At 43.3% G+C, this 70,041-nt stretch overlaps 3 protein-coding genes across 4 annotated transcripts; 2 read left to right on the top strand and 1 right to left on the bottom strand.

Moving 5' to 3' along the window:
- The first annotated feature begins 9,806 nt into the window (after positions 1-9,806).
- On the top strand, positions 9,807-14,632 carry KCTD14 (potassium channel tetramerization domain containing 14). The gene is made up of 2 exons (XM_026859912.1): positions 9,807-10,075; positions 12,745-14,632. Exons 1-2 carry the CDS (start codon positions 10,007-10,009, stop codon positions 13,414-13,416), a joined length of 741 nt encoding a protein of 246 aa, XP_026715713.1. The 5' UTR covers positions 9,807-10,006; the 3' UTR covers positions 13,417-14,632.
- Positions 14,633-16,615: 1,983 nt separating this feature from the next.
- On the top strand, positions 16,616-55,197 carry INTS4 (integrator complex subunit 4). 2 transcript variants are annotated; one of them, XM_026863471.1, is made up of 23 exons: positions 16,616-16,705; positions 17,380-17,574; positions 20,827-20,944; positions 23,343-23,449; positions 23,660-23,845; positions 25,460-25,510; positions 26,124-26,212; positions 26,477-26,597; positions 27,120-27,191; positions 28,215-28,389; positions 31,124-31,329; positions 33,927-34,069; positions 35,090-35,205; positions 37,132-37,265; positions 38,051-38,208; positions 41,115-41,208; positions 43,314-43,394; positions 45,685-45,815; positions 46,764-46,823; positions 49,055-49,214; positions 49,549-49,692; positions 50,384-50,504; positions 53,620-55,197. In XM_026863471.1, exons 1-23 carry the CDS (start codon positions 16,652-16,654, stop codon positions 53,811-53,813), a joined length of 2,910 nt encoding a protein of 969 aa, XP_026719272.1. In that variant the 5' UTR covers positions 16,616-16,651; the 3' UTR covers positions 53,814-55,197. The 2 variants fall into 2 exon arrangements, with proteins under 2 accessions (XP_026719272.1, XP_026719355.1); XM_026863554.1 differs by having other exon boundaries at positions 16,631-16,705; positions 17,383-17,574.
- A 5,503-nt stretch (positions 55,198-60,700) lies between these two features.
- Positions 60,701-68,895, bottom strand: AAMDC (adipogenesis associated Mth938 domain containing). Its single transcript, XM_026863677.1, has 3 exons — positions 66,611-68,895; positions 61,993-62,088; positions 60,701-61,250 (listed from the first exon to the last, which is right to left on the bottom strand). The coding sequence occupies exons 1-3, from the start codon at positions 66,788-66,790 to the stop codon at positions 61,110-61,112; spliced, it is 417 nt and encodes a 138-aa protein (XP_026719478.1). The 5' UTR covers positions 66,791-68,895; the 3' UTR covers positions 60,701-61,109.
- Positions 68,896-70,041: the final 1,146 nt, after the last annotated feature.

Raw genomic sequence — 70,041 nt, 5'->3', positions numbered from 1 at the left:
AGAGGAGGGACGTGCCCCGGCCCCACATAAAAAGCCCTCGGCAGCGATGGGGAGCAGGTGGCACCCCGAGAAGAGCCCTGCCCAGCGCTGCCGGAGGCGTGCAACGCGGCCATGGAGCAGTACTTCTCAGCCACGCAGAAGATGGAGCAGGAGGTGATGTTCCCCAGCCTGCTCCGAGGGGTCTTCCCGCAGCAGGAGGGGGCGGCCCCGGCCGCGGGCGGCCACACGGACCTCTACGAGCGCTACCAGCTCCTCAAGGCCATCAAGCCCATGGTAGAGAAGGGCCTGGCCTCTGTCAACGACCAGAGCCCGACCAGCATTGACACTGATACAGTCTCAGATGAGGGTGCAGACAGCAATCTGGAAGAGCGCCTCTCCCATCATGTCAATGGCTTGCAGCAAGTTCTGACAGACCTCACCAAAAACACCAACGCCCTCACCCGGAGGTACAGCCAGATCCTGGAGCAGATCAGCCTCAGTGAAGATCAGTCCAGCTCGTGAACCTGCACCCTCAGCCTCTGAGGTAAGAGCCTGGGGAGATGCAGTGCCAAGGAGGAGCTGGCTGAGGCGTAACATAACTTTGTCCTCTTGCCCCATCAGCTGGGTGACTTTCCAATGTTTGCATCACACCCTCAGATCCCAGGAGTTATGAGTCTGCACTTCATTGCTCAACAGATGCATCCTCCTGGGTTTTTCTTTCTCAATTGCTCACTGGCGCAAGCTGCGCCACTGAACAAAGGTCACTTTGTGAGCTCCATGTTGTCCCCAAGACTCCCCAGCTTGCAGCCTAGGCAATGTCTGGCTGCTGTTGGGCAGACACAAAAGATGTCAGGGAGAAAAGGGCCACGTGGTTGGAAGACTCTGAGCTCTGGACTCCAGGAGCTGCCAGACAGTGATGCTCTGGCTGATTCTCTCTTCTCTGTGATGGAAACCACAACAAACTAATTTTTAGGGAGCAATTTGGCAGTTTCAGATCTCTAAATGTCTAAATTTGCAAACATCTCAGATTCTTCAATTCTCCTCTAGCCCGGAGGATGAAAACCCATCCTCCATCCTGGTGGCACTTACATCCCTGAGAACCCTTGGGGAGACATCCCTGTGCCTCGTTGGAGATGGGGCTTGTTGCCAAGCTCCCTGTAATGAAATGGAGAGAGTGTAGAAAAGTGACAGCAGCAATGCAGAGCATTGACTTCACAGTGTTAACCCTTGTTTTGAGTGAAACATGGCCAGGAGTGGCGATGTCCCAGCCAAACCGTGTTGGTTATCCCCACAGGGTGATCCATCATCCACAGCCCAGCGGCACTTTTTCTCCTGCGCCGAGTCCCCCTGAGGAATGTCCCTTGTGAGCAGCGCAGAGCTTTGCCATCTGCTCCTCGGGTGCTGCCTGCACCAGCCAACTCGCCCTGCAGCTGATCCTGCCAGCAACCTTGCTGCTTTGTCTCGTCTCTGTCCCAAGGGGATTTCTGGGACAGAAATGAGTGTTTCATGTTACTTGTAGAAGGCATCTTTGAAGCGATGTTTTTTTCTGTGTGTGCCTAAAGCCCCAAACCAGTCTCTTTGATAATATAAATGAAATGCAAAGCCTTATGCAAACATGCTCTGTGTTTCCCACCAGCTGCCACTTCTGTATAGCTACTGTCCCCCAACCCATGAGGATGAGGGGACCCTGGCCACCGAGGCCACGCTCCACTGCACAGAGGTGAGCTGGATTTCTTTCTCCAGCAGGGTGTGAGAGTTGGGTTTGTGTTGGGATGGATGCTCCCCCAGTCCTCTGGCTCTCACACCTTGGTGTAATCCTGCCATCATCCTGTGCTGGGTGTTGGGATCCAAACCTGCTCCCCAGCATCCTTCCTTCCCTTCTTCAACATCCCCTTCTCTCCTGAACCCCCAACTTCTCAGCTCCACAACCCAATCGGTACCTGAACAACCCTTCCTTCGGACCACACTCATCCCACCCTTCAGGCCCAGCACCATCTCCACCACACACAGCCTTGGGAACAACCTGTCTCAATCCCTGGTAGTCCCAGAAACAGTGGGGGGCAACTGTGCCTCCTCTCTGCTTGGCTGTGGCACCCTCCGGAGCTGGGGGAAATGGAGGAGGTGGGGATGCTCAGCTGAGGTGAGTAGGAAGGCTTTGCTCACCTTCAATCCCTGTAAGCTGTGGGGAAAGCAAGGGCAGAGCTCTCACTGGGTGGGTGGGCAGGGGCTGCAAGACCTTTGAAGGGTGGTTGGAACCCTCAGCACAGGCTGGGTCCCACCTCCAGGTGACTCCTTCCCTCCCAGACACACCACCTTGGGAAGTCCTACTGAGCTGGGCACTAGAGGGAGGTGTCCCCTTGCCTCTTCAGGCCATTTTAAAATTCAGCAGTTGAAACATCACTGCTTTGAACAAACACTGGTCCTCCATCAGATTTGCAGTTGCAGAAACTGGAGATCTGAGAGCATCTGTGGTGAGAGGAGGATTGTGACCATGCCCTGGGCTGTGGGCTCCAATTGTGTTGCACGTGTTGCTGCACATGCCCTCCAAATGTGCCATATCTCAAGACTGAAATAACATCCTTCAGACTGAAACCAGAGGCTCATCAGCTCTAAAAATCTTGGTCTAAAATGAGCAAATGTTCTGCATATGGTTCCCCTGTTTCTTCCCATTACCTGATGTGAGAGACTGAAATGTCAAATGATTGTCTCAAAGCTTGTTTGTGTGTGTGCTTTGAGTCACAGGGTGGTGTAGGTAATGCCTTGAACATTCATCAAAGACCAGCTGTGGCCTTTATAATTAGTCTAAGGAATGTCACCCAAGGAAGCAGGAGTGTATCAAAGGATGCACCCTCCCACTCCCTTGCAGTTGTATTGACAGACTTCTTAGATAAGCCTTAAATGGGGTAAACGTGGACTGAGTGAAACCAAATGTTTCCCCTCAAGCACAAATACCACTGATCACTAGCTCTATTATGGAAGCCTGATACTTCCTTGCTAATGACTTTGCCCCTTCGCCATTGAAGAGGTGGCAAGAACAGATAGAAGGTGAGCATTTCTGCCCCAGAAGCTGGATGATTGCTCAAAAAGCATGAAGTCAGCAAAACCATGTGGGAACAGAGGAAAAAACGAAGGTGGGCAGGATGAGTACAACCACTGACTCAACTGGACAAGGGGTGGTGCACCCCATCTCCCCCTCAATGCATGTGCAGAACCCATGCTCCACCTTTTTCCTCATCTCTCATGGAAATGAGTTTGTGGAATACCTGCCCCTCCTTGTCTACTATGCTAATCGGTTGATAAGATGAACTTAAAAGGTGACAGAAAACTTTGCTGTGTGTGCACCCACCACCGAAGAACTGAAGACTGAGGACCAACGGGACGCTGCTGGATCCATGGTGGTGACAGTTCTTGCGACTTTATTCCGCATGCTTGCTTGATTTCTGTCTTTTCCTTCCATTTTGTCCTATCACTACCACTCTTTTAATAATAAAAACTGTTTGGGGTGTATGGCATTTGACCTCGTTTGTGCCTTAATCTCAGTCTTGGGATCATATTGAAACCTTCCCTGACATTGGATTGGGACACCTGAAGGCAGGTCCATGCCTTGGTCATGGGTGCATGGGGGGACCCTGATGGCTCAGCAGCACTCTGAAGCTCCACAGCACTGTGAAGAAACAGAAAAGCAGGACCTCCAACTCCTGATTTTATTTTATTAGAGTTTCACAACTCTAATAGCACAGAAAATAAAAGAGAAAACTTATTTCACAATTTAACAACAAAATGCACTGCAGCTTCAAAGCTGCACCACCCAACCACCCATCTGCCCTGACATCCTGAGCAATGCTAGATGCTATCTCTAATTAAGTCACCCTTAAATCTCTGCACAGTCTCAAAAATACCCCAGAAGCATCGACTGATGGTGCTGGGCAAAAGGAAAGACCTACCATTTTTTTCCTAGTTTTCCCCTTTGTTTTTACCTTCCTTGAAACTTCAGGGACCAACCAAGGCTGAAAAGACAAGACACTGCCGTGTAGGGCAACAGGACTGGGCAAGTGTCTCAGCAAGGAGGATAACTTGAGCCTGGTAGTCTCACTATTGCTCTTCAAGCTTCTGCTGCTGTGCCCATGGGGAAGACCCAAGGGCTGGAAGACTCAGGTCTGTCTGTAGCCCCTCTACCAACCAGGCAGAGGTCTGGGAGAAACTCCTACATCTTCCCCAGCCACAGCTCTGAGGATGCTAGTGCAGGAGTTGAGAGGCATTACCAGTTTAAAGGGTATGGTTGGTATTAAAACTTTTTAACAGTCTCTGACGGGTGCAGCAAAACAGTGCAGCATTTCCAGCTCTCGTGGTCTTAATTCTTTCCTTGTGTGCATCCCTGTGATTAGATGAATATCTAGCCATTTGTTTAAGAAAAAGACCTGTTGTCCCTTGTGACTAAGGGAATTATCTTAAAATGTACTATGTAATAATTTTAAAGCTCAAAACCAGAATGCAAATAAAAAGAACTCCCACATATACATGGGGAGGGGATAAAAATATTTGTAAGATACACATGCACATCTTATACAGAGATACACACTCCATATGTATTATTTTTTATATATATGCATACATGTTAATCTTTGTTTCAGATAAAACTTCTCATGGGGAGGGAGAAGACTCAGATTTTGGAAGGGAAGAATTTATGACATAGAATTACGGACCTTTGAACGTTATATTTTTTGCCCAGCACTCCTTGTATGATTCTGCTTGGCCAGGAGGCATTTTGCTCCCTTGGCTTCTGATGATGTTCTGGGTTCTGCCCAAAGCCAGCTCAGATCTTGATACAAGCCACCAGCTATGCATTCCCCAGGTCCATGAAGGTGGGTGGAACTGATAAATGTCTGGAAGGCAGCGGGTAGAAATGCCGACGGTGTTTGCACAGCACGTGGCTGTTTGATTTAGGAGTGGCTCCTGGAAGGCAGAGCCACCAGCCCAGCTGCACCGCTGCAATTCCTGAGCAGATCTAAAGCAAACTGCTGATGGTTTTGCTTTTCAGCCGTATCACACTTTGCCCTGGCTGTGCTAGAAGTTTGCCAACATGTGGGTCTCTCCCTCGCTGGGCACTGCTGGCTCCACCAGGAACAAATCCCCAGGATGTGGCCGTGCAGGCTGCAGATGGAGCAGTGTCAGTGAAAGCTGATGGGAGGACAGTGAGCTCTTGGATCCCAAGTCTCATGACCGGTGACAAAGAGATGCTTCACAAATTGTGCAGGCTTGTCACAGGTCACCAGAGCAACCTGGCAATTTCCAGGAGTCAGCAAATCACAGAATCACAGAATCAACTAGGTTGGAAAGGACCTTGAAGATCATCTAGTCCAACCGCTAACCCAGCACTGACAGTTCCCAACATGTGCTTCAAAAGACAAAAAAAATCTGGTTTTCCTGTGACCCTCACAAGACACCTGTGTTGTCTTGATGCACACCCTGGCAAGTGCCAGGACAGAGATTCAGATGCCTTGTCGGGTTCCAGCTGGGGCAAATACTATCGCATAGGAGTTCAGAAGAGCTGCGCCAAGTTTCTCGCCTCTCTTCTTTGCTAACCCATACGCTGATGTTTAAAATAACCTGGCTTATCTCCTAGTTTCCACAGGAATCTCCTCCACTGAGATGCCCTGACGCAGATGGGTCCTGGGAATCAGCTTCTTTAGGTGCCCTTTCCATTGACTTATCATCACTCCCAGCAGTGATAATGCTAAGTGTCTGCGACACACCACGAAGGGTGGAGATCAGCTATCGATTGTCACCTCCCTGTTCCAGGCAAAAAACCGTTATGCCCTTGAGAAACTTAGATACTGGAGAAGAGGGAACAAGAGGGGAAAGACAAACAGGAGCTGCTCCCAGCTGCTTCTCCACATCCAAACTTTTAATTTCCCTTCTTGTTTTAAGCATGTAATTATTTTCTTTCTCCTTGGATTTAGTGTATTTACTCGTACTAGGGCATAAAACCCAAACCTGAATGTTGTCGATCTAATACTCTTAAAACAGAAGCTGCCATTTCAATACGTTAAGGAAATCTGTTAAAAATACTTTTATGGCTAACACTATTTTCCAAACTGATGTATGTACCAGCATAGAGATGTTCTACTTCATTGTTATGTACATATTTATACAAATTTCAAAAACCACATAATTATTCCCCACAAAGCCACTGTCAAGTTGCTCAGTCTTTGGCAAACACAAAGTTCTCAGCATTAGTATGATTATTCTTGTGATTCGTACTGTGGTTGCTCATACAAGGTCCAGGGACAGCCTAATCCTTTATGCAGGCTAATCCTTTATGCAAAGACAGTGAAAGGATTGTCCCTGCCTGAAAAGTTTACAGTCTTGGAAATATTCCTCTTCTGTTAAAAAAACATGTGAGCAGAGGGAAATCTACTTCTGAAATATCTACAGAATAAATGTCAGGGCCAGTGGCCACCCTGAGTAGAATAGGCAGGAGGCCTGAGGCATTGCTGTGCTGGAGGAGTCAGGAGAGGAATGAGGAGCATCAAACTGGTTTTTCTTCCTTGTTCTCCGCATGGTCCTGTGACCCATTTGGGCAGCTGACCTCTCCAATAGGTCTCAGCAGACTCCCCTTTGAGGACAGGACCTTGCTGATCCTCCCTGATCTCCTCTGCAAACATCCTCAGAGTTCGCTTTCTCTGCTCGACAGCAAGCAGGTGGACCTCCAACAGACCATCACTGCATCAGACGTAGCTTTAAAAGGCCCAAAGGATGAAGGATTTCAGGGATCCAGGCCAACTGGTAACAAACATAAAGCCCAACAGAGATCCTGGGTGGAAATTCCAGCTTAATAAAAATCAAATCCCATTCCCCAAAGGGAGAAACCCAGCTAACCTCCCTGAAACAGCACAGCAGCAGCCAAGACCTCTCCAGGGATTGTGGAGCAGCAGCTGCAATGGAGCTGGTGGTTCTGGGAATCCCAGGATCCTGGTTGCCCGAGGCTATGGAGACTTTTATGGTCTTTGCTTTCTACTTCTTTCTCAAGGGAAGAATGAAATTCAAAGTAGCCTGAGCTAAGTGTTACCAGCATCACGGACCGCTGAGAGCCTTGTCAGAGCTGCCTCCTCCAGTCTTCTCCAAAACCCTGATCCCACTTCTGCCTTTCATGGGCTGCCCCCCCACCCACTGGCTTCCTCAGCATGGCTGTGACCATGGGGTAAAAGGAGGACTGATAAACCGCGAGAGCAACTGTTTCTACTTGGTGCAGGCACAGAGGGGTTTGACTGAAGAGTTGGGAGCCTGAACAGCAAAGCTGTGACACCAAACAGCTCAGTTAGTGTGGTCCACTTCTGGTGTGACCACCTAAAAAAACAAGGCACCAAACCCCCACAGGCAGGCAGCAATACACCGATGGCTTGGGCTGTGAGAAATTCTTCCTAAGGCCTCTTTTGAGATCAGCTTAATTTGGCAGTTTAAATCAAATCCTTATTGAAAAGGGGAAAAAAGTCCAACTGGGAATAATTTGTATAGCAGGACTGAAAAATGGCATCTTAAAGCAAGTCGTGCAGTTGGTGGGATTAAAAAGTCCTGGCAGAAGCACAAATAATAACCATCAGACTTTTCACATACCTGGTGACTTCCAGCCAAAATACTTCACAGACTTTCAGGCTGATTATTTGTCCCATGATGTGCCAGCGAAAGTGGCCAAGATTAAAAAAAGAGGAGTAAAAGAGTGGGGGAACTAGACCAGTATGTTCATCAGACTGAAGGACCAGCTGTGGTTGGTCTAGCAGTAGAAAAGAATTATGGACATCAGCTAATTATTCCTTTTGCTGAAGTGGTAAGGATCTGTGTTGTGGCACTGAAGGTTTGGCCTCAAACACCATCAGCCACCCTTGATTCTGGTTTGGAGGAACCTTCCAGACGACCTTTTGAGCAAAATTACCTCTTCTACTGCTCTTCACCCCTTCCCTAGTGAAAAGCTTGTGGGAGCAAAGAGGTGATGGTCTGCCTGTATATCTAGTTCTGCAGCTGCGGAAGGAAAGGTTATCACCTCCAGCATCTAAGATGTGTGGTATAGAATGAGTCTGAACTCCACCTCTGACAGTTATATCCAGGGTATTTTCTGAAGCATCTATATGAGACAGCCCAAAGAATGGGACTGGCAGGAATCAAAGGCCCAGAACATGCCCATCTGCCAGCTCTTCCTGTTTTCCAGTAAGCATTGATTTTTAGAAACTTATTACCAGTCACAAAACCTGGGGTCCCACACAGACCTCACCAGCGCATCCAGCACTATTAATTCTTCTGGTCTGGCAAAGGGAAAATTCAAACAGCAGAGATAACTCAGACACAGGTTATGATTGAGGATCCCTCAGGATGCTTCAGAGCAGCAGAAGCAAAACGTAAGATGGGTTCAGTGAGAGGTACAACCAAATGCACAAAACAGTCAAAAGAATCTGGGTCCAGCTTTGATGGAGCCTTGGGTGAGGACTGGCTTTATTCTCAAGGTGAGTGAATCAGTACAAATTATAACACTTCTTGTTCATGCCTCAAGCTTCTGGTCAGATTGATGTTGTCTTCTGGGAGGATCTAGCAAAATCCCTGGAAGATGCAGAACCAGCAAAGGTCCATGAGCACAAGGCAGATATTGGGTAAGTGGTTTCCTCATATAGCATGCTGTCATTTTTCATCACTAAAATCATCCCCAGGAAGATTTTTAGGAAGCGCTTGTATTTGTCTGAGATTTTCCCTTTGGTTGCTGGTATCAAAAAGCAACGTGAAATGAAAGACAAGGCACGGTTGGTAGAGGAGATAACACCTTTTATTACACCAACAGAAGCTGAAAAAAAAAATTGAAAAAAACCCAATCAAAATTAAACAGAAGCTGACAGACCTGAGAAAGCCTCGTATTCCCTAAAGCGTGGATGTTTTTATCCATCTGTATCAGCTGATCTAATAAAATATATTGTTTCTCATTACAAACACTGACTTATACCTCTGGACAATCATGTCCATGGCAATTTTGCCTCTGTAATGGAACAAATACTCCATGGCAATTTTGCCACCATAATGGAACAAAGACACAGAAGAGATAAGTGGCCTGAAGGCAAATTTGAAAGCAACAGTGCACTCGGAAAGACCTAGATTAAAACCAGTGAGACTCTGCAGGCCTGTGGTCCAGATCTGGAGGAGTTACCTGATTTGATCCTCTGCATTTAAAAAGTGAACACAGACATCCTTGTGAGTATTTCAATGCTGCAACAAACAGTCCCACCACGTCTCAGTCTGTGGTGCTCTCCACGTTCAATATTTGGTGGATGCAGGTTATTAGGAAGTGATATCATGCAAAGATACTAACCAAATACTTATGACCAGCTGAAAAGAATAGTTGAGGCTCAAGCAGAGATTCAGGTTTGGTTTTATTTACCTCGCACAAATTACTCAGTGCCCAGAGATTGTATTGGCAAGGAAGAAAATGCCACCACCTTGAACAGATTGTCAACAATGGGTATGACAAATGGGATCGATGAGATGGTTGAAAACAGCAGCGCGCGGAGGCCGAAAAGCTGTGAAAATGGTTTTGATACACCGGGTTGGTGAGGCAGAGGCGGTCACATAGGCAGACATTGCGGGGCTCCTCAGAGGTGCTCTGGGCACTCGGCCGCCTTCGGAAAGGATTATTCAGCTCTTAGTCACCGCACAGGCAGTGTTACAGGAGGTGCGCGCTGGCAGCCAGCCCAGGTCCACCCTCCACCTTGATGGTTGCCAGAAAACTAATGAGCAAATAACTTCTGCTTTCAGGCTGTTCCCTCCCCTCTCCCTACACCTGCAACCTCTACCAGGACTGTGCCTGGAGCAAAGCCGGAGCTTCCACAGCGGCAGCTGGACTGGGAACTTTGAAAAAACCTGACCCAACCCAGACAAAAAACAAGTGAAAAAGGACCGGAGCGTGGTGGGGAGCCATCCTGCGTGTGGGGCAGGACCCGAGCACTGAGCAGCAGGTTTTGCCACACCACTGAGCCGTCGGCTCTCGGGGGAGATGAGCATTTCATCGGAGCACAAGCCCTTTGGGAAGCAGGTCACCGCCAGCCTGCATACAGTGAGTAAGGTATGAGCTCCGGGGCACAGTTTCCTCCTGTGGGATCAAACCATCCCCTTTGGGCTACATTAGAGGGTTATTTTTACCCCCACCTGCTATTTTTAAAACAACAAGGCTTGCCAGATACGTGACCAAGAAGAGGACTCTAGGTAAAAAGCCGTGTCTTACTCCGACCTGTTTGCACCAGTTTGCCTACAGAAAGGCCATGTCCCTCGCAGGCAGACAAGAACCGGCAACAGCAAACGACCCGAGTGGTTCTTTTTCTCCTTTGACAAGAGGTGGAATTAATTTAATATGAACTTTAACTGGTCAGATCCCTAAATAAAAGCTGGTGGTGATTTTTGGGGGGGTTTCAACTGTTCTTTAGAGTCTCTAATCATGCAAAAGCTGCCCTGTGTTGTAGATGTGCAGAATCATCAGGTGGGAGCAGTAATTTTTCCAGCTCTAAGGAAAATTAATGGCAATCTCAGACAAGCAGCACATTACTAGGCAGAAATCAGAAACGAGATCAGATGACGTTTTCCCTTTCCCCTCCACTGCCCTCAGTCTATTGCTAACCAGTTTGTCTTCTCTCCAGCCTCTCCCCCAGACTTCTCTGTCTTTAAAAAATCCAGCCTTCTCGTGTTGCACTTTTCAGGTTTAGGTTGCAAAATGCTTCCCCAAGGAGGTAACTGTTTTTCAGATTAATGAATGGGGGCACAGATAGATGGAATGACTTTCCTAAGTGTCACCTCGGTGGCTAATTACAGATCTGGGAATCAGCTGGTGCCAGTACTCCCAGGCCACTGGGAACCAGTTCGGTCCCAGGCCAAAACCGTTAATCAAGATCTGGAAACATAAGGTTAGTTGGGCTGCCGTGTTAATGAAGAACATGTTATCCATTTGTATTGGTGACAAACAGCATGAAACATCTGACCTGCCATCTGGAAAAGGAGCAAAGGCTCAGAAGCATGAGACCCTCCTATCAAATGATCCCTGCTGGGGAAAGCTGTTGTTACCACTTGCACTCATGGCAAATTTCCTAACTGAGAGGCTTTATTAAAGGAACAGCTTTGGGCTATGTCCCTCAGTGGGTGGGAACTACCAGATAGTCTCAGACAGAATAATTTTTATGTCTCTTTGGCCCTACTGTAAATGTTTGCCCTTGAGATGAAGCCACCCACATTAGGGCAAAGCAATATTCCAGCTGGGTCTTTGGCCTGAATCTTCCATTGTTTCCCTGAATTGCCTAGGCTGTGAGCAAATTTCTGCTAAGTCTGATAGCTTGCTGCTTGCTAAAGGAAAGGTCTCCCTCTGCTCCAGGTTGGATATTCCGAGTCCCTTCCTTTTGCTTGTTAAAACCTCTGTGAGCCAATTCAGCTCAGTTAGATGAAGGAGAAGCAGAGCTGGCATGAGGTGAGCAACAAAAGCACGTAGGTAGGTGCAAGGATGGAAAGGGGAGAGGGCAGCAGGAGCTCCCTTTTCTCTTGGTGTGAGCTGTGAGATCAGCTCACGTCATCCCGTGGGTCTGTACCTGTGGGATCCAGCTAAGCACTTAAGTACACGCTTCACTTGAGGCATGTGACTAGCAGCACTGAGGCAGATCCTTGCGTGATCGGATCCAAGAAAGAGCAGGTGAGCTCCTGGAAAAAAAGTTGTTTATTGACTCATGCCTTCCCTATGGTAGGTGTGGTCCTGGCCAGGCATGTGACTTGCATTACAGCATTGGTGGTGGAGGGAAAATAACCGCCTGCTTTCTGTTCTCTCCTTTTCCTTTACCGAGAATTATAAAAATGACTGAGTGCAAAGGGAGGTTGTGAAAACCCTTCACCACTGAACCATCAGGAAGGTCAGACTGGACACCAGGTCCAGCTTTCCAGGCATTCAGGCCTCCTCTGACGTGTTTCAGTTAGCAGTGGTGTTAATGTGTGATGAAATGAAATAAATCCAAACAAAAATCCAAACTTTACATTCTTCCTTCTTACATCCACCTCAGTTGCATGAATAATTTCCTTTATTTCCTAGCTAAAGCTATCATACATTTTTAAAGTGCTTTGCTAAACGGCTTCTGTGCTTCACCTCTGACATGCTGGATTTTTCTGTCTTACTTCAGTATTTTTAACTAAACCCCCAAATGAATGGAAGCCATTCCACCCATTTTTAAAGTTTCAAAGAGCTTTATTTTTCTCCTTTGAAGAGAAAACAGCAGATGGAGTGAGAAGAATGGAGTTGCACAGCTTTGAGCTCTATCCATGTCCCTCTGCACATGATCTGCTCACAGATCGCTCTCGCTGGAAGGACAGTGGCCAACAGGGACAATGCCAGTGTGGGACTGGGGAGATCGATGTCGAATCCTGTAGTGACTAATAGCTTCCCCTAGGTACTTCTTGTCCCTCTTCCTCACTAGCAAAACACTTTCTTACATCCCAGAGATGTGGTGAGGACTTTTAGCCATTTAGAAATGCCCAAGTCTCTGCTGCCCTGGTTATGAGGTCTGTATAAACATCCTGCATCTCCTTTTAGCAATAAATGGGGTTCATGTTCCCATCTGTTCCCCAGAGATGGGGGGAATTTCTCACACCATCATTCCAATATCCAGCTGCAATCCCCTCTTTTTTTTTTTTCCTTTTCCTTGACGCTTGTTGACAGCCTCAGACGAGTAATGCATGTGGCTTTTTGTCCCCTTGTGATACTTGCAGTTGTCACCAATCGTGGAGTTAAATGTCGGTGGGGAGATGTACACGACAATGCTGAGCACCTTAAAGAAACACCCTGGCTCCAAGCTAGCAGAGATGTTCAGTGGCCAGCCCAAACTCAGGACTGACTCTGAAGGGAGGTTCTTCATCGACAGGCCAGGCACGTATTTCAAATACATCTTGGAGTACCTGCGCAGTAACCAAGTGCCCACCCAGTGCATCCAGGATGTCTACAAGGAAGCGTTGTTCTACGACATCGAACCTCTAATCAAGCAGCTGGAGGACTCCCCGCAGATCTTTGGGGAGCTCGTGGCGAGGAAGCAGTTTCTGGCTCGTGTCCCCAACTACAGTGAGAACATCGAACTGATGATCCGCATCGCCAGGGCAGAAGCGGTCGCATCCCGCCGGTCCAGCGTCATCGTCTGTGTGGTCAGAACTGAGGAGGATGTGGCCAGATGTCAGGATGCCTTGAACAGCTTGGACATGGATAAAAAATCCGTCGTCAAGTTTGGCCCCTGGAAGGCAGCACCAAGTATTTCTGATCTGCTGGACTGCATTCAAATGGATGTTGAAGCCAAAGGGTACAAAATATCCTTTCAGCCCCATGTTGCTGAAAAAGGTTTTCGCTTCAAATCGCATGACTTCTTCTACAAGTTCCTGTTCACCTGGTGGTAGCAAAGTGCCACCATTGGTGGGGAATGGAAGAAAGCAATTATTAAAACAAATTAACTTGGGCCATGGAGACTAAGCCATGGACTACCAGAGCAACAGGAAGAAATGCATGGACCAACAGGATCTCCTTTGGTCATCTGCCAAATTAAAGAGCACTTAAGAGCCACTGTTTACTTTGGCTTTAGGGGATAACTACATTTAAAAGGTATCAGGAAAAAGAATAATTTTACTCTTTCAGTGTTGCTGACTATTACTTAAGTTCAGAGAGCCAGACCTGAGGGTCAAGCCAACCTCATTCAACCTAAGAGAAATGAATAATCCCAAATATGTCTCGTGGGCATGTGGAGTCGGTCTCTCAGTGAGAAGGGAACAGGTCACATATGCACAACTCCCGATGTAAACACTGACAGCTGCATTAACACAGGCTCAAATTAAATCTGGATCCCTAACAAGAAGGCAAAAGCTCTTTTTCTCACTGTTTTCCATACCAGAACCTAGGTTAAAAGGAAGGATTTCAGTGTCCCCCGCTCTCCTCTTGTTCCTCCAGTAGACAACCCACTCTCTAGCCAATGTATTTATTACCATTATTTATTATTTATTCTGAAGGAAAGACAGAGAACCTCAGCCATGGTCCAGGATCAACAAAAGGTAAAAATACCATTGGTGATCTGAGGAGTTTATAATCTAAGGACATGCACTCCTCTCTCAGGCCACACTATTTTAATCTTTTTCTTATGACATTTATTATTATTATGATACTATTGCTAAATATATAAGCTTCTGGAAGAATAGAGAAAATCCACCATGATTTGGTGGGAAGGAAGTGATAGTGAACTGACAGTCTGGGATCTCAGTCTCCTTTACAGACTATGAATTGGGTCCTACATTGTATTTTTAAAATCTTAGTATTCCAAAGTTTATTTTTATACTGGAGATGGCTGTTAGCTTGGTTTTAATCACTCTGAAAATCATAATGGCTAATTTGATTATGATGACCTTTATGTCTCAGAACATGGATTTTTTCCAGTTAAGGACAATAATCTCTGGGATATTAAATAAAAAAAAAAATAGACCTGAAGTTCTATCTTTATGCTAATGGCTTTGAATCATTCCTAATTAAGCTTGGTTTCAGATGTGTTCATCCTAGCGCAGATCTCCCCCCAGTGAAAGATGGGAGTCACACACCACTGACCTCAGGGCAGTTCTGCTGTAGGTGTGAGGGGACTCTTTGAGACCTCTGGCATTTATAACATTGGTAAGAACTGATACAATCAGTGTCTCAGAAGGCAAAAAGGTTTAGAAAATAGGGTCTATGATTACATCTGTGTTCATAACCAAGCAGTCAGTGGTGCTTAGCCTAGAAAAAGAGACCAAGGAAGCTTTCAAGTAGCCAGAAATCTGCTTTAAGGAGGAGATCAGTTACTGTTTGTATGTACTAAGAGTGGAGGAAGGGGTAACTAGCTTAAGTCACAACAAAGGAGATGACTGAAATTAGATATTAGGAAAAAAATTCTGATTATAGGGTAGTTAAAGCCTCAAACCAACCAATATCGTAAGACTACAGGACTGCTATCATGAGAAACTTTAATAATTTTATCAAGGATGGTCTTACAGAACAGCCCAGGCTGGAAGGGACCTCGAAGGATCATCTGGTCCAACCTCTGGTGGGAAAGGGGGGCTAGATGAGATTACTGAGCACCCTGTCCCATCACATCTTGAAAACCCCCAGCAATGCAGCCTCCACCACGGTCCTGGGGAGGTTGTTCCAGTGAACAATGGCTCTCACTGTAAAAATTCCTTTCTTATAATGGGAAGAAACCTCTCCCCGTACAACTTTCACCTATTAACCCTTGGCTTCTCTGTTATAAACTGACTTCTTAAAATTGGCTGAGTCAGAGTTTCCAATTTCTTTATTTAGCAAGCGGCAACAAGCAAAACAGCGCTGGGCAGCCAGGGAGTCTCCTGCTCCAACAACGGCCCACACCTCTCAAGGAATTTTGTCTTAATTTTATACTACAAAACATTGCATATTCATTAAACGCCTATACATATACATTACCTAACCCACCTACTCCTGCTTCGTATGGTAATTAGCTTATCAGTCCTTTACGCTTGCGCAGACACTGCTGAAAATTACGGGCCGGGGTCTTCAAATCATGTGCGGTGGTCTTCGGGAGGAAGGCCGTAGGTCCTTCTCACAGTGTACCTTTCACCCTTTGCCTGGAATGTGATGATTTTATAAGCTTACAGTGCTCTTATCAGTCTAGGCTCATTACTGGTCTTGAGTAAGGAGATTTATGGACGTCCTTGTTCATGCTTTATAAAGTACAGACACTTCTCTCTCTTGTTGCCCCTCTCCCCCTTTCTTTCACTCTTTTACACAATATCGTTTTATCATGTCAGTTCAGTTAAGCACTTGCTGTTAGTTCGATATAATGTGCAATAGTTCATATGACAGTTCACCTTTCCATTGTCTTTTCGCTGATTTTGATGAACAAACAGTGTACCATCCATCACATTCTCCACTTGGCTCCCCGTGAAAAGAGAGCCACCATCCCCTTTGTGGATGCCCTTTAAGTACAGGGAACACTGTGCCGAGGTCCCCCCAGGCAGAAGAGACCCCACTCCCTCAATCTTTCCTCGTAGGGCAGGGTTCTCCCGACCATCTCCGTGGCCCTCCTTCACCCCCTTTCCAAATCACGCCATCTCTAAGACGTGACCAAACCATGGCCGCCCTTAGCTACCTTTAGCCACCGAGTGTCACAGACGTACCTGCTGCCCGTGTCTCCTGTCATCTAACCAGACACAGGTCTGTCAGGGGGCTCCTTGCTGGTGGGGCCCCCTTCCCCTCTCCTCGAAGGAGACATGTTCGAAGGCTGTGCTAAGCTTTCATGTGTGTCTAACACAAGCTTGCCTGGAAACGTCCAGCCATGTTATTTATATTTTGGTCCTTATGTGGTCTAACATCAAATATTAACTAAACTAGTGGGTATTTTTGGGGAAAACTGTGCCGGGCTGACAGTTCTGACACCTCGGCGGGACAGGCCGCGGCCGCCAGATCAGCCCCGCGTTGCCGTGGCAACGGGAGGCCGCCCCCTCTGGGGTCCGGCCGCCCGACCATAGAGTGCGGCCTCCAGCTGAAAAGAGAAGACACTCCTTTTGCCGCCTCTCTCCGGGCGTCTCTGTGGTTTCTCTTCCGGGTTGCGCATACGGCGGCCGCGGAGGGCCAAGGCGCGACATGGCGGCGCACCTGAAGAAGCGGGTGTACGAGGAGTTTACTAAGGTGGTCCAGGTAATGCACCGCCACCGGGCCGGGCCAAGCGGGGCGGTGCGGGGGACAGTCCCGACTCCGCTGTGAGGCGGGTGGCGCGGAGCTGTGGGAAAAGCCGCCGGCCTAGCCCGGGGCCTAGCCTGGGAGTGCTGCCCGCCGCCCTGGGGCCTCGGGGCTGGGGCGGCCCGTGAGGGGCCTCACGGGAGCGGGAGGGGTTGGCCCTGGGTTTAGGGAGGCCGGAGCTGCCTGCAGGGAAGGGGGCTGCCTCAGGGTGTGTGCCGGGGGGAGTAGTGCTCCCCTCAGGGCGGGAAGGGCCGCGTCTGCTGGGGGGAGGAGGACGCGGCTTTCTCTAGCCCGGGCTGGGGGGACGGCAGTGCATTTCCGGGGTGCTCTAGGCTGGTGGGTATGGGAGAAGCCGTGTGTTGCCCTGGGGTGGTTGTCTGGGGTTGGAAGGGGCTGGATTTGTGCTGCAGTGGGGAGAGGCAGGATTTCCCGGAGTAGGGGCTACTTGGGTAGGGCAGGAGGTACCCCAAGGGCCTGGGGATGTTTCTTCCTAACACAGCTGAGTGAGAGGCCAGTGTCTTCCGTGGGGCACAGGAGCTTTCTCGGGCTTAGTGTTGAGACAGCGTTCACTCTGGGGAAGGAGTAGGTCAGGACTTGCTTTGTGTTTCTGAACGCTGTCTCTTTGTCTGCAGCAGCAGCATGAGGACCTGTCCTCTAAGAAGCTGCGGCTGACCAAGCCCAGCAAGTCAGCAGCACTCCATGTTGACCTGTGCAAAGCCACCTCGCCTGCAGACGCTTTGCAGTACCTGCTTCAGTTTGCCAGGAAGCCAGTGGAAGTGGAGAGCGTGGAAGGGGTTGTCAGGATCCTGCTGGAGCATTATTACAAGGTGCTGAACATGGGAGCCATGTGTGCTTCCAGAATCCTCCTTCTGGTCTTGTTTTCTTGGTGTTAGATGTGGAACAGGGAGTCACAGCCTCCTGTGTTGTTGCCTCGATTTCCAACAGCCTGGTCCGTTGGAACCCCTCTGTGGGGAGAGTGAGTGACTGTAGTCCTTTACCAGAGTGATTTCTGATTATGTTACTTGGTGTCTTTGCTGATGGTTTCAGGAGCCTGTGACAAGGATATGACTGTGCTATCCCTGCAGATGCGCTGTATGGTTAGTCTTAAATTAACTTAATAAAGGACAAAACACATGACAAGAAGTTTTGCAGGGAACCCAGCTGTCCAGAGCTGGCTCAGCTTTATCTAAATCCTTCTTGACTGATATTTCCATACCTTGCTCTTAATTTCCTCTTGCAGCGGAGAAACTTTTAGCTATTGTTTATGCTGCAAACAAAGCATTTCTAAAATGACACTTCTGAAAAATTTTTATCAAAAAAATCTTAACAGCAGAATATAAAATAAATAACAGAAGTAATATATGCTTCATAGTATCCAGATATTGATCCTTTACTTGATAAAGCAAAACTTTATTGCATCTGGCAAAGCTGCGCCGTAGGCTTGAACATTTGTCATAAAATTTCCGTGTGCTGTTCTGTTTGTCTTTTTACAATTGAGTTTGTTTTGAACTTACACTAAATCTCTAAACTGTATTTTATATATCTCTGTACTCAACCTGCTTTGGCTTGTGTGTTGAGACTGGTTTACATTTGTTGATGGAAACTTATTTTTGTCATTGGACTGGTTCCTGCTCAAAAGAGCATACAGTTTAAGGAACCCAACCTATTTCTTCTTTGAAGAAAACTGTGGTTCCTGATCAAATAATACAGGTTATTTGTGTTTTAAGCTTGGTTTGTAGCCTGTATTAGAAGAGAGACTCTTAAATCTATAGACCAGGTCACATATGCAGTGCACAGCCTGTTATAGAAACCAGTTTTTTAAAAGCATTGCAGTCCTGTAGCTGACATTATTTTACTTAAGGTCAGAATTTTCTGAAAAACTGGTTTCTTAGTATCTCCAGAAAACTTGCACTTGAACTGATCTTTCAGAAACCTAATTGTGTGATAATGAGTTTTTTGAAGTGTTACTGTTTAGTTTAAGATGGTGCCACAGCCTCCTGCTCCTTCATTCTTTTATATTGTGATAGGACAGCCCCTAAACAGTCCTACTGGCCTCTGAAACGGTTCAAAAATATAATCTGGCTTTTTCTTTTTTCCCTGTTTTTCACCCATAGTTCCCATGACCCCACTGATGGTTGAATCAACAGAGCTGAGCAAGGGGCATGTTGCGATGTGTGGGGAAAGCCAGGGGTACAGGATACTGTAAGCTAGTGTTGCTGTCAGGGATGTTGTGTCCTCAAAGTGGCCTGAGGCAATCCGGAAGGTCCCTTCCCAATTCATGAGGGTGGTCCGGAAGAGGAGTTAGAGGCACCTTTACTTGTGTTTTGATTGTGGAGATGGCAATCAGACCCGCAAACTAAAAGGATGCTTTTCTATGATTTCCTACTCACAAACCATTAGGAGGGAGAAGATGCCCTCTGGGGTGGAAGGATGCTTGTATTTCAATAATAACATTGCAGACATTATTCGTAAGGGTATTAAAAGTGCCTTTATAAGTGTCCTTTTCAAAATCATTGATTTCTTCTGTATTCATGGTGAGGGATGTCCTGTTATTAAAAGAACATAAGTAATGGAGAGTAAACACCAAGTGTGTGAACAGCACAGTACTGTGGAAATCCATGCATCCTATCCCTGGAGCACAGGTCTTACGAGGAGCAGCTGAGGGAACTGGGGGGGTTTAGTCTGGAGAAGAGGAGGCTGAGGGGAGACCTCATCATCCTCTACAGCTCCCTGCCAGGAGGGTGCAGAGAGGGGGGATGAGTCTCTTTAACCAAGTAACAAGCGACAGGACAAGAGGGAATAACATCAAGCTGCCCAGGGCAGGGTCAGGCTGGCTCTGAGGAAGGATTTCTGTGCAGAAGGGGCTGTTGGGCGTTGGAATGGGCTGCCCAGGGCAGGGGGGAGTCCCCGGGATCCCTGGAGGGGTTGAAGAGTCGGGCTGAGCCAGCGCTGAGGGATCTGGGGGAGGTGGGAACAGTCAGGGGGAGGGTTATGATTGGGCTGGAGGAGCTTCAAGGTCTTTTCCAACTGAGATAATTCTGTGATGTAAGTAGTCAAATGACAGTAACCATTGTTCAGGCACATAGTTTCAGCCCTGAAAAGAGAAAATTCTTCTCAGCTCAGTTGAGAGAGAGATTACTCCCACAGTATCACATTTGTCATTTGGGGGTTGTGTGTGACATGGAAGTCTCCTACACATAAAAGTTGTAACTGTAATATTTCTGCACCCGTTGAAAGATGTAATATTTGTAATTGCATTATTTCTGCACCTCTGTGTTCAGCGTTGCACAGTTCCTTGGTAAGACCTAAGTATGAAATCCAGCCACCTTTTTGTTTTTCAACCTGTATTGAATATCCTCAGCAACGGGATGACAGAGAGCACTTACGGTTATGACCAGAAGTCTTGTGTGCATGAATCTGTAGAGGACTTGAAGTAATAACTCTTTGGAATGCATGAACCTTTAAAATGAATTTAATGCTAATTTGTGAAGCTTATTTCTGTAATTATCAACTGTGACAGCTTTTGCTTGTTGCTTGAATGAGCAGATGTATGCAGCTAACATATACTTCTGGTTTTTTTTTAATTACCTTGCTGTGATGGGTTTCTTTTGATAAAGATTGGCAGGATTCCTCCCCACCATTAAGAGAAACAGTTATTTTCTGTAGCCCACTGACCCTCCTGTTTAGCAGAGGTCAAGAGATCGTCGGTCACAGTTCATCTTCTAAAATTCTCCCATTTATTCGTTAAAAATTTGCAAAGATATTAACATTATCAACAGTGAATTTTCTGGTATTTTGAAAACTTGATTTATTTAAACTTTAAATTTTCAAACAATATTAAGGTCATTTTGAGAAATTACTAATAAAAGAATAATTTTGAAATGTACTGGAAGCTGACAGGCAAACCTTCTGGCATGGTTAATTTTCTGTGGGGTGTGCTGTGGATGTGCAGAGGAGGAAGCAGCCTGACAGTAAAATTCAGACCCTTGTGCTGAATTATATATGGGTCCTGCCTTTGTGTAGTGTTTTATGCTCTCCAAACTGGAAAATGAAAGAGGGTGTCTTTTGTTTCCTTCCAGGAGAATGATGCCTCTGTCAGATTGAAGATTGCTTCCTTGCTGGGCTTGTTATCGAAGACTGCAGGATTTTCCCCAGACTGCATTATGGATGATGCCATTAACACACTTCAAAATGAGAGTAAGTCTTGCCTTTCAGGTGGTGCTTGAGATCAAGGCAGAATCACGCTGTCTTTTAAGCAGTTAGACAGTAACAAGGCCCTTACATCTCAAGTGTACAATGGGGAATTCTTGCTCAGAGTATTTATTTTCTGCTTTTCTGAATGATGACAGACAATACCGTGTTCCAAGGAGGAGAAAAATGTTCCTCAGACCTGCCTGCTGTATACCTTTGTTTTAAGGGAGTGCAAAGTTTGCTGCTAATGCAAGAAGGCATTAGTTTATTAGCATTGGATTTGGAAAAAACAGGAAAGGATAGGTTGTCCTCTTTGTGGCTTTTTTAAAGTCAGTTTTTATTTTCTGTTATATTCACAGTTTGTATGTGCTTTACTTGATGCAGTTTGATTTTGGTTTAATGTAATTTATAGAGTCAAAGAATGGTTTGTGTTGGAAGGGAACTTAAAGATCATCCAGTTCCAAGCCCCTGCCATGGGCAGGGCCACCTTCCACTAGCCCAGGTTGCCCAAAGCCCCGTCCAACCTGGCCTTGAACCCTTCCAGGGAGGGGGCAGCCACAGCTTCTCTGGGCAACCTGTGCCAGTGTCTCGCCTCCCTCACAAGGAAGAATTTCTTCCTTATGCACAATCTAAACCTGCCCTCTTTCAGTTTAAAACCATTGTCCTGTATCCTGTCACTACAGGCCTTCCTAAAGCGTCTGTCTCTATATTTCTTCCAAGTCCTCTTTAACTATTGAAAGGCCACTCTAAGGTCTCCTCTTCTCCAGGCTGAACAACCCCAGTTCTCTCAGCCTGTCCTTGTAGGAGAAATGTTCCATCCCTCTGATCATTCTCGTGGCCTCTGCTGCACCTGCTCTAACATGTTTTTCTTGTGCTGAGGACCACATAGTACTGGACACAGCACTGCAGGTGGGGTCTCATGAGAATGGAGTTAGAGGGGCAGAATCCCCTCCCTTGACCTGATGGCCGTGCTTCCTTTGATGCAGCCCAGGATACAGTTAACCTGTCCTGCAATCGCACATTGCTGGCTCATGTCCAGCTTTTCACCCACCAGCACCCCAAGTCCTTCTCCACAGGGCTGCTCTCAGTCTCTCAAATTTGAAAGATCTCGAGGTGCGGGAGCGAGTGCAGAGGCGGGCAATGAAGCTGGTGAAAGGACTGGAGTATAAATCCTATGAGGAGAGACTGAAGGAGCTAGGAGTGTTCAGTGTGAGGAGGATGAGGCTGAGGGGAGCCCTCATCACTCTCTGCAGCTCCCTGAAAGGACATTGCAGAGAGTTTGGTGCTGGGCTCTGCTCACAGGGGATTAGTGACAGAACAAGAGGGAATGTCTTGAAACTGCAACAGGGGAGGGTCAGACTGGACATTAGGAAAAATTTTTTCACAGAAAGAGTGGTTAGAGAGTGGAATAGGCTGTCCAGGGAGGGGTGGAGTCCCCATCCCTGGATGTCTTTAAGGGTCGTTTAAATGAGATGCTGGGGGATGTGGGGTAGGGGAGAACTTTGTAGAGTAGGGCTGGTGATTGGACTTGATGATTCCAAGGGTCTTTCCCAACCTGAATGATTCTGTGAATCTCTTCATTGCCCAGCCTGTACTGATAGCAGCGATTGCCCTGACCCATGTGCAGGACCTTTCGCTTGGCCTTGTTGAACTTCATGAGATTCACGCAGGCCTGCTTCTCGAGCTTGTCCAGGTCCCTCTGGATAGCATCCTGTCCCTCAGGCCTGTCAACAATCACACTGAGTTTGGTGTTGTCTGCAAACTTGCTGAGGGTGCACTCAATCCCCCTGTCCATGTCATTGATGAAGATATTAAATAGTATTGGTGCCAGTACAGACCCTGGAGGGTCACTACTCATTACTGGTTTCCACTTGGGCTCTGAGCCATTGACTGTAACTCTGGATGTGGATATCCAGCCAGTTCCTTATTCATCTAGCAGTCCATCCATCAAACCCATCTCTCTCCAATTTAGTGTAAAAGTGTTATGGTGGTCCAGGCGAGCAGTAGGCTAAACACGAGTGAGCAGTGTAGGCTCATTGGTACCATGCTGTATCAACAGGAGTGTAACCAGTTGAACTCCTTGACTGGTTCCCAGGTCAAGTGAAGAGATTATTCCCCTTTACTCAGCACTGGTTAGACCACATCTCGAATATCACATCCAGTTTTGGGCTCCCCAGTGCTGGGTAAGTGCTGGTAAGATTGGGTGAGTTCAGCAGAGAGGCACTGAGGTGCTCAGGGCCTGGAGTACCTGATGTGCAAGGAGAAGCTGAGGGAGCTGGGCTTGTTCTGGACTTGAAAGGAGAAGGTTTCAGGAGGACGTTCCAACCTCGATGAGTCTGTGATTCTGTAGCTGGTGAGGAGCTCAGTAAAGAGGTACATAGCCTTTCACTGTTTTATTTTGCAGAGTCTCACCAAGTCCTCGCTCAGCTGCTGGACACCCTGTTGGTGATTGGCACAAAGCTCACAGAGAATCCATCTGTCAGGATGAGACTGGTGGAGGTAGCCTGCAAGGTAAGGCAGCCTCCCTGGGGCAGGAGTCTTCTATCACTGCCACAGGAAAAAAATATGTAGTGAGTGTTTAAATAAGTATCACTTCTCTCAACAAACTGTTCAATACTAACATTTTCTAACTGCTAGGAATCTTAATATGATTAATTGTTTCAAAGGGGTGAAAGAACAGTAAGAATCCAGTTACATCTGTTCTTCTGTTCCATTCCACAGCATCTGACAGATTCTTCTCATGGTGTAAGAAATAAGTGTCTTCAGTTAATTGGCTGTCTTGGACCAGTGGAAAAAGGTGCTGCAAAAGAAGCTGAAAGCCAGGCTGCCAAAGATGTACAGAAGATAATAGGAGATCATTTTAATGACCAGGATCCTCGGGTTAGGACTGCAGCTATAAAAGCCATGGTAAGTGTTGCTGGTACAGTGGAATAAACTGTTTGGGGTTACATGAGGAAGCTGGTAGGGCGCTGCAAACTAATCCAAAGAGGTTTGGGTTAGAGATTATTTAATTAATTTAGTAAAGGTCCATTTATCATATTAAATTTCCCTGAAAAAATAAGCTAGGTCTTGAAATAGGAGAGTACTGTGACATCTCAAAGGGCATTTTAGTGATTCATAATAATTTCTGTTTTAGCTGTAGCTCAAGAAGCTTTTCAGTTTGAGTCTTTTGAGTGTATATAGGCTCTTTCTTTTAGTGGCAAATCTGTATTTTGTGATTTAGCATTGGTTACCAGAGTTACAATAAGCCACTAGTACTCCAGCATGCCATAGAAAGCTGCTTGTGACAGGAAACCTGTGTGTTAAGTCCAGAAAGAATTTTGTTTGTATGTTTTAAACAACATTTATGTTTTGCCGCACGGTCACATTCTCTAGCTGTTTATGAGGTTTAGTGGTTTTCATGTGGGCTGGAGTGTGGGGACCCTTCATAAGTTTTTGGCTTTGCAGAAATGCAAGCAAAGACCCTGCACTGGAGGGTCTTGCTTAATGTGAGGTGCCTGTGAGTATATGGGTATAAGGAAGTTTCTGTTAGTACCCTTAAAGTTTGTAACAATATCCCATCTAACATGATGATCAACAAGGGTATTTGAATTGAGGGTATTTGAATTAATGGTGTTAAAACTGCAAAGAAAGAAGCAGGATACATTTGAGGAGATCAGATTGCACTTAAATCTGTCTGGGATCTCCCTCTGCTGGAGGTTGCACTCATCCCTCATTTTCATTCCATTCTGATTTCTGTTGGTACAGCTTTTTTTAAAGTCATTTGAGTGACCTTTACCATGGCATTCAACCAAATCCATAGCAAGTTTTTTGACTTGAATTTATAATTACAGCACAAAGTCTTTCTGTTGTTTGAAGCACAGAAACATCCTGAATGAATTCAGGGTCACTAACCACTTTGAGGATTCTTTATCATAGTTTTCCTTGCTACTGTGTTTTTATTTTTTTCTTGTCACTGGCTTGTTGTACTTTGAAGAACTGGATATGGAAAAGCAACTGTTTCTTGCCGACTGTATTTGTTTATTAGTCAGATTCATGATACTACCTTACTCAAGATAGAAACAATGTTTAGTAGAACAGTTTTTGCTATTCCTCTGGTTCTGTAACTGAAAGAGTTACAGGGCATGAAAACTCATTGGCAATGGTGTTTTTGGACCCGTGTTTCAGGAATGGTAGTAAACGAATTATTTTGAAGATTCATCTATCTATTTTAATTATGGTTGAATATGGCTAACATTAAACAGTTGTTTGAAGATTGAGAGTGGACAAACAGTGTATTTATATCAATTGTATTTTCCTAATCAATCGAAGTATGAATGGCTGTAAAGTTTAAAAAAATTACACTGATGTCAAGATTAGTATTTAAAATACGGCCAAGATAATGAAATATTTTAATTATAGCAGTAAGCAAGAAATGCAAGCAACTAAGTTTACTCAAAGCAGAAAAAACAGTGGTGCAAACTGTGTCTGTGTCAGTTAAACCTATAGTTATACTTCCTTGTGGATTTCTTTTTTCTGTAGCTGCAGCTTCATGAAAGAGGATTAAAATTACAGCAAGCTATTTACAGTCAGGTAAAACCGTATGTTTTTATTTTGTACTTCTTTGCATATCTTGCTTTCTGACAGTGGTTGATATGAGGAGGGCACTGAATGGAAGTGGAGTATTTTGCACTTAGGTTGCCTGTATTCCTTATTAATAGTCCTATGGCAGTGGAAATAAAAATCTGTTTCGCATCTGTTGTGCTTGAGCACACTAAAGCATATGCTTTCGTAGATATTGTTTATTGGGGGAAATAATCAGGGGAAGGCCAAGGCATTATGTAATTATTACTGTCAGCTGGCAATCTTCAGGTCTGAAACCCTTGTTCATTGGAGAGTACCCATGAAGCCTGTATTTGTTATGTCAGTAGAGCTGCACAGCTGAAGCCTGTATCGCATTACTTCTATTACGGATTCACATTTTGTGCTTCCTGCATAGTGCAGGCGATTCTAGAGTTTTACAGCATGTGCTTGATCGACTTTTTATTAAGACTAGTCTACCTGATTAAACTTGGAAATACTAGGGAGTAGAAGGGAAGACTAAATTCATCCTGATTTTTAATTTGTCCTAACTGATTTATGGTGAGGATCCTAAATCCACTGTGGGAGATGTTTCAGGTATATTGGACTGTGAATCTTCTTTCAGGCCTGCAAGCTGTTGGCAGATGATTATGAGCAAGTGCGCAGTGCTGCAGTTCAGCTAATTTGGGTCCTCAGTCAGCTTTACCCTGAAAGGTATGTCCTGTATGCAAAGTGACTCAAAAGTATTGGCAGAGTAATCATCCTAATCCCAATAGTTTTATGCCAGTAAGTCTCAGGAGTAGTTGTTAGCAAATGTGTGCAAATTCCTGATAACTGATGAGAAAGCACTCATCCGGATGACGTTTCGCTTCCTGGTACTTGTTGCACATCCATAGAAATTCAGCATAGTTGTGTCTTGCTTGATTCCATCCGGCATGACGTGTGATCAGCATACTGATTTATGTTTCTCTGTGTTAGCATTGTCCCGATTCCTTCTTCTAATGAAGAAATTCGCTTGGTTGATGATGCATTTGGAAAAATCTGTCATATGGTTAGCGATGGTTCCTGGGTTGTTAGAGTACAAGCTGCTAAGTTATTGGTAAGTCATTATCTAGCTGAGAACAGTTCATCGTATGTTACTTTACTATTCATGTATATTTGAAAAAAAAAAAAAAGGAGGCTATTTAAAAACTGTATAGGTAAATTTCTACCAAAATTTTGAGAAGAAAGAAATAGGTTGAGGAAACCCAGAAATTTCTCAGCTGAGCTCTGCAGTGATTCTTCCCTTGAGAGTAGAGGGTTGGGTATCCAAGAAAAAGCCAAGTACTTCTCATAATTCCCTCCTCCTGCTTCTTCAGCACAGGATATGTAAACCAACTGAACTCAAGAAAGGCCATGTTAGCCTCAGTGGGAAAATAAGCCGTTCTGACTGTCTTAAGTAAACTTGTTTAGACTCTGACACATGATAGTGTCTAGCATTATAGAAAACTATAAGAATCAGTAGATAAGATTAGAAGATGCCTTGGAATATATAGTCTATATAATCAGGAAATTATATGATGGAATTTAGAATAATCCCATTTCTTCCGTTTGAATTTTGCTTTTTTTTTTTTTTCTTTAGGGTTCCATGCAACAAGTTAGCTCCCATTTCTTAGAGCAGACCCTTGACAAGAAGCTCATGTCAGATCTGAGGGTATGTAAATGTTTGGGTTTGTTTTTACTGTGTGTACCGTACTAAAATGGCACAACAGGTATGTAATGTGGAGTGTGTGTGTTTACCACGTCCTTGCCTCAGGGATGCTGAGAGTTAATTGATGATGACAGGTTTTCTTTTAGATTAAAGTCAATGAAGCAATTGCTAGTTTTAGATTTCATTAGCTAAGCTTGTAGTAAACAGCCTTTGGCTATTCAGGTTTCGCAAAAGAGAGGTAAATGTTTGTGTTCTTCTGGCAGTCTTTTGGCTAAAAGATTTATTGTGTACAGAAAGACTGCATCCTAGTTTTAGGAGCAAGTTTATGGAAACATCCTGCAAGATCTGACCAGTAGACCTAAAGATTTCAGGAGACATGAGTAGCTAAAGGCTGGGACTCCTGAGCCCTATGAACAAAACTTTTCAGTAAAATTCCTTCCTTAAGCAACTCGCTCGAGGTATTATGTTCATCTAGGAAAGAATGATGAAGAGCTGCTGGTTTTTGTGAGCTGCTTTGTAAAGGCTGTTGAAGGAAGTGCCACACACCTTTCTGTACGGTGTGGAGGGAGAGCAGATGGACTGGCAAGCATGCTGAATGAATATTGCATTTACACATTACTGAACTCTGTATAGTATTGACAGTCATTAAAGTATTTAATTGCAGTTTAACAGTTGAACTGCAAAGTGATAACATCTGGTTTTTGCAGATTAGTTGTTGGATACTTAACTAGATGTGCCTTTGCTCTGACCCAGTTTGGCTGTTCTTATAATGGATGTCTAAGAATATGTTAATTCAAATATATGAGTAGTTATCATTTCCCAACATCCGAAGTACAAATTGTTACTGGCAATTAGAAATATTCATAGAAGAGGAGGTACTATTTGCTTTTCTTAGATTTGCATGCGTGTGTCGACGTCTAAGCCTCCAGCTACATCTATTTTCAAATCCAGTAAAGCCATTTAATATTTTGTTTGGTCATATTTAAAGTTTACTGTTGGTTGTAACTGAACAACTTGTTTGAACAGAGGAAGCGCACTGCACATGAACGAGCCAAAGAACTCTATAGCTCTGGGGAGTTTTCAAGTGGCAGGAAGTGGGGAGATGATGCTCCCAAAGAAGAAATTGATACAGGCGCTGTGAACTTGATTGAATCCGGAGCTTGTGGGGCTTTTGTTCATGGCCTGGAAGATGAGATGTACGGTAAGTGTTAACCTACTATGGAATGACTAAAGAAGGAGGTATGGGCTGGCTAAAAAACTTTGGTTGTCTGGGTGTTTTTTTGGTCAAAATACATCACTTGGCTATTGTGTTTGGGTATTTTTAACAAATCGTGGACTTCAGGGTGGTGGGTTTTTATTCTGTTGTGATCTGTTTCAAAGAGGCTACAGTGTTGCGCAGAACTTTGGCTGGAAAGGTTCCACTGAGTAGCCAAAAAAATAGCTTCCTATAAATGGTAAAGTTTTAGTAAAATACCTGTTAAGAAGTGGTTGCATATGTTATGCAGAAACCTGCTGGGATTATTGTTTTTGTTGAGTTAAATGTAACGGTTGCATGTGGTTCTAAATTGGCAACATTAGTTGCTGCTGTTTGAAACTGGTGTTTTCTCTGCAGGAAGGAAAATTGAAATTTATAGAACTACTTGTTTAAACGTAGCACTGCAAGGAACCTGTGTCCATGCAGTCCATTAATCATTCTTTTTGTGAACATAGCAGCTTCCATCCTAACAAAGGTTAGAACTTGTGGAGATGAACCCACTCATTTTGTTTAAATATTTCAGAAGCCACCAGCTCCAACAAACAGAACTTTTCTTTTCATTTCCAACCCAATTTTATCCATAGCCAATTTATACTCATTTGTTCTTAGCCAGTGGTAGGTTTCAGATTTAAATAGTTGTAGTTTTTTTCAGGGACTGGCTTCCCTAATGAATCAAACAGGCTAGGCTCCTTTTAGTCTCTGCTGCTCTAAAGCTTTCATCTTGACCAGCTAGAGTGCATTATTGAAAATTGGTGACTGGATCTGAAAAGATACTGAAAGCATCTTTTCAGGTACTTAACTTTCAGTTGAGGTCTTGCTTACGTCTTTAGCAATGTTCTTGATAATTCTTTTTCTGTAACGCAAATATCTGTGTTCTGAGGTCACATTTACCTGTTCCACAGCGCTATTGTATCAGTCTCTTTTGGTCTTCCCATGATGCACTCGAAGGCCATTGTCTTTTTCCAACAGATTATATTTGATCTGTTCTTTTAAAGAGGGTGAATTATGAGTGTCAAACTGAAACACAGACGTTCTTGAGCTCCAAGGTTTGGCTGTAGCATTGACCATGCTGATGGCCTCAGGAAAGTCTGTGTGCTACCCTTCCCAGCCCACCTTCCCCGTGGGTGAAGATTTATATTTCTTAAGGCTATTGAGAACAGCTGGTATTTACATAGAACTGTGAAAATGCCGAGCTCTGAATGTTATTCCGGAATTTGCTTTGAATGTTACAGGAAGGACGAGGCTAAATTAGAAAGTACAAAACCATATAACACAAATATTACTGTAGATTATATTATAAAAGTTGGTTTATTGTTCCATGACTTCTGCAAAGCACACTTTCCTAAGTGCTTGAAAATGCACTCTCCCCAAAGCTTGAAAATGCAACTTTGTGTTTTTCTGACTGGCAGTGAAAAAATTTTCACATTGACCTGTGAAACACATTCTCCAGTTTCTTGTGCCATAGGTTTTTTGGCAATATTGTGCTACTGGGGAGTATTGATAAAATGGAAAGATGTGGAATATACACAGATCTTTAATGTAGAACTCTCCCTCCACTGCAGCTTTTTTAAATGCTGCTGAGCTCTCTTCCTTACTTGCAGCACTGCTTCATTTCTTGAATTCCATGTTGTAACTTAAATCTAAATTAGTGTGTCAGCTTCTGAAAGCAATATTGGCAAAATGTTTTTCTTCTGTAATACCTTGGTCTTAATGACCACGGAGACTTGTGGTTGTGACAAAAGCTTCATTACTGAATAAGCAGGAGTCTCGCTGTGTTTGCATTTTTCTACTTAATCAGAATCATCAGGAATCAAATATGTTCTTTGAGAACAATAGGTCTGAAAGCAACACACGAGTTTAAGTAAATGTTTTCAAGATGAGCTAATTTGAATGAGAAATAAAAGTGTGTTTAAAACAATAATGTTTGCAAGACATCAAATTAATTCTTATTTTTATGATCCCGGCACATAAATGTTATGGAAGCTAGTGAGGATGGCTGTAGGGAGGAGAATCTCATCTCCACTTAAGCTTGTTCTGTTTGGGTATTCTTCAAATTCTTGTGATGTTTTACAGTTCGAATACACTCTTGGACAACTTTTGATGCATTTTTGCTTAAATTCTGAGGCATATTAATAATTAGGTGGTACGTTTTTCCTTTCTTTTGAGGAATCCAAAGTCGTGAAGCAAAGGAGTTCCGTTCTGTTTACTGCCAAAATGCTGATACTCAAGGGCTTTTCAGCAATTCATGAAGTGCTACATAGCAAGCTAAAAAAGCAGCGAGTGCTCCGAGCAATTAAAACGTCAGGAAGAATAAAACAAGCAGAGTTTAATTATCTAAATTAGTTTGCTTAAGATACCAGGGTTATAGCTACACTTGAAAAATGCACGATGAAGTACGTAATATTTATTGTTGGATAGGAGACCTATTTTTCACCTGAAGTCCCTCTGCAGGTGCTTACACCAGCAGAACGCACTGTATTAGAGGTGAAGCTTTTGATTTGAAGACTTGCCTGTGAAAAGGTCCCTAATGGTATGGGTCCCTGCTTAATCTCCATCTCCTCAGGGTTTCTTTAGCATCTCCTGTCCTTAGCCCAGTGCTTGGATAACATGAAGCCTGGCATTGGCTGGTACATCCTTTTAAACAGCACTAACAATTAATTCCCTCCCTCTCTTTTAATAGAGGTTCGGATCGCTGCGGTCGAAGCCCTCTGTATGTTGGCTCAGTCTTCGCCTTCTTTTGCGGAGAAGTGCCTGGATTTTTTGGTTGATATGTTTAATGATGAAATTGAGGAGGTGAGATTGCAGTCGATACACACAATGAGAAAAATTTCCAACAATATCACGCTGCGGGAAGACCAACTGGATACTGTGTTAGCTGTCTTGGAGGTAAGAAATTCTTGAGGAGGGGAAAAAATTGCATTCCTGCTTTCTTTGGGGTACTTAATTATCTGATCAGCCCCCTCCTCTGAGATGAAACTGTCCACCTCTTGTTGTCGGTTTTCTTGCTCTTTTTCTGAACACCCCTAAAGACTCTTAAGGTCTAGTAGCTTGTGATCTCCAGGACAACAGAATGCTTTCAAAATAGATTAATTTCAGATAAAAACTCTTCCCTTGATCACTGTACTGTTGCTTCATGTGTGTTTCCTTCTGTCTTGTTTTGTGGTCCAGCACTCTGCACCCCTTCATGTTGAATACAACTTCATTTTCTTTCTGTTTCCTTTGTTCAGCTGCTTTGGCTACACTTTCACTCACCAAGCAGAGCCAGGATATGGGCCTGAGTGCTCTCTTCTGACTTCTTGAGAGGGTTTGTTAGCAAGCTCTCCTAGATTTGGCCTTTCCCAAGCAGTCAGTGCTCAGACAGGTTCCAGGGGCTGGGATGAATCAGCTGCTGGTCCTGGTTGATGGCTTTGATCCAGGAAGGGGAGGAGATTTTGCCTGTATGAACAGTGCTGTCCCAAACTGCTTCCTCTCAGACCCGATTCATTTGCTGAGTTATAGCCCTTGAGACGTGGGGGTTTTGATGCTGCTGCATGTAGTAAGCAGGTTTCTCCTTCTTTTGGGTCATCTCCCAGCCTCAGGTGGAGCTACAAATTTGCTATTTCTGTCTTTTCACCTGCTGTTTGCTTGACCCAGGGCAACAGTGGCTTCTTTCAGTTGTGCCCCAGGAAGAAGCAAACTAACCAGCCTGTTTTATCAGTTTATGACAGATCCTGTGGAATGTGAACTGAATTTCCAAGTGCAGCAATGAGTTTTAGGTGCCTCACATTTTGATGTAGTTGATTTACATTTGTTCAAGTTGGGGACCTGTGCATCAAGGTATAAAAGCATCTGGGTTAGACTGGGGTTCTCTCTTACACTTCTATGGTGACTTATCATGTATAATAAATCATACATGTATTATGGCTTACATTATCATAATTATTAGGTATTAGGATAGCTAAAGTGTGAAAATTAATAACATTTTGATGGGGTTGATTCTGAAAGGTGATTGCTTACTTTCTGTAAAATCCATCTTCCAGTACCAAAATAAAGGATATGGGAAAATCGCATTAACTTTGGTGCCTAAATTTGTTCCAAGAGTGTAAATATGGAACAGTTGGGTGTGGGGGTAACTTCCGTTTTCACTCCACCACTTTGACTTTATCTGAATAACTCTACCAGCTATTCCTTGCTTTTCTGACCAGGCTTTGGATTATGCTTTCCCTGTTGTCCCTTGATCTCAGTTTCCATTGAGTTGTGCTCCTCTCTGTCCCTTCATAGTCTTGTGCTTTGCTTCTCTCTGTACTTCCAGCATTCCATATAACTCACCTGAAATATTTTATGTCCGTGGTCATTTCATTCCAGTCCTTAGAGTACGTTTTCTCTTCGTCATAGTCTGCCTTCCAGCACCAAATTAAGGAATGGCTGAGCAGCCCTGCTGTGCTTTCCTCCTTTGATCATTTGTGTATGTGTTGGCTGTCATTTAAGAGCCTTTACAAGAGGACTGCTCTTTGTTCTTTTGTGTAAGACAGTGATGAATGAGCTGTTGATACTTAGCAAATTATAATTTAAAAAAAAATAAAATCCACCATTGAAACACACCCAGTTTTCGTCTCCCGTCAAATTTTCACGTTCTATCCAGCAGTGCCACACAAATGCTGATAGCAAGGAAGTATAGTACATTGATAAGGAATGGCAAGATGTTTTTTGGCAGAAGGAATGTCATTAATTAAGCTGGAGTTTAGCCACAGCACTTCTAAAAATGTTGCTTGGAGATTGTACAAGCTCCTCTGTACAGCGTCACCCTGGTCTAAAAAATAAAATGGGTGCAGTGAGACTTTAAAAGCAGTACGCTGGGGATCCCACATGATCATAACAAAGTTCCTGACTGAACTTGTGTGGGGTTTTGTTAATTGTCCATCTATAAACCGGTAGTTAGGTCAAGTGTCTTTATCCTACAGATGATCACTGTTAGTCTAGTTTGTCCAGCCACTGACATGTCCTCAACACTTGCACAAACCTGGAGGCTGGTGACTGGGTTAAAGGCTTGTGGAATTGAGCTTCACACGTTGAATGATAAAAGGCTTCTCTGAAGGCGATAAACCAATCTTTGGTGGTTGTTTTGCTGAGTTACCCAGCGCCTTCCTTTTCAGTTACTTCCTATACCTAAGGGTGCAACATCACTGAAACCAAACAGCAATTCTTGCTCCATTTGAGAAGGTCGGTGGTGAAGCAGTTCCCATTCATTCTGGTAAATGAAGCACATGGGTGGATGAGAGCAGCAGGAGACTCTGCAGCAGTTGCCTGCTCTGTCACTTCATCTGTGCTCAGCTATGATAACTAGAAACGTGTGCTGTTTTTCAGATGCCTCTAGTACTAATTCAGCCAAGGAGCAAGAACTTAACCTTTAAAGTAAATGTGTATGCAGGCACATCTTCTTCTTCAGCACTCAAAGATGCCTGGATTGTTTGCTTTTTGGGTTGGGGTTTTTTTTTTTTTTTTAGGATTCATCAAGGGACATCCGGGAAGCACTTCATGAACTGTTGTGTTGCACCAATGTCTCAACTAAAGAAGGAATCCATCTTGCACTGGTGGAGCTGCTGAAAAACCTAACTAAGTATCCCACAGACAGAGAATCCATATGGAAGTGAGTATGTGCACTGTCCTTGTGTGTCTGCTTGTTTTCCTGTTCTTTTTAGTAACAGGGGCATTAGGCAAATATTGAGGTAACAAGTGTGTTGTATAATATTGTATAACAGGTATACAATCCTGTCGTTTTGTAAATATTTGGAACAGTGTCTGTACTAAGCATTGTACATACTGAAGATTGATATAGAAACTCTGTGATGTTCTTGCTTGTCAGTGCTCGTAGTGGGAATCGAGAACTGATGACCACTCCTGGAAGTAGCTTTCTATTACAAGCACTCAAAGTATTCCCAGAAAAGATGAATTCCACCTTCAGTTTACAACCTCATCTCTTCTATGCAACTAATGTTTTGTGCTTACTTGACACTGCATTAAATAGTAATATTTACCAATGGTTGATTATATCAGTCATGACAAGTGGATTGGCTAGATGGCATTGTGCTGTTGGGAGGCACTTTTTCTGTCTGAGCAAAAATAATGGAACGTTTGTGTGGGGTTTTGTGTTTTTTTTTTTTTTTTTCTTTAATGGAAGCAACAAAGGAAGTGATGCTCCAGCACGCATGGTTTGCGATGGAATTCTTGAATATTATTGGAAACACTTATTTTAGTCTGCTTTGTCTTCTAGTGTACTCTTGACATTGGTTTTGGAGTTTGGGTTTTTTGAGTTTTGTTATTTGGTTGGGTTTTTACCTCCTCACTCCTTTATTTCTGAAGAAAAAAATCATACTCCATTGTTAGCATTCAGTATGAAAGCTTTTCTTGGGTTGTATAGCTCCAGGTATTACGTATTTCTTGGGACAGTTTAAATAAAAAAAATTTATTGCTGCTGTCTTTTTCAAGCCATCCTCTCAGTTTTCTTGGATTCTACCAAATATTAACACAAGTACTAAGCCATGAAGAGAATGCAGGATTTTGACGCTGACCAGCACTCGAAGTACTACTGCAACATAAAGTAATAATGCTTTAAAATGTTTTATTTCTCAATGTACATGTTTACTAAGAAATATTTCAATATTTCCAGATGCTTGAAGTTCTTGGGAAGCAGGCATCCCACTTTGGTGCTTCCATTAGTCCCAGAGCTGCTGAGCACCCATCCGTTCTTTGACACCCCAGAACCAGACATGGATGACCCAGCCTGTATCTTTTTCATGAAGCCAGTTGATTATTTTGGCTGTGATAGATTTTATTGATATTTTCCTGATGCTCACATTTTTTAAACGATTTCAAACTGTAGCAGACAATCGCGTAGCTATTTCTGAATCCCTTTGCCCCTTAGTTTTATTACTCGGCAAGTGATGGAATAACTGTTACCTGGAACCATCTTCATAAATACCAATGTGGTATAATTGGCCTTATTTTATACGGTGATGAATAATCAAGCAATTTGTAAAGGTTTAGGCTTTGCAGATGAGCCCTTTTATGTGAAAACGTTTGTCTAGTTTGCACTAATTTTGAAGAGGCTTTAGCTTTTAAATAAGAAGGGTGGTTTTCTTTTTAGGTAAAACATCTCCTGCCCCTACTGTTGTGCAGTGTGTAGAACAGGACCGTCTCTTACTGCAGCAGTGACTGAATCCCCATAATGCTATAAATTTAGTATCTCTTTGAAATAATTCGAAATCAGAAATCCTTGTATTAATGTTAGCACTTCTGGTGCTTTAGAATACAAACTGTTATTGTTATACCATTATCCTTAACAATGGGAGATGCCTTGGAAATGTGAAAAACCATTTTTCCATTGTTCGTTCTCCTTGCGTCCCTTCTGCGTGATTGCAGAATGTAATGTTGTTTCTGATGCATGCTGTGAGATGTTAGACTGAAACAGCTCTCTTCCTCTGTGAAGCTACTCCTTGTTTCTCTCACCAGTCATGTCATCAGCTAGAACTTCTACACAGATTAAATAAATACCTTGTAAGAATTGAAAAGGGCTAGAATTGGGTGGAGAGAAAAGTTAATCCCTAATCAGCTGAGTAATGAATAAATTTGTCCTATGAATTGAGAATTGAAGGAACATTGCAGGGCAGAGAAAGCTCAGTGCACCTTCCTGCTCTCAACCAATTAATATTATTTGAGAGAATGTTCTGGAGGTAACTTATCACCAAATTTTATGGAGATAAAGTCTGAGAAAGACAGGCCTGAGAGCCAAGGTAGACAACCTGAATGGTATGTTTCCAGTGTAAACTTAATTAAAGGCATGGTTCTGTCTGATTCAAAGCACTTAGCAAATTTGAAACAGATTAGTTGAATATCTTCAGCTGAAAATTTGGAAAGAATTCTGGGCAAAGAGAAGAAATTGGTTTAAGTGGAGGCTTGGTAACCCATGGATGCAGAAGGTTTTTCAGGAGGTGAGAGATGTGTGTTCAGTCCCTTCCGTAGCTGAACCCACTTCTTCCCTGTGCAAGCGAGAGCCCAGATAATAACAAGCTTTGCACTGGGATCCTTTTACACTCTCCTGTTAGAGATCTTATGCTTGAGGTGACCCTGTTGCAGGTGAGTGCCCCAGCCATTGGGCTGATTGAAGCCTTTAGCTGCCCTCCAAATCTCTCTGGCTCTCGGACTGTGAAAATGATTTTTATATTCCAGAATTATCTTCCTCTGATTCTTTAGTTTGTTTTAAGTCTGTATAAGAGGGATGTTACTCGGGGCATCAAGGGAAACACAACAGTTTTAAAAGAGTTGGGGGTAAATGTTTAATTTTATGTGGTGTTTGGGAACCAAACTGGTAAGCACAGTGTAAGCTTTGAGGAAGAGTAAAACTCCACCTAAGGAGCATGTTCTGCATTTGTAATGCCTGGCTCCTCTCCTTTGTGTCACCCCTGAGCCATCCCACGTTGGCAGTAACATCCTTCCTCCAATATGGCCCATCCTGTCACGTTTGTGCTTTGTGCTTGGTTTTCAGCTGCTCAGACAGCTGCCTCTGGGTTTTGCTCAGCATTCTCCAACTGTAAAGAACTTTGTAAAAAATCTCCAGCAAAGAAAGGGTTGAGGAACTGTTGTTTTAACTTGCCATCCCCAAGGAGCTCTTCTTGCTGTTGTTTATTTTTCTTTAACAATTCATTTCAATAGACATTGCTGTGCTGGTTCTGATTTTTAATGCTGCTAAAAGTTGCCCAACAATGCCTGCCCTGTTCTCTGATCATACATTTAGACATTATGCCTATCTTCGGGACAGTCTCTCTCATCTGGTTCCTCCATTAAGAGTAAGTTGAATGAGTTTGGTTTGCACTTCACCACTCTGTTATGAATATTGCTGGTCTCTTCCATGTCTGTCAGTGTGAAACACTTCAATTGTAAAAGCTTTTTCTCCCTAGCACCAAGTGAATAGATACTGAAATGTACATTGAGTAAGGAGAGCCAAATATTAAATTGTTGCAATATGGACTTTGTAATATTTTGGGGAGAATAATAACGTTACTGCTCTCAAGTGAGAATAGCACATGGTTTGCTGCTAAGGAAAGAATACTGGGAGGGCAGGATTCCTGGGAGCTTTCTGTAGCTCTGACTGCGTGGGGAAGGGGAGCTTAGCCTTTGTAGATCTTCCAACATTTGACTTGCCTCCTACCTAATCGGTTTACTCATGGGTGAGATGTGTTCCCTGCTGCTTTGAAGTGTGTTTTTCCTGCGTGGAAGTCAGGGTGGAACTCAAGTTGGTTGTAAGTCTTATTGCAGCTCATAAAATGAATTGTGTCTTGTGTGGTCCTGGGCTTCCCTTGACTTCACAGTGTCATAGTTAATAGATGAGGAAGATGTTTCCCTCAAAGAGATGCTGAAGTTTAACCTGAAGATCTCTAGCTGCAAGTGGATTATAAAATGGAGGGTATTAACTAACAAAGATAAAAGATACAGACTTGAAATCCTTAATAGAAATTTTGAATTTGATAAATAAATCAGAGCTCTCAATTGGTAGTTGTTAAATAACGCAGCAGCATTTTTCAGTGTGGTTACTTGTGTCAGACTTTGTATGCGTGTGTTTCTTCTTGCTTAGTTGCCCGGTAGAAAGCTGGTGTCCTCCCCTGTCTCTCCCAGTATTACACCGCACGAAGATCCTTCCCAGCAGTTCTTGCATCAGAGCCTGGAGAGGGTTTACAACCTTCAGCACCTCGACCCGCAGGGCATACAGGAGCTGCTGGAATTTACCATCCGGTAAGGCTGCACGCTGACCTCTTCACGGGGAGATCCGTGAGGATTCCCAATTTCTCTGCAGCAGGTGCTTTGCTGCTGAAAATCGTGTTGAGCTTTGCCATCAGGCACTTAGCCTGAGAATTCTGGAGAGCCTTGTGATAAAAAGGTATTTGCGGCCTGTTTGATGGAAAACTGATGGTCTCAGCTGTGGTTTTGCCCCACTGAATAATCAGTGTGTGTGTGTGGGGGGCATCTTTTCAGAGCATGGTAAGAGTCAGGTAAGGGTGTTCTTCTTGGACTGTTCACTTACGGTAAAATACACTTTAAGTTTTTAATAGATGACAGCCTTGTGTGTCATTCTTACTTCTCTGTCCCTGTATGAGTCCCTCATTTCGATCATATTATTTTTAATGTACATGTGCAGGGGTGTTTTTTGGTTTATTTTTGTGGGAAGAGAGAGGTTTTCCCCTTTGCTTTTCTCATTTCCAGGTCGTGTGGCCTTTCATTCAGCAGGAGAGGACCTGCTTCTGGTGCTTTGTTGGCTTCTTATCACCAGTCACACTTCTGAAGGACTTTGGCATTCTTCCTCAGTCTGAAAATGAGAGAGATTTTCCTGGAATAGACAATATTATTGTGTGTTTCTGTCTGCTGTTGTATAGTTAAGGGTGTACAGGATGGCTTCTGAATGTGGGTTTTATGCTGTGTCTTCCGTTTCATCCCTAGACTGATTTACACAAATGAAACGCTCAAAAAGTGTTTGTGTGATTCCTCTGATTGGGAAGAGGAAAACAGCCTTATTTTTGAGAGTTGGAAAAACAATCTAAAATGCTTTGTTTGGAATATGGAATTCCAAAAAGCATTATTCTTTTCTTTCCCTGCAAGTTAGCTGCCTTTTCTGTATGTGTAGCTGATAAATCACTTTGATGCCCACCTGCAGTGGTGAATAAGCAGTGTGGTCCTCTCTGAAAACCCACTGTGAAAACTATATGGTTTGTCTTCAGCTGCTTTAAAGCTACTAAACAGAATCTCAAAGCATTTAATGCACTAAATGCTTGAAACAGATAATCTCTTGGCAGAGCATCCAGAATCTTATAGGCATGATAAAGGTCTGGAAACCTCGCAGGCCCTGAATGTTTTTGGTTTTGAGTGTAGAAGTCGTGTTGGAGGTGGCTGCATGCATTAACTTCTGTGCAGTGAAGGACAGTAATACTTTGGAGTTGTTAGAAATTATTGGCTTGGCTTTTTTTCCTGCTGGGATCACCACCCAGGAACTGTACCGAACCAGCTGCAGTTTCCCACCCTTAAGAGAAGGGAGGATTTAAGATGAAAAGAAAAAAAAAATGTTAAAGGTTATTTTGCAGAGGGTGAGAGTTTCCTGCACCAACAATTTGCTTGCTGAGAGGAAAAGGGATAGAAGAGGCTCACAGCAGTGGATTCTGTGGTGGGACATAACTCCCTCCTCCTTTATCATTGTTGTCATCGGGGGAAGTAGTGCAGACCTTGTGGAGCTGGTGTCTACTTGGGGCTTGCATTCCTAACCACACTCAAGACTTGATGCTCTCCCGCAGGCTCTGCAGCTGAAATTTGTAAGACAGGCTTTTTTAGCAAACTGGTCTTTGTGGTTTAGTTTCTCCATCTATACGACAGGAATTTTTTTTGTCTTGCAGGGATGTTGAAATCTGTTTAAGATTTGTAAGGGAATAGAATTGGGGGAACTGGGAACAGTAGAAGACTGGAGAATGGAATATCTGCCTAGCTGTTAGCTGAGAGATGACATCCTGTTCCCCGTTAGTGTGTTGTGATGCATTAAATACAACATGGGAATTAAGCACCCAGGAGTCTCCTTTTCTCTCTGCTCTCTGGGAGAAGATGAAAAGGAGTCACTATGTAAGGCTCAGGCTGGCTCTTCTATTGTTGCATTGAAGGAAGGCACAGCCGCTCTGTTTAGGAGAGGGTTTTTTTGGCTTTTTTTTTTTTTTTTTTTTTTTGTGTCAGCCCTCAGCAACCTTCTGGCTTGGCAGAGCTGAAGTTTCAGAATTGCGTCAAATGCAAAGATAAATTTAAAATAAACAAAAGGGTCATCTGAAGAAAAAATATTATTTTTAATAATACAGTATTATTTTTTATAAATTGCATTAATAATACAAAGCCATGGAAGTAAGAGTGATAATTTTAGTACACTTTGGATCAAAGCGAAATGCAGAGAAGAACAGAAACGTGTTGAATCCACATCATCCAACCTATTTTCTGTTCTGTAACAAAAAATTAGCTTTGTTTTCTTAACACGTACTTCTGATTTTAAAATATGTTTAAGAAACCTTTTTGGGTTCCATTAACTGTCTTTTTTTTTTTTCCTGTCAAGTTAAAAGCTACTTCTATTGCTGTATGATTTACAAGAAATACCAGACAACACACAACAGCTAGTTGGGCAAATATCAGTACATCAGATTTCAGCTTGGTGTAAAAAGGCAGCTGTATTTCAGATATGCTTGGTTGCATGAGCCTGACATGTTCCAAACAACCTTTTCTAGCCAACATGAATAGTTAGATTTCCCAGCAGTGTAACACAAATGGGTCGTTAGCTGCTGTAGAAGTCTGGAGTGTTTTAAGTTAAATCTGGAACTGCTATGCTGTATGGTTCCCATAGGGCTGCAGAGTAATGTGGGTTGACAGACTTACTGCTTCCACTGCTCTGCTCGTGTCAGCCTCCAGGAAGAAAGGCGATGCCAAGTCCCAAGGTGCAAACTGGTTTGTACTGCATGTTTTGCTACTGCTTCTGGTCCTTATTCTAAGGAGAAGAAAAAAGCAAGGTGCAGGAATAGTTGGCTGCATCGTTGCTGTTGCTTTGTTCTGAGTGCACTTAGATTAACCTGCTTGCTGTCTCAACATTGTTTTTTTTTTTCTTTTTTTTTCCCCACATGCTTCAGTGATCTTCAGAGGCTTGGAGAACTGCAGTCAGAACTGGCAGGGATGGCAGATTTCACTGCAACTTACCTTCAGTGTCAGCTGCTCCTCATCAAGGTTTGACTTCATCTGTGGTTTTTGGACTGTGGTTCTTCAGAAATGCCCCCAGTCCCTCACAGTGGTGCACTTTCATGTTTTGATGTTTGTGCTGAAAATGATGTATGAGGGAAGCAGAGGTTCCACGGCTTTCTGATATTCCTGCTTCCCTTCTGTGGCAAATAATTTATGCAGTAGCTTTGCCAATGCGTATGCCAGCGCAGATCTCTGCTGTACCTAGGGCTTATGTTGGTTCATGTGCATTTTGCCAGTGCTGAGTTTATTTTCTGACACAAACCACAGTGGAGGCAACTACTCTGTAGCCTTTTGTGTTACGAGAGTAACTTTGCTTATGGCCACCAAAATGCTTTGTGCTAAACTGGTGCTATAAGTGGAATTTTTATAGACGGTTTGTAGACAGCTTTTTTGACACCAGTGCCAAAGAAATTCTTTAGACTCGATTGGGCAAAATATCAGTTGTGCTTTTTTACAGTGCTGAAATGATCTACCTGTTTGGTATTAGCAGATGACGTGGTTACTCTGACACCATGGCAGCAACACTTTTCAAAGTCAGCTTCTTGCTGTAAACAGGAACTCATTTTTTGCTTCACTTCTCAAACTAAGCTGGCAGAGTATTTAAGTAAGTCTCCTGGCATTCTTTAGGTGTTTGAATGTGACTTACACACGCGTAAAGCAAGAACCAAAGCAAGCCACAAACAGGATTCCAGAAGGGACTCAGTAAAAGCTTTGTTATGTAAAAGCAAGAAGGGATTTCAGTTTCTTTGTTAAACGCATAGCTGCCAGTTGGCATATCTCATGGCAGCCCTCAGATCCTTGGAATACATTTATCACCCAAAGAAGGCATTCTAGATGAGCAGTGTTACAGTTCAGTACAATCCTAGCTAAATCCAGAACTTTTGCCAAAGTGAAATGTGCTCTCCAGGCAGAGGACCAGCATTTGGAGGTGGCTTTGTTGCCCTTCTCCAGGGTTTGAGTGGAGGGAACCAGATGGTTTGTGTATCTGGCAAAGAGAAGGGGTCTGTTTGGAAGAAGGGGGTAAAAGCTGCATCAGCTGTTCTTAGCTTGATGCAGAAGAGTCAGTAATGTGGCTGAAATTAAAAGTAACTCGTCGTATCATACAATTAGGAATTTGATATGACAGATAGAACCCAAACGCCAGAGCAGCCATTTTCAGTAGATTTCTTTATAATTGCTTCATTACCCAATAGAAAGAAGCTGCTGGGGGGAAAAAAGTATCTTCATTTCCCAGCCTCTTAAGGCTCAGAAAGTTCCAGGCCTTTAAGGGCTCTACATACCCTGTGATTTTAGGGGTCATTAGCTGGGGTTCTGGGGCCAACCTAGGTGAAGGATACGGTCTGTATGTTCTTGAGCTTTGGCTACAGCCAGCTTTGTGTGTAGCTGTATCTAAGGATGGGCAGCTTCAAAAGGAGGCAGTGATGTAAATCATCCAGTCAAACTTTCTTAATTTTTAAAAAATGTAAATCAAAAAGCAATTAGGGTGTGGTTGGGTGGTTTGAGTTGTTTGGTGGTTTTTTATATGAATATCAGTAGCTGATCTACACTCAGTATTCATAGCAACTCCAGGATCTTTGGTGGGGCAGAGACTGTCAACAGCAGAGTTCAGGAATAGGACTGTATAGGTGTGTTTCTGGGGACAGTTGTTAATGTTTCTACCTTTTGCCTTCAATCTCTGATTGCCCTGATCTTGGTGATAAAGCAGTGGGAGGTGATAAAGCTGTTGATTTCTAGTAAGTGACTTCGTTCTGTGTAAAGTTGCCCTTAAGAAGTACTGAAGAGTTTGGAACAGCCCGTCTCTAATTCATAGCTGTGTTAATATTATTCTCAACTTCTAGCATATTTTATAGTTGTATAGGTATCTCTGTATTTATAGAAAAATACATATTTTGGAGGCCTTGGTTTCTTTCCCATTTTGTATTTAAAAACACAAAAGAAAACTTTGGCCCGTTTTTTCAACCAACCTGTTGGTGTACAGCTGAGAAACGGGGTATCTTCCCTGCTCCCAAGCCCATCTAGCACAGCATTACAATGTTTAGACTGACCTGGGTATTTATCATCATTTCATGTGGGTTTTTTTTTTCCTCTAGGCCTTGCAGGAGAAGCTGTGGAACGTGGCAGCTCCTCTGTACCTGAAACAGAACGCGTTAGCATCTGCTGCTGCAAAACAGGTGAGGTTGGCTCTGCATGGGAGCAAGTCCTCAGATATGAGCCCTTCTGTGGCCGTGCAACAATAATACACTCTGAACTTCCACTGCTGTGGTCTGTCCAAGTAAATCTTAGTTACCCAAAGTGGAGTAATTTCTCTCCATCTTTTGAAGATGAGTGGTGAGTGGGGGAGGCTCATAACACCTGTAAAAAGATAAATATTGCACCCATCTTACAGAACAGGAAAGAAGATTTGGAAAACTGTGGGCTGCTCGGCCTCACCTTATTACTGGGGAAGGTTATGGACCAACTCCTCTTAAAAGCCGTTTCTAAATAAAGTGAAGGTGATTAGGAACAGCCAAAATGCGTTTCTCAAGGGTAAATTATGCCTGACTGACATCACTGCTCTCTATGATGAGTGGACTGGTGCTCTGAACAAGGGGAGGGCAGCGAGTGTCATGTCTCTTGACTTTAGCAAAGCCTTTGATGCAGTCTCCCGTTGTTTCCGTTTCACCAAACTGGGGCAGGATTCTGACTGAATAAGTGGGTGATAAGTCTTTTCCAAATTGAGGTGCCAGTTGATATTCTGGAGGCCATGGCTGCTCTTCAGGCTGGTCTAGACAGGCTGAGGAATTGGGATGACGGGAACCTTCTGCTGTCTCACATGGGGATCCCAGTGGACAACACATTGAACGTGAGGCAGTAAAGAAGGTCAACTGCATCCTGGGCTGTCTTAGCAAGAGCACAGCCAGCAGGTCTGGGCAAGTGGTCCTTCCCCTCTTCTCTGTTCTGGAGAGATCACATCTGGAGGGCTGTGTGGTGGATTGGGCTCCCCAGGAGAAGGAAGGTGCTGACAAACTGGAGCAAGTTCAGCAGAAGGCCACCAAGGTGGTTGGGGACTGAAGTACATTCCTTGCAAGGAGAGGTTGAGGGAACTGCGCATTGTCCAGCCTGGAGGAGAGAAGGCTTCAGGGTGGATTTACTGCTGTCTACCACTGTAGGATGTAGATGAGAGAGAGCCAAACCGCTCTGGACAAGAGGCAATGGACACAAATTGGAATATGAGAAATTCTGATTACATACAAAAGGGAAAATTTACCGTAAGGGTGGTTAAATACTGTAACAGGTTGCCCAGAGAGGTGGGGGGGAATATTTGTCCTTGGAATTGTTCATAATTTGATGTGGCCTTGAGTAACTGAATCTAATTAGACCTGATCTGAGCAGGGGCCAGGCTAGATGCAGGTCCCACCCAACCTGAGTTGTTCCGATTCTTTGATGTGTAAATCATCTGATCCTGGAAAAAAAGAAGCTAAGCTCTGAGAAAAGGTAAAGGAGAAAGCAAGCTATTAAATAATCCAGAAACAAATCTAGGGTAAAAGCAAGTTCATGGATCTGCTGGGAAACTATGCTGACATTTTGAGTCTTCAGTTAATTGAGATGTAATAAGAGGCAGGTACTGCTGTGCATCAAAACCTTCTATGCTGTTGACAGCTGTCCCCAGGGATGAGTAGAAACAAAAGCCTATCAGCTTTTTAAATCTTCTCTAATTGAACTGTCTGTCTTGGGTGCCCTTCTCAGCAGCATGTGAACCCCCTGGGAAGTTTTATCTGTTGTGATTGTGACTGTAGATCACTTCCCGTCAATGCAAGGTGAGGGAATATTTCCTATTAAATAATTTGCAAGTCCCTGGCTTCTATACAGTCATACCGAACTCAACTGTGTTAATTTAAGCACTTCTCTTGTCTACTTAAGACCATCTATTCAACAGATAAAGTACAGTGAGTAAAACTGCAATGTGCTGTCTAAGCTTTTAACTGTGTATCTAAAATAACCCAGAATGATACTTACCTTGTGGTAGTTCCCATCTTCAGCTGCAGTACATGAAGCATTGTTGAACGTAAAGTTGTTTTCAAGAGAACTTGTCAAATCTAGCTCCAAAAATGTAAACCTGAGCAGGACCACTGGGGCTGCTCTGTTGTGCTGCTCACATTTTGTATTTCAGAGTAACCAGAGGGAGTCCAGGAGCCCTCTGGCCCTAGAAATATAAAATGCAATGTCAAGAAACAGACTGCCAGTGAAGGGAGGGATTGATTTCAGGCCAAGTTTCATTAATTGTTTCTTCAGTATAGCCAACATAACCTTTCAGTGTTAGGTGCCACTTTACTCTGTGAGGAACTTCACCAGAAGAATGAGTCTCATGGATTAATGTGTTCCTTGGTGTGAGGCCGAAGTACCAGAATCTTGTGATCATGCTTGTGCAAGAGTTTAACAGAGTCTGATGGTTTTTTTTCCCTTGTGGTGTCTGTCTGACAGATCTTGGAAGAAACTTATAAAATGGAGTTCATGTACAGTGGAGTGGAAAGTAGCCAAGTGGTCATTATTCACCACATGAGACTGCAAGCAAAGGCATTACAGCTTATAGTGACTGCACGTACCACTAGAGGGTAAGGTAACTAGTAAAAGGACCTCAGGGTCAACTAACTGTAAGCTTAGTTTCCTCAAGCTCTGTTTAAAAAACCCAGCAAGGATAAATTAGACACATAAAATATCACAGCATGCCAGTAGCCATTTGCTAAACTACTACTTCAGCATGAAGAGCCTTTGGTGGAGCTGTAGAGTGGCACAATACTAAATTAGATGACAAAATTATTAGGAAGACATGTTCAGGGGGTTGAGTTCCCTCAGCTATGAACATACAAATAGGTTAAAAACATTGTAAAGTGTGTCTTAAGAGCTGGTAATTGCAACCTACTAACATGAGGAAAAGTCAGGTATCGAAGAATGCGCTAATGGTGTTTGCTCCATTAAGTATTAGTTGCTGAGTTTTTAGCATCAGAAAAGCATTGTCTGTTTGATCTGCAACTAATGTTTGTGTGACTGGGACACAAAATGCTCGTGTGTGCACGACTTAAGTAACATGAGGTGCTCTGTGTGGGTCACGTCGGCTGCTGAGGTCAGTGAAGTTACACGTGGGTTTGGATGGTTGTAGAATTGGAACTCCATTTGGTGGAATTAGAGCAGAGTGGTTAGTTTCCTAATTTGTTTACTTTTTTGAGTTTGTCGCCATCAATTTACTGTCTTGCATAGAGGTTCATAATATATTTGCCTTTTAACCTTGTTTTGTAGGTTGAAAGTTATTTTTTAACAGTGACTTTGGGCACTTAATTTGTGCCTTATGCATATGATTTTTGTGGGAGGAGGATATGGATGTGAGGAGGGAGATGGCAATTTTTATTTTTTCTCTTGTGAGGAACACCTTTCTGACCTCAAAACTGTAAGATCGTGTAGCTTTTAGGAGCTTGAACTGGATTCCAAAACACCTAAATGCTTATAGCCATAGAGCCAGTTTTCCTTCTTTAAAAGTAAGCCAAGGATTGTTATCTTCATTACAGAGTGGAACCTCTTTTTGGGATGTGTGAAAAATTCCTGCAAGAAGTGGATTCCTTTCAGAGGTGAGAAACTCCATTGCTTCTTCACTTTGTTAGAAAATTCCTCCACCGCTGTCATCAGGGAATTTTCCATTTGTTTTTCATCTCTTTGCATCTCCCTTTCGCTGTTGCTGGCCTACATCGAGGACTGCTGTCATGAGAGAGTGATAAAGCAAGAATTAAACTCCCTTCTAAATGTGGGATCAATGGAAGAGCTTTCCTGGGAGTATGACAAAAAAGGGAATTTCCCTTTATCACAGATTTCTAAATTGTAAATGAGAGAGCGAGTGAACCAACTATACAAGGTGGGAGTCATCTCACCAAGGTGTTGATGTTTGTTGTGTAAGATCACTGCTTATGAAGCACTTGCTCAGCTCACATCTCACTGGAGAGGTGCTTCTTTCATTTTACCCTAATCTAGGTGTCTGAAATTAGATCAGATGCCCAGGTTTTTTTCCATTGACTCAGGAGGGAGTTGGATAGCTAGCCCAGAGACATAGGTATCCAGAGTTGGCTGAGCCATATTCCATCTCTAGTTCTGATTAAATTAATGGTTTTTTGTGGTCGATATGCTTGGCAGTTGTGGCTGGTTAAGTGATGAGAAAAGGAACCAAATCTACCCATTCCCTAACGCTTAGCTCATTTGGTACTGAACAGAACTGTTCGTTTGCTTTGTATCTGTCTCAGGATCAGCAAAAATCATCACTAATTCTCAGGAATGTAACTCCAACAGTCAGTGATGAATTCCACAAAAAGGAATCTGGATGATGGTAGATCTTGTCAGTTAGCTGTTAGGTCAGACATGTAACATCCCCGTGTCTAGGTTACGCAGCCTCAGCCTGCCAGGTTTTAGCTGCATCCCATGACAGAGTAGTTGAAATCTGTTGTCTCTGTAGCAGCAGTCGGAGGAACACAAGGATGTGTATTCCTGCATTCCTCTTTGCATGCACAGAGGAGAGTGTGATTTTTCTCCACCCTTGCCAAGCCAGTGGTTGAAGTTTCCATTTATGGATTATGAGCTCCTGCAGAGCACCACCAGGATCCTGAAAAAAATGTCACTTTAGGACCTGAAGCTGTTTGGGGCATGTCTGGTATTCCTGTCCGGGCTTTACAGACTCAGCTGTAGGTGAAGATACAGCACAACACCAGATTTGATAAGTGGGGAGAGCCCGTGGTACAAGTGGCTGCTCACCTACAGAAATGGTGCTTTTTTTTTTTTGTCACCAAATTGCACTAATATTTACTAGCTGTCTGGCTAAACACCACAGGAATGTTGCTGATAGTTATAGATAAGCCACCAATATTTCAGTCTAACAAACTATCTTCTGCATGCGGGGTTGTAGGGTAGAGCCCAATTTTACTTCTGTATAAAGAATAAAAAAATATCAAATGCTCTTCTTGTGCGAGACTGTTGTCCCAAACTGTAGAATGGATTCGATTCTCTGTGACCTCTAGAACTAGCTTTTTTTTAAAAAAAAACAAAACAAAACACTCTACTGATTGTAGTTTACTGTTAAAAATTAACTCCTCAGATGTAATAAGTAATACTCTCATAAATATTGTTAGAGAAAAACCGTACTGGAAACCTTGCTGTAGCAGAAGGTCAAACAGCTCATGTATTGGGTGTGTGAGTACGTTAGATCCTGTAATACGTCAGTTATTTAGCTGGCTGGATGAAAGTGCACAGCATAAAGAATTAAGGCATGTGCGTGTCTGCCCTGAGAAGTTCCAATTTCAGAAGTTTGCAAGGCAGCTATAGCAGGAATGGCTCTTTCATCTGGCCGTGTGTGTTTGTTGAGACATCGAGACTGAAAGCAGAGTACTGGAATTGCCTGTAGTCTCATTTAATTAGCATTCATACTAGTTATATAGCACTACAGCTGCACGTGCAGTCCGACTGGACAAATCCCTACAGTGTCTGCTTCTCATTAACGTGGTGTTGATTGGCACCTCAACATTTCTAGCTTCCTTTTTTGTGAATCTAGGTTCCTTTGCCCGCTGTGCTCTGTATTGAGGAAGGACCCAAGAAGTGAGTCCTGCATAGCCCTTGATGTTGTGTTTGAGCACAAGGTATAGTCTCAACATAACTAGCCAAAATCATCTTTATTTTATGTATGAGACGTGCATCGGAAGAGGAACCTATATATCTAACTCTGTCATTGTAACTAAATATAAGGATTAAGTAACTTGGCTGAAAATAATACTGTTGAAAATGTTGAAAAAAGTATTTGATTTTTAACTTATTCGTAACACAGATGTTTCATCTCTGAGCTCCCACATATGCAAGGCAGTTTTGTAGATAAATTGCTGGACCTAATGCCCAGACTCGTGACATCCAAGCCTTCGGAAGTGGTCAAGATTCTTCAGACAACGCTGCGACAAAGTACCTTCCTCCACCTTCCTCTTCCGGAGCAGGTCAGTTTAACACAGAGAATTAAACTCAATATCCTTGCAGACTGTCTCAGCATTTGACTAGTTCCTGATATACCATGAAGCTTTTAGGATTCAGGTTTCTGGTCAGTCCCAAGTGTTATTTCTTCAAAGGCTTTCTTCTTCTTACCTAGCATCATCAGGACAACTGCCAAAACCACAGAGGACGTGATAATTTCTGGCAGTATCTAAAAGAATCTAAAGTTCACGCACGGTTTCTTCATTGAGAACAGTAACAATTTTTTTTTTTTTTTTTTTTTTTTGGTCTTTCCTCCTTCTCCCCCCATCTTATTTTTGCCAACTGCTTTGCCCCTAATAGCTCCATAGAGCTACTGCAAATATCATTGAGCCTACTGGTGAATCTGATAATCCTCTGAGGTTTACGTCGGGGTTGGTAGTGGCACTGGATGTTGATGCAACTCTGGAACACGTGCAGGATCCCCAAGGAACTGTTAAAGTGCAGGTAAGCAGTGACTTATAAGATTGTGTCTTAGGGAAGTTTGGTTAAGGATGTCAGTCCTTCTAAATTGCAAATAATTGTACATTTTATTAGTCACAATGTTGGATTTCTGTGTTTTAGCCACGCATTCAGAATCTGACTTGTATGTAGCGTGCTGAGTTGACTTGTGTAAGCTCCTGACAGTTTGCTTTGAGCACACAGTGCTTTCACGTGCACTGGGCACGTTACGGACATGAGCACAAATAAATGCTGGTGAACTTCCAGCTTGTGTAGTGGGAGAAGGAGGAGCAAAAGAAGCTGTTCTGAACAGTACAGAAATACACAGGCTCTCGGCTCTCTGTATTTACAACTTAACTTTCTTCCTGCTGCTGAATCACTAGTTTCAAATGCAGCTGAGGGGGTAGGTGTGGTACAATGCCATGTAAAATATGCAAATTCACTGCATAACAAAGAAATGAAAACCTCTGTTTACAGTACAGAGGAAGAAGCTTATGTCATTGTACATTTTCCCCTCTGCTGTGGGTCTGAATGGCCAGCATGTGGCCATTAAATCTAGGGCAGCTGGACTGGCTCCAAGATAAAGCACGTCTTCCTGCCTTCAAACTCAAACAGAAAACACTGAAATAATGCACACTGTGCAAGTCTCCAGTTGTCATTCAGTTGTTTCCTTTTTTTTCTTTTTCTCCTCCTGTAGGTATTGTATCCAGATGGACAAGCACAAATTATCCATCCTAAACCAGCTGACTTTCGAAATCCTGGTCCTGGCAGGCACAGGCTGATAACTCAGGTTTACCTCTCGCACACGGCCTGGACAGGTACCGTTACTGATACAAGTTCACGTGAATGTGTGGCTGCACTTTTCTAAGGGAGGAGGGCGTCTTGCTTGATCTCAGTCTCACAGAATCATCTAGGTTGGAAAAGACCTTGAAGATCATCCAGTCCAACCACTGACCTAACACTGACCGTTCCCAACTCCCCCAGATCCCTCAGCGCTGTGTCAGCCCGACTCTTCAACCCCTCCAGGGATGGGGACTCCACCATCTCCCTGGGCAGCCCATTCCAACTCCCAACAGCCCCTTCTGCAAAGAAATGCTTCCTGATATCTAGGCTAAACCTTCCCTGGTGCAACTTGAGGCCATTCCCTCTTGTCCTGTCGCTTGTTACTTGGTTAAAGAGACTCATCCCCCCTCTCTGCCCCCTCCTGTCAGGGAGCTGTAGAGGGCGATGAGGTCTCCCCTCAGCCTCCTCTTCTCCAGACTGAACCCCCCCAGTTCCCCCAGCCGCTCCCCAGCAGACCTGTGCTCCAGACCCTGCCCCAGCTCCGTTGCCCTTCTCTGGACACGCTCGAGTCATTCAATGGCCTTTTTGGGGTGAGGGGCCCAACACTGAACCCAGGAATCGAGGGGCGGCCTCCCCAGTGCCCAGCCCAGGGCTCAGATCCCTTCCCTGTCCCTGCTGGCCACGCCAGTGCTGACACAAGACAGGATGCCATTGGCCTTCTTGGCCCCCTGGGCACACTGCTGGCTCCTGTTCAGCCGGCTGTCAATCACCCCCCAGGTCCCTCTCTGGCAGCTCTCCAGCCACTCCTCCCCAAGCCTGTAGCGCTGCTGGGGTTTCCTGCACATAAGAGCTACATGTCCACAGTCTTGGGGGCTTTGAGGATCTTGGAGTCTACAGCTGGTGTTGATGCTACCCTGGCTCAGATTGCTGTTCTTGCGGCTTTTGAGCACTTACATCCCCCTGGCTGTTCCGTAGGCACTAGAGGGGCTGCTGGCCTGGGAAGGAAGGCGCTTGGGGGGTGTGCAGGTGGTCGTCTGGCACCAGGGGCCTTCACATGGCAGCACGTAGTCAAGGTGAGGTCACCCGCTGCTGTGCAGAGCAAGGTCAGTTGTAGGAGTCGGGCCTGCGTCCTTATTTAAAGGCAAGGAGTCATGGTAAACTGACTCCTTGTAATTCATTGCTTTACATCTGACAAGTATTTGTGGAGGGCAGAGAACCTTTGGAACTGTGTGTACCTAACAGTACAATTTCACTGCTGATTAAACTTTCACCCTTTTAATGCCCTAAAAAACCCCCAACCATTTAGCTCTGATGAAATGTGCGACTCCAACATTCACGTTCACTCTCAGCTGGCATTCACACTTCCCTGTGAACGTGCCTCAGTAATTGGCTGGTGGACTTCAAACAACAAAAGCAGAGGGTATTTGTTCGCAGTTCCCTTTGTCCTGTTCTCTTTTAATCCCTTCACATTTATTCAAATGTGGGCTTTTTTTCTGAGCAGTTATTAATAGGATTTGGTGATCTTTTTTTAACCAGCAGTTTTGTTCAGTGCCATGTTCTTTCACGTCCTTCTTATATAGCATTTCCATGGTGTACTCATTCATCCTGCTGTCTTTGTTTTGTTTTGGAGAAGAAAGTATTGTTTCTATGACTGGAAGTACCTGGGTTTAAAGGTTCATCCTGTACCAGAGGGAGATGAATCAAGTATTTCCACTTCTGCAGCGTTCACTGGAAGGGCTTTTTAAGTATGGCCCTAAGGGACCCTTCTGGTGTCTCCCTAACAGTTATTTTAACTATTAAATTTGACATTGACACGGGCATATAAAATGTGGGGAGGACACCAAGCTGGGAGGGGCTCAGGGAACAGGCTTAGAATTCAAAATGGAGAAATTGCCTTAAATTAAGACACTGAAACTTACTGAAGGCTGCTAAAAAGTGTGTGCTTAGGAAGGAGAATGCCCAAATTCAAAACCCAGATTCACTGAGGGGTGTATAGCCCAAGCACTAGAGGTGACTGCAGGCTGCAAGTAAAAGAGTTGACAGTGTGGCAAAAAGGGGAATCTCAAGGGGGTGTTAGCTGAACTGTGGTGTAACTGTTCAAAAAAGGTTATTTCTTGTGTTCTGTCTGGTGCTGATGATGCCTCAGCTGGAGTACCACTGCAGTTCTGGGTGTTGCATCTTAAAATTATGTGGGTTTCAGTAGGTTTTATTTAGGTTTCAGTGATGTGGTCCTGTGGTGGGTTAACCCGCTGTACAGTTAAGCCCCACACACCACCCAGTGCTCACTCCCTGCCTCCCCAGCGGGATGGGGAAGAGACTCAGAAGAGTAAAAGTGAGAAAACTTGTGGGTGTTGCACTGTTCAGCAACAGCTAAAACATCCCTGTGTTACCAACACCGTTTTGGTCACAAATCCAAAATGTAGCACCATGCGAGCTACTAGGAAAGAAAATGCACTTTATCACAGCCAAACCCAGTACAAGTCCATATGGAAAAACCTAGAGGAATCATGTTTTTCAGTCTAGAAAGGAAAATTTCAATGGGGCTACAGTCCAGCATGCTGCTCAGCATCACACCATGTAGACTGAAAGCCCATTTTTATGACCACTGGTAGAAGAATGAAGTGAAATTGCCTCGTGGACAATGTAGCTGTATCTGTCTAGCTGCTGAGATGGTAGAAGAGGGGCAAAGGTTGTCTTGCAGTGTGAAAACTTCCAACAGCAAAGAATCTTCAGGTAATCTCCTATGAGTCTTAGCAGACATCATCTGGATTTACTTGATCCTGCCATAAAAACACAGATAGCAAGACCCACTAGTTCTGTGGTCTTCCATGATTTTATTATTATTTGCTTGGAATGACTTTTAACAGTTACTTTTGAAAGCTGCTATTTTTAAGTTACTTGTGAGATTCTTTTTTTTTTAAGCTATGAGAAACAGGGGAGGGATCTAAAATGGTGCTTAGTTCTGCTGTGCTGAATGTAACAACAAAGTTGTGTTCTCAAACACCAGACTGGATTTTGCGCAGCCCAGAAGGGTTCTGTACTTAACCCAGCATGCGTGAGAGAAAATGTCATCCAGTGTTGGTTGTTCATTGTGTGATGACATTCATGTTTAGGTTGTTCTGTGTTGTTGTTTTTATTTTTTTTCTGCAGAGCCATGTCAGATTGAAGTGCGGTTGCTGCTGGCTTACAATTCCAACAGGAGCAAGGCATCTGCTAAAATTCCTAAATCTACCTGGAGCGAGAGCTTGGAGGCTCTCCCTCAATCTGAGAACGGCATAGAGGGGACCATACCCTTCAGCAAACCTGTCAAAGTTTATATAATGCCCAAACCTGCCAGACGGTGAACTCTGTCACTAGAAGTCTATTTATGGCCTTGTTGAGTTACATAAAAACAATATACAGTGTTCCAAGACAGCAGACCCAACCCAACCATTTTTATACTTGGGTAAAAAAAAGTCACCTGTAGAAATAAAGCTGCTGAAGAACGATTGGTCTCCTCTGTTATGAAGCTGATAAACCAATACAGGAGTTACTCAGCTAGTTAAGAGCAATTTCAAGAAAATACAGGTGTTTCTGTATTGAGAGAACAAAATCAAGACAATTCTCAGCATTCCAATAGTAATTTAATTGGGCCGTATCTTCAGTTTTTACTAATTACAAGTTTCTCTTCAAGGCCTCTAGGATTGCTGTGATGTATTTACTGTGTAAATGCTTAGGCACATAAGTCAGTGTTCTTTTTACAGTACAATAAAATGAAGCTAAGGAGTTTGGGGGGGGGGGTTGTGTGGGGTTTTGGTTTTGTTTTCTTTTTTTTTAATGTCTAAAACTTGTATTTGTGCATTAGTCCCTGAATTCTTAGTAAAAACACACATATAAAGTGCTCTTGTTCTTGTGTAGGAACTGCACTTCAAAGTGAAATTGCCAACTGCTGTAGGCTAAATCCTGAGGGATTTTTACATCCTCTACAGCTGTACCGAAGCTAGTGCAGTTTTGGGGAGGTGTTCATGTTGTGTGGGGAGAGGAGGAAGCTGTTGGTGCAAGCAGCAGAACTTCAGTTAGCAGGAGATGGAGTTTAACTGAGTTACAGCAACAAAACTGTGCCATTTCCTCTGTTCATTTACATAAAATGGAGTCAAACATTAATCTCTGAATTGTAATGCAAATCTCCTGTTGCATATTTGTATGTCTTCAGGAACAACATGATTAAATACCAGTGGTTGAAAAATTACTAACCCCATCCCACCAATTTTACAGAATCTGTTTCTGTGTGAGGATCTTGGCCTAAACCAGTCTTACCAAGATGAGAAAATCTGTTTAGTTTTTCAATTCAGCAGCAGTTTTGGCAGTGGGAGCCTTTCTGATCAGCTGAAGTAGCCAAACACGCTTTCAGTTAAGCAGCAGCCAGGCAGCTTGTCATCGTCCCCCAAAGCTGGGAGTGCAGAGGGACAGGAACTCACAAAAACGTGATCCTTCTGGCGTTCCTGTTGGCAAGCCTGTCTCTGTAAGGCTTCAGCTGACTGAGGAGCCTCCTATGATTTGTAGCAATCCTTTGGTAGGATTTTCTAGGAGCACTTAATGTGTGAAACTTCATAGCGTGGCAGCCAAATGTTACCTGTGTTCATAAATCAATTGTGAAAGAAAAAAGAAAAGTATACAGAAATTAGTGTAAATAATCACACAAAACCCCTTATGTGCTCTCCTACAATAAAATTGGAAAACTCATGCTAATCTGTTTCTTCTCTATTATATGAGTGAACATGCATGCCTACATGCTTCTAGGCTAATAAGAGATTACTGCAAGTTTTCTGTGATTTTAATTTTTTTTTTAGCACAGACATGTTGAGGTCCAAAGACTCATAACCGTAAAGCTAGTCAACTGATTTCATGTGTCCTTGAATTAAACACCCTTTCTTAGTGCTACTGCTCTTACAAACTGTTTTGTTTTTTTACCTTTAGGGTGCTGTTTTGAAAACCTCCTGCGCGTGTAACAGCCGAGTTGTCACCATCTGACTCCTCTTTGGCATCCTCGGTTCAGTTCCCAGCAGGCAGGGCTTGATGTGTCTCTATTATTAGGAAGCTGTGCCCGGGCACAGACTTGATGAGTTGAGCTAGCTCATTACAGCCTCGTCGGGGTTTTTTTTTTAACCTCTCAGTTTTACACTTTGCCAGTATTTCTGCAGTTTGTCATCCCAGTAAAGACTTTAAATGGTGTCCGTGTGCTCCAGGCCATGACTGAGGCTTTGGTAGGCAGAGCAGGGCCCAAGGGAAGGCCTGCTCCAGCCGGAATGCCACCCTCCTCTGCCAGTGCAGCACCATGAAGTTTTCGTGCTCCTTCTGGGCCTGCAGATAAACCCCCTGGGTCCTGACGTTAACCAGCTGTCTGGCGTAAACTCTGCCTTTCCTCAAGGTACTTTGCCTGCTCTCTGGTTATCCGTGTTTGAGTTATGAGGCCTTAGATGACCAAACTGCAATTCCCTTCTAGAAATAATTTTTTTTTTTCCATTTTCAGTATCAAAATCTCAGCATCTTTCTCTTTTCCTGAATACTGGCACAAATTTCTACTATTTTGCTCCTTTCGTGCTGTGCTTGAGCTCCTTTCATGTAACACATTAGGCAAAGATCACTCACCTTCTGTATTTTCACCAGCTGAGAACCAAACACTGAAGGGCTACAGAGAAGTTCTTCATAATTTCAAGAGGCCTAAAACCACTTGAAAATTTAAGACTGCTATGAAAATGTTCCCTAATGAGTATTCCATAGTTGGCTTCCCTTCTTCACATGGTCCTGTTGTTTTTTCTCTGATTACTGTTTTAAATCATGGAAGAAATCATAGGTTCTTGTTTTCTTCTTATGTTTTATCTATCCAAGCAGATGACTAATTAATCATCATTTTAGCTGAACTTAATAAAAAAAAAAAAAGTTCTGTAACACTGAGGATCTTAAAATTCAATGTCAAATGCTGTTTCCTTAATACTGTACTCTTCCCAAGATTCAAATTTACCTTTGATTTCCCTCCTATGTGTGTAAACAGACTAGTAAACATTAAATCATGAAGTCATTTGGGTAGGGAGGGACCTTAAGGATCATCCAGTCCCAACCCCTCTGCCCCGGGCAGGGCCACCTCCCACTAGCCCAGGTTGCCCAAAGCCCCGTCCAACCTGGCCTTGAACCCTTCCAGGGAGGGGGCAGCCACAGCTTCTCTGGGCAGCCTGTGCCAGGGCCTCACCCCCCTCACAGGGAAGAATTTCTGCCTTAAATCTCATCTAAATCTGCCCTCTGACAGTTTAAAACCATCGCCCCTTGTGGTCTCGCTACAGGCCCTGGTACAACATCCCTTACAAACAGCGTCTGTTGTAGCAGGCAACTACACTACCTCTCTTGCCGATATTCTCTACTCCTTTTCTTATTACTGAAGATGTGTTTGCTTTTGTTTTGGTTTTTTTTTTGATTGTGGTTTGGGTTTGGTGTTGTTTTTCTTTAAAACCGTTTACCTTGATCTCCAATTTATTTTAGCTTACTTTCTCCTTAAAATGCATTTGCACACCATTCCAACACAGGGGAAATCTAAAGGAAATTTATATGAAATGTAAGTATTCTGAGATTTTTTTTTTTTTGTAGTTGTTTGAATCTAGATGCTGACTTTTTCCTCCCACTCCCAGGTTTGAGCCATTTAGGCTTTTCTGCTCTCCAAAACCCCAGAGTTCACACTTTCTGTGGAGCTCCAGGACTTTGTGTCATCTCAGAAACATCTCTACCCATTCACTGGTTGTCCTTCCATTTTGGCTGTGGGGTTTCTACACTGCAGTGGCCTAAAAGATGGTTGATCTTAGAATGAAAAGAAAAACAAAGGGCTGTACACTAGCACAAATGCAATTTGCATCTTTCATCTCTGTCGAAGAGGGAACAGAGGCCGTCAGATCCCAACCACCCGGGTACAGGGAGTTTCTGTTCTCTCAGATGTTTGCGAATGTGGGAACGTGGTGCCAGTTCAGAGCTGCAGCCACAGGGACATTGAACAACCTAGATGTAAGGGCAAAAAATTTGCTAAAAACTGTGTTCAAACACTTCTTGCCTCTGCATTTTACCTCCTAGTTAGGCATAAGGGAAGCGGATCAAGAATCTGGCAGAGAAAGGAAAAGGCTGAACTCACATGAAAGGGATATAGCTTAGTGGTTTGAAAATGTGTTGTCCTATTTACCATTAACTTTTCAGATTTAATTGCACACGGCATCTGGGCCAGGGGGAGCCTAGCTCTGAATGCTTTTAATGGGAAATTCATAATCAGATTGCTGAAGTCCATTGAAATTCATTAAGCCAATTCTTAGAACTCTGCAAGTAAATAACTCAATTATCAAGTTATAAAACAATTTATAAATGTATTTGGAACAAAGTTGAAGATTATGGGATATTAATTAACTCAAACCTGGTGTGCTTTTTCCACATATCTTATTTTTAAAAGTACAGAAAAACCAAGTGGGTGGGTGCAGTCTCTGCAAAAAGTACAAATCAAGTTCTTGGGAAGATGACAGAACAGGGCCAGCATTTAAATCAGGACCATACAATATCACCTTGGGTTCCAGCTCAGGGAGGTGGGTTTCCTCTGGATTCCTGTCTTGCTTATCTGAGTTCTGAAATCTTTTGAGCGAATCAGAGATACAATCATGATTTCCATCTTATTTCACTCACATCTTCCAGTTTATTCTTTGTAGCAGGCACTAGGAAGGGGGGAGTAGGCTTTTTTCCTTTCCAGCTTGCTAATGCAATATTAGCAAAGCTTCAAAATAAAGTTTGAAGGCCTAAGCTTTGCACAAATGCCACCTGATGTCCCTTAAAAAGGCTGGTGGTGCTGCGTTCGGTGTGTCTGTGAGCCTTTTTTATGGCCTGTCTCTCCTGGCTGCCAGCTCCCGCGTGCTGTTTCACAAAGATAAGGGCTAGGGAGCGACCGGCTCGTGGGGAGCAGCTGGGGTGGGATCCTCCTGGCACCCAGCCCAGCCCCAGCTCCGCTTTAATGAGAGCGCCAGGGTGGGAGTTCACTGCCTGCCAGGAGATCGTTTTCCTGGTGGGAGGCAGAGAAGTGGGTATGTGAGAAATCCTGCCCTATAAAAGTGCATTCCCACGATTTGGGCGATGAGCCCGTAATTCTAACAAATTATTTATGGCTCTAGCTGAAAGCAGCGATTTAATAAAGATACCGTTTTGAGCGCCGGTTGGGTTTTTTTTGATGAATCAGTCCCAGCTGTTTCCACCATGTAGCAAAGCAATTTCAGGCACCAAGAAGGAAATTGGGCTTTCAGAGACTGGAGCAGCCCAAGTGGAGCAGCTTTTGTGGGAAGTGACAAAGCTGACTCGGGAAGCTGTGACGAGAGCAGGAATAGATGATATGGATGGAAAAGACTTGCAGCAGATAATCTCCTTGTGGAGACCAAAATTTTGTACAGATGGTAGGAAAACTTAGCAGCTTACCTCTAAAAAGAGAAATCTATTTCTTTCCACGCTGCAGCTCCCCGTTTTAGAAGTGGAATCTTCTATATCCTACCGGTTGCCAAATGAAAGGAACAATTAAGAGGCTGCAGCACAAAGCTGGGGAGGGCACCTCTACAAGTCACCTGGCAATGCTGCACTCCTCCTGTGCCTTTTGGAGGGCAAAACACAGAGCACCAGTGCAAGGAGCCCACAGTATTTTTCCTCAAGTGAAGAACCCAGGCTGAGCAGTTTCCTTGAATGTGGCTTCATCATTAATGTGCCATGTTAATAAGAAAATAGAAATAAAGGGGAAAAAAACAAACCTGGAGGTGAAGGATTAGGTGTTTGCTCAACTTCTAACACCGTAACGCACATTCTGTGGGACTTAAAGATCACAGAATCGTAGAATATCAGGTTGGGAGGGGGCTCAAGGTCCAAATTTTCTTGGCAAAGGCACTGTCTAGACAAGTGGCCCAGCACCCTGTCCAGCTGAACCTCAGAAGTGTCCAACATTTTGGAAAAAAATTGAACTGTTCTCTCAGTAAAAGGCTTACAAAGCCTCTTCCTATTTAAGGCTGCCTTAAGGCCCAAAAATCTCATGGAAAAAATGCAAATATACGACTGTGATCAAGAGTCAAACCACCTTCGCGGTAAGATAACATTTAATGCAAAAAGTCTTCACACTCTGCGGATTGGTAGGAACTGGTTCTGTGGCATTCCCGTGGGATGACCACAGTCTTCTGGGTCAGTGGTTCACCTTCCACTTCACACCATGCGGCTTATTCAGAAAAATGTCATCGTGCTTATGAGGAGCATTATACCAGCTGCCGGGTCAGAGAACAGAGATGCAGGCAGGAAAGGCAGTTCTTGCTGCTTTAGAGAAGATGTTGCCTCAAATATAGCTACACTAAAAGAAAATATTGCTGTAATTAGGAGATTGCAAGATAAAACTTTTCAGCTACTCGCTTTCCCTTTGCTTTCACACCACATTGTATTTTATCAGATAAAAGGTTTTAAATGATTACTACCACAAATAAACAGAAAAAGAACATAGTATTTTTGTGAAGGGTTACTCTTGGGTCTTGGGAAAGTTGTGTTCTCATACCAATCTAAGCCTCTCTGCTGCTACTTGGATAGCTTGGAGTGCCTCGGGGCTTTTATAGTGTCATCTTTGTACTTTCATTAATACACACAGACTTCACACACACAGATCAAGAATTAGCAAGCCTGGTGGGAAAGAACTCTACAGCAGGTAACTTGCAACTGGCAATATTAATAGAAGCCCACCAAGAAGAGGGCAACTACGAGAACTTTTAAAATTTTTAGTGTAATAATATACTTGTTGGCACCATGTTTAAATCATCAAATAATGATGAGCAGTGAGAATTCTCACATCCATCCCCAGCTTGCTAGCAGCATCTTGTTAGCAGCAGTTTAGACTGATTTCCTGAAGATCAACATTTTATCTTGCAACATCTACATGACAAATCTGATGATTTTAAGCACGTAGGGACTTTTGAATAGATATATATTGCATAACTCAATCCTCACAATTCACAATAGCAAAATTCTTTAAGGCCCGGATTTTATGTTTATTCCCTGTAGACTTTTTTTTTTTTTTTCTTTCTGCAGGTTTAATGCAATATTTTAAAGTGCTAAATTAAGGTGATGTTCTTGAATTATCACAAGCAGATCTGGATAGGCAATATCCTGACTGAAGCTGCCAGCAGGAGGCAAAGTTGTATGTTCAGGGTTTGCTTTTTTATTTACCATCGCTTCATATCCACCACTTGACTATACTCATCTATCTAATGGCTGCATTCCAATAGCCAATAACATAATTTCAGGCCATTTCCTAATAAATATTCAAAGCCTAGTGTCTTAATTTAGGCAACAAGTAAAGAGTTAAGTAACCAGATACAGACAGTCTTCAGAGGAAGATGAGGTCAGTCTCAAGAATGTATAAAAATGGTTCTGTAATTCAATTATTGCCCCCTTTTTGCGAACACACGGTTTGTTTAAATCCTGAACTAATAAACTGTCCTTGCATTTTAGATTGTCAGCACACAAATGCCTTGGCACGGAAGTCCACGCTCTGTTGACTGTAATTTGACTCAGTGGAGAGGCGGGTCCCTGATTTGGCTGCGGTCAAGGAAGGCGGAACGAGCTGCAAGGCTTCAGCAGGTTGAGTGGAAGACTCCCCCCACTTTGACACCCCGAGCAGCCAGGGCATTGTACTCTTCCACAGCCTTCTCTGTTTGCAAGACCAACACATCAATCCCGTTTTTCTTCAGATAGTCCACGGTAGATGGTGGAACCTCAGAAGAGAAAAGGCAATGGGAAGAGCAAGTATTAGAGTCTTTTCCCCTCACACTGTAAGGCTCAAAGAAAAGCAGGTACTGATGCCATCTGTTAGTAGATGCACTTAAGTAACTGATAGTAGCCAAACTGACAATATACTCACGTATTTCCAAGATCGATTTAAATGTTTTTCTCTTCAATAAAGCTACTTTTATATACATACCTCCCATCTCTCCTTAACACAGTTTAAAATGCAGCCCTTTCTTACAAAAATAGAACTGGAGCTAAAGGTAATTCATCTAAATAAGGTGTTACTCACCAAAAAGCTAAAGAATTGCTTCTCATGAAGAAAAACTCAGCACTTCTGAGCTTTCTGTAGCTAGTTTATCTGCTGAAATGACACCCTGCCAACGTTAGTAACAAAAATGCCTAATTATCAAAGTATTTACAGCAGGCTGGAGCTAGTTCATAATGTATTCTAAGAGGGGGGACTAATGACATTGTAAAAAATTCTCCTGGTTTAAATTGCTCCTGTAGCAGAGCGTAGACCTGTTTACTGCCTGACATTGACACTAATACAGAGGAGCTCAAATGATGTTTCTTTCAGGAAGAGAGGGACTCCTGACAGGAACTCTGTCATGCTAATTCAGCATCCTCAATTTTTCTCCTCTTAGTAAAGCTTCATAATTTTTTTTTTCCCCCTAATCAGAGGGAGAAGGAAAACAAACGGTTCTAGTTTCTCATGGAACAAAAACCTACCTGCAAAGCCTCACTCATGCCACGACCAATCACCAGAGTTTTAACACCCTTCTTGACAACTTCTTCAAGGTCAGCTGGTTGCACTCCCGGAGAATGCTAAGTGTCAGGGGAGGAAAATAAGTCTGTGTACTGACAGCATCAACCAGGAAAGCTTCGTCTACGTGTTTTGAAACTGTCCACAGAGTAGCAGAGCAAATTAGCAGTACTAAAATGTAACACAACCCTCCTCTGCAGACACATAATAATGAATAGGAAGGATAGTAATTAATCAATTGATAGCAATATTATCACTCTTTATTAAACAGTTAAAAATAAAAAAGATGCCTATCACATTTCTAAGACCTTTATGTCTAACAACTACCATTTTATAAATATGAAAAGTTAAAGTGAAGTCAATAAAATGCAACTTACTGCTGTTTGTTTTCAAAGGAAGAGAATCTTCTTGTAATAAAAACTGTGGCAAGCCAAAGTTTACTCACTTTAATTACAAAGAGCTCCTCAAATAATTAGTATTACTAAATTCTTCTCTTGTTTACTTTGCAAATCTCATTTACCAAAGGGGACTGAAACATATCAGTTAGCTTCATTTCATTAACAGTTTAAATTTCTGCACTGTCTTTAATTTTGAGAAGGGAATATTTGAAACCAAATCCCTCAAGGAGAGAAAGTTTTAAGAGCACATTGACTGAGTTTTTAAAGTACACCCCATTACTACTGGTATGCTTTAAACATATCAATCCACAAATACACCTGTAATGTTAATATAAAACATTATGATGTCACACTAATTCTCCTCTTGGATTCAATTTCTATGTATCTCTTCATGGCCAAGAGTAAGATACTGTACAACCTGTGGCTGAAATTTGGCCCGTCTTTGGTGTGCATTTTTTTTTAAACCACAAATACTACTACTTCTTCCCTTTTTTTTTTTTTTTTTGGTAGGATTCTTAAGTCCTCTTAGAGGACTGAGATGAGTTTCTCACTTGAAGCAGGTAACTCCATGCTAGACCTCTGGAGAATGTTCTTTTTATGGTTTACCCCCTATACTTCCAGAAAATACTACATTGTTTCAATGTTTTAAGGTCAAAGCACCAGCTTAATGCTTGGCTTCTGTTGCTCCATCAGTCAGTGAGCTTTTCTTTGACATCCTTGGGTCCTCTCCTATTTTTTTTCCCCTGCCCAAGTCTTCAGCAGCTGATGCTGCAGCCTCACACAAGCTGTTGGAGATGTCTTCTCAGCCCTGTCAATGCCTCAGCCTGCAGAAGAGAGCAGGCAGGACTTTTCAAGCTGAAACATGACCTCCAGAAATTGAAAGTGGGTGAAACCTTCCATGGCAGTGATGCTTTCAATGAGTGGATTAAAGTTATCCCACAAGAAAGCCTTTAGCCTGGCTGGTATCTGAAGTTTCAGCGACAGAGCTGGTTCACCTTTATGGTTTTCCAGGCTCACAGAATATCTCAGGCTGGAAGGGACCCATGAGGATCATTGAGGCCAACTCCCTGCTCCTCACGAGACCATCCAACACTAAACCATATGACTAAGAGCATTGTCCAGAGGCTCTTTGAACTCTGTCAGGTTTAAGGCCATGACCACTTCCCTGGGGAGCCTGTTCCAGGGACTGACCACCCTGTCAGTGAAGAGCCTCTTCCTAATGTCCAACCTGAACTTCCTCTGCTGCAGCTTCTATTTTCTTGTGTCCCATCGCTGGTCATCAGCAAGAGGACATTAGCACATCCCTCTCCATCCCCACCTTGAGGAAGTTGTAGACTGCAATGAGGTCACCCCTCAGCCTTCCCTTCTCCAAGCTGAACAAGCTAAGTGACCTCAGCTGCTCCTCTTAAGTCTTGCCCTCGAGACCTTTCATCATCTCGGTCACCTTCCTCCAGACACACTCTAATAGTCTGATGTCCTTGTACTGAGACACCCAAACCCACATAGTACTCGAGGTGGGGCCACACCAGGGCAGTGTAGAGGGGGACAATCACCCTCCCCAACCGGCTAGCGATGCTGTGCTTGATGCACCCCAGGACACGACTGGCCCTTTTGGCTGCCAGGGGAAAAGCCATGTTCCCCCTAATCCATTTACATTTGATATCCCCACCTAGAACGGAGAGGTCACTCTGCACATGCAGAGCTTTCTCAGACCAAATCACTGCAAGTACATGTTTCTGACAGAAGAGGGAATGCTTTTCTTTTGAGGTGTTTTAGACTCTGACAAAAAGAACGGGTATATGTTTTACTGCAATTACAATAATTAAATTGCTGGGGGAGGTTTGCTGTCATGTGATAAGTACTCCTGGGACATCAAAGCCATGGAACAAAAGACTTTGTGTTACACAAAACACACCAATGTGGGGACTTCCACATGTTTTGTAGGAAACCAGAGTCATTAACGGAAAGCTGTGACATGACAGAATAACTGTATTGCTGCTGATTTGACAGCTGGAGGGAAAGAGGAAGGGCAGCAGAACTTCTTGCCTGTTTTGTTCTCTGGTCTTCCCTTCAGGATTCCTACTTCTCCCATGAGCAGATGGCACTGAAATGCAGCCAGCCATGGAGTCTGCCTTTCATCCCCAAGGGTTAAGGTCATACAACTATTAGTGCTTAGTTACAGAACCTTGCAGAGCCAGTTATACAATTTTCTCGATGAAAGACTTAAGTGCTAGGCAGCAGTCTGATAGCAGAGAAGGAAAGGAAGCAATTTATTTTCCAACTGGAGTGTGGGACATGACCAGCACTGCTTGCTTCCCAAACTTCAGCTCCACCTACCCCCAGGAAAAACATGCTCAGAGAAAGCAGGCACACTGCAGTCTACTGTAAAGAAATGTGAAGAAGATGCATCTGGTGAATCCTACTACTTCCAGTGCTGACTGGATTCACTTTTTTACAGTTCTTCTAGAGTTGGGAGATGCAGTCTAGAAAAGCTTATTTCTACTTTCACATTAGTTGCTTGCAATTCCTTTTTAAAGCAAGTGACCTAACTCCTCATGGCTTCAAGGGAGACAGAACTGACCTAAAGCAGGAGCTTTAAAAGTGACCTATAGAAGGCAAAACCTAAATAGTTACTTTTTTACTTCCTGATTATATAAAAAGGATGCCAGAAAACTCACCTCTCCAAATGACCCAACTATTTTTTTTTTTCCCTCCTCCAGTTTTAAATTCATATAGACTCATCTTTTCTTCTTTCCTTTGGAGGACTCCTCTAAGGACTTTTATGGACTTACAGCTTTTACCTGTCACCTGAAGATACCCCTTTTTAGAAATTTTAAAAGGAAAGCATGACCTCCTAAATGGTGGTTATAATTTGAAATCAAAGTTTTCAAGTGGTCTGAATAAATATCAAAACGTGATTGAGCTGGGAACTATTTGGGAATTTTTCAGCTACCATATCTGTTCTGCTTCTCCAGGGATACATGCGTACAAACCAGGAGAACAATATTGTCAAACAAACAGAAAGTGACTCTCACGACACAATGCCTTCCCTCCAAACAGCCAGTGAAAACTTCATTTTTTTTTATAATCAGGCCATAAATTAAATACATTAAAAAAAGTTAGACACAGAGCCATCTTTCTCTCTGCAAGGTACAGATATCTTTGCATGACAGCACTAGCTTTCTCTTGGCGGTATATTCTCTGTATAAACCAAATTCTTACAGCTTAAAAAGGTTCTGTTCCTCCAAAAATCATAGATGAAGTTCCAAACCCAAATATTTTTGCCCTTCAGTTGTGTCAAAATGAATTCAACAAAGCTGTATCCTCTGCGTGGATAAGACCTGATCAGTATGTAGGGGTTTTTTTGTGCTTTAACATTTGCTTAGAAAGTATGGATTTTATTTTTCTAGTCAATACAGCTATCCTAGTGCAAGCCCTAATATGGGGAGAATTATCAGCATCAGGTTCCTAACGTGGTAGACATTATACTGCTTCTAAAACCAGAACATCAATATAGTTCCATGTACTTTCATACAATTCTGATAGCATTTACAGATAAAGTGTAAAAATTGCAAGGGCAAGCGCTTAGTATATGGCTACCAAGAGAAGTCGTTGTGTGGTTAGCCAGACTGTGAGCTTTTCACAGGGAAACTAGTGCATATGACACTGATCTGCATATTTTTCCTCTGAAGTAAGTATATGGGACCCCAAGGAAAAGGATATAAACTAAACCACATGCATTGTTGTCTTCCAAGCACATAGGGTCAGTCACTGTTGATTTCTTTTAACTTCCCATAAATTTTTTTTCTTATTTTACTCAAGACAACTTTTGCTTATGCAGTCCAAGAAGAGGCTGTTACCAGTGTCTTATGACAACTGCACTCTTAATCAAACACGGAATGCTGTTTGAGAGCTCCAAGATGTGTGAGAGTGCTCTGGGTCAGGGTGGCTGTGAGGACTGGTGGCAATAGCTGCTACACCCGGCAGCTGTAGGACGTTGTGTGGCTGCCGTCCTCTGACCTCTCACTTCTAAAACACACACCCAGTCCTTCCCAGGAAAAGTCTAACAGCTGGATGAAAGCAAAAGGCAGCCCACTAAATTTCTGGCAGGAACCTTAACAACTCTTGTCTGGACCATTCTGATTCCAGTTTAAAATGCAGGATGGATAGTAAACAGCAAACTTACATTAGTTCCAGTTTCTCGCCAATCCCAGGTTCGACTTCCTCCTGGCCATACTTTGCAGTCCTTATATGTTGTAGAGCAGCCTTTCACCTTCATCTGACCCCAAGAAAGGGAAGCAATTTCAGGGGAAGACATCACAAAGTTGAAGCAAAGTCTGGAAAAGGGATATTTAATACATAACATCAGGCTCGCATATGCAGCATGTTAATAAAACCAGAAAATTCTGTCCCTGGCCCAAGGAGACTTTATCCATGTAATTTTGTGACAACAGAACTGAACTGAGGATTGGCAGGTTGTTGAATTACCAGTCCTCTTGGGGATCTTGTGAAAGATTTTGGGGAAATCATTTTACATGCTAAATCTATACAAGTACTGTGTGTTCAACTTTTTAAAGTATCAACAGGGATCGAGTCCCAGAATATCCTCTCATATCTGGGTTTTAATCTTCTCCCTAAATTGTACAATGAAGATGATGATAATTTCCTAAAATATCTGAGAGATACACTGTTTCCTTGGCCATTTTATTACACTAAACAACGTTAAAAAAAACCCAAAACAAAACACCAAAAAAACCAACCCCAACCCAATAGAAAAGCCCTGAACAAAACAATGGCATTGCCATATTGTTTTAGCAGACAAGACTTTTAGAGACCTAAAGGAGTCGAGCCCTATTTCTTTAGTCACTCCTTACAGAGGCCAAATCTCCCTGTGTAATGTCTCAGGACAGTGAAACACACAGATACATTTTCTAATGTTTGACCTCAATCTTCACTGTTTCAACTTAAACCTGTTATCTCTAAGTTTATTCTGTGGTGGACAAGGAAAACAGCTTAATCTTTGTATTTTCCACCATCCTTTGTTTTTCTGAGGACCTAACTCTTAAGTCTTTTTTCCTTTCTTTTAGATGAATTAAACTTCACCTCCCTTCAAGTCATATTTTCTAAATCTCTGCTTATTTTCTCCTTTTTCCCCCCAGCAGCCAACAATTGGTATGCACCTTTCTTTGATGTCTCTTGCCTAGAACTAGACAGAGTGCTCCAGCCGAGGCCTTATCAGCACCGCTATAGACCAACTGCTTTTTGGTATTAACCGCAGTAATTTTTAGATCTGCTATCATAATCACAGCTGGGTGCCAGCAGGGCAGGGACTCTGCCTCAAAGTACCACCTCACTGCACCACGAAAGCTTACACCCTCTTCACAGTCCTGCACGTTATACGGTCTGATTGCTGGTGTGATTCTGGCAGTAGACAAGAGAGGAGTCGAAGGGTGACACCCTGGAAATGCGTTAGATCAGCATTAACTGACATGTCTCCAGGGCAGAGTCACCCTTCTGCCCTATCAGTTCAGAAGGAAGGTGGTCTAAAATCCTCATAATTAAGCAAACTGGTTGTTTCTGCAGTAAAAAGAGCTCTGCTCCTGGCTGATCCAGAAAACCTCAGTAGCAGATCCTTCCAGATACAGTTTCTCAACCTTTCTTATCCTTTTTAATTGTTTAAATTCACCAGGGAAAAAAAAAATCAACCATAGGGGCCCTGGTGGCACAGAATAAAGAAAGAGCTCTTGCAGAAGAGAAATCTTTGGATTAACCCTGCTTCCAGTCCTTTTGGAAACCTCCTGTCCTGTCTTGCATGTGCTACAGCCAGACAGCACACGCTCTTCTTAGACTGCCAGGAGCAGATCTCAGTATCCCACTTCAGACATCACATGAAGTAAAAACTGCATTACTTTGGATTCAGTAGAGGACTGAGTCTGCCAGAGGTGCTTCCTCTACAGGATAGCAGGACAATTCTTTTCTTTCTTGCCCCTTTGTGAAGTTAGTGGCACATGTGCCCTGCCAAACAGGAAGCCAGGCAAGCAGCTAGATGAGCAAACTGGCTTGGATTCATATATTCTAGATTCTCTCACATTACACATCTGTAATGCAATGGATTCAGACAAAGATCTGTAAGACTATTTTCCTGAAAATCTGCTTGAAGGGAGATTACAGTTGAAGAAATAACCAGTATGAATGAAAACAGAATGACATCACCCATCAACCAAAGAGTAAAGGCTGAACAAACCACCCAGAACCCGGCTCTGAAGAACAAAAATTATTTTTGTCTGTGCTAGCTGCAAGAGGAAATGGCAGAAATAGACCTAGAGGTTACACAGGGGTGAACGAACAACAAAATTATTAGAAATATCATATTTCCCAATTCAAATAGTATTGCAAGGTTGAGACTGTGCAATCAAACAGGCACAAACTGCAGATGGGAGAGCAAGGGTTCCATGCTGTCTTTTCCAAACAGCACAATAATAAGTAAATAGTAGAAATGAAGAAAGAAAAATTAAAAGCTACAAATAAAAATTTATAATCTAAAACTATTCCCCATAATACTGCCAAAGATATCAGGAAGGTCAGGTTATTTGAATTAATAAAAGAGTATCTTATAATGGAGTAAGAATGAACTTTTTAACAGGAACTTTGGACATTCTTGATGCAGGGCATGGTCCAATCACCAATTGGCAAGGAGCAGGAAAGTATTTCCCCAACAAATTAGCTGGGTTTTTAATTATTCACAAATGTACAGTACAAAATATACAGTACCACTTAAGATCAAAAGAGATAATGAACTATACAACTCATAAGTATAATCTCAAATAGCAATTTCTGTAAATTGCAGTAGTTCAAACACAAAGAGATGAGGAGAAATGGTTCAGAAATCCATAAGCAAAGTTATGAGAGTTAAAAAACACAGGAAACAAGGGAAGCAGAAGAGCTTAAAAAGGAGGCAAAACACAAGTTTATACAAGGAGACTGTACTGAAAGAAATGAAGCAGTGGCTAAGGATGGTAGAACTAAAAATAGCTGAGAATGAAATGGAAGAAACTCGAGGTTGAAGTGCAGTTGGGCAAGGAAATGGATTTAAAAATTGCCGGCACACCTGTCCTCTGTGAAAACAATGTTTCAGAATAGCACCCACCAGCAACAAAGAGAACAAAAAACCTGAACGAGAGCAGCGCACCAGATAATGTTTTATTGAGAGACTGGAGAAGAATGTTTCATAAAATCCAAGGCGCAACCTGAGATCAAAGAGGATAAAGGTGAAAGAGTAAAACAATGTTATGTCAAGCGTCGGGCAGAACTCCTGCAAGGTGTCAAAGGACAACACAGCTCCGCAGCGCTGTCTGGGAACAGGGTCCGCAGGTGAAGGTGGGCGGCTTCCCTGCAGCCGATGCAATTTCAGACGTGGTACAGCAGCTGGAAAAGCAGCTCGGGATTTAAAAAAACTGAGAGCAGAAAGGCAAGTCGAAAGGACAGTCTAAGTTTAAACGAACTGGGTATGGAGGAGGCAGATGTCAAGTTTAAGAACGCGGAGAGTATTTTTTGGGAACTCGGTAATCTGATTTTGCTGGGGGGGTTGATGAAGGCGAGTTACTGGGGGAGGTCACG

This window comes from Athene cunicularia (assembly GCF_003259725.1).
Source record: "Athene cunicularia isolate RWA chromosome 1 unlocalized genomic scaffold, athCun1 chr1_part1, whole genome shotgun sequence".
NCBI classification, from domain to species: domain Eukaryota; kingdom Metazoa; phylum Chordata; class Aves; order Strigiformes; family Strigidae; genus Athene; species Athene cunicularia.
The sequence above is the reverse complement of the archived record's forward strand: the minus strand, read 5'-3'. Positions and strand labels throughout refer to the sequence as shown.

Coding starts and splice junctions, on each gene's coding strand:
- KCTD14 (XM_026859912.1), top strand. CDS start 10,007: ATGAGCATTTCATCGGAGCACAAGCCCTTTGGGAAGCAGGTCACCGCC. Junction 10,076..12,744: donor GCCTGCATACAGTGAGTAAG/GTATGAGCTCCG, acceptor TGATACTTGCAG/TTGTCACCAATCGTGGAGTT.
- INTS4 (XM_026863471.1), top strand. CDS start 16,652: ATGGCGGCGCACCTGAAGAAGCGGGTGTACGAGGAGTTTACTAAGGTG. Junction 27,192..28,214: donor AGCTCATGTCAGATCTGAGG/GTATGTAAATGT, acceptor TTGTTTGAACAG/AGGAAGCGCACTGCACATGA. Junction 35,206..37,131: donor AGACATGGATGACCCAGCCT/GTATCTTTTTCA, acceptor TCATTTCAATAG/ACATTGCTGTGCTGGTTCTG.
- AAMDC (XM_026863677.1), bottom strand. CDS start 66,790: ATGTTATGTATTAAATATCCCTTTTCCAGACTTTGCTTCAACTTTGTG. Junction 62,089..66,610: donor GGCGAGAAACTGGAACTAAT/GTAAGTTTGCTG, acceptor CCTGACACTTAG/CATTCTCCGGGAGTGCAACC. Junction 61,251..61,992: donor GCATGAGTGAGGCTTTGCAG/GTAGGTTTTTGT, acceptor TTCTCTTCTGAG/GTTCCACCATCTACCGTGGA.